A 64,598-nucleotide genomic window follows, 5' to 3' on the forward strand; every position below is an offset into this window, starting at 1 on the left:
TCAGCAGCGACTAGTTTGTTCCCAGGCAGCGGTTTCAAGGGCCAGGGAGGCGGTCCTTGGTGACGCCACACTGTGTTCAGTGTGAATTTAGCATCCCACAGAAGCTAGGTGTCGTGAGATTGTCCAGAGGGTGTGTGTCTTTTTAAGAACAGATCCAAGAAAACCCACTTTTCTAATGGAAGAATTACAGATAAATCGATATTTTTAAATTTAGAGTTTTGAGACTTCCTTAAGCCCTTTTTCTCCGTGGGTTAAAAAGAAGTGATTTTTTTTTTTTCATTTCTCCTTACATTTCTATACGATTTTTCTTATAAACAGTTGGTCGTTTTAACTAGGAAAAAATGTGAGAAGTGAATAAGAATTTAGGCTATCTACGTTCAATGCATATTCAAGTAAATATAAGATTAATACGTGTTTTATATTTTCTTTGTTTGTTTTTGGTACTGGGGATTGAACCCAGAGGCACTTTACCACTGAGCCACATCCCTAGCCCTTTTTATTTTTTATTTTGAGACAGGGTCACACTAAGTAACCTAGGCTGACCTCGAACTTTTCATCCTCCTGCCTCAGCCTCCCTAGTCGGTGGGATTACAGGCATGTGCCTCCGTGCCTAGCTACATGTTTTATATCGCAGATATTTTAGGTACTGCATTTTACCTAGTATAGGAAGTTATCTGTCAGTAAATGCATTCACTGCATAAGTGATGATGGGAACTACAATATAATGTACTTGGGTGGAGATGTTTATTTGGTTTTAATCTTACATTTTAAATAATTATACCAGCGGATTAAGAAAACCCATTGAGGGGCTGGGGTTGTGGCTTAGCGGTAGAGCACTGGCCTAGCACGTTTGAGGCACTGGGTTTGATCCTCAGCATCACATATAAATGAATAAAATAAAGGTATTGTGGCCACCTACAACTAAAAAAAATATTGAAAAAGAAACCATTGAGGCAACAAAAATTCTCTAGAATTGAACTGTGGTGATGGTTGCACATTCTTTGTGAATATACTAAAAACCTGTGACTTGTACAGTGTAACATGGTGAATCTTAAGGTATGTGAATTATATCTCAATAAAAAATGCATTGACACCATATATGCTGGCACATACCTATAATCCCATCTACTCCTGAGGCTGAGGCAGAACATCACATTCTAGGCCAGTCTGGGCTACTTATGAAGACCCTGTCTCAAAATAAAAACTATAAAGGGCTGGGGATGTAGCTTAGTGGTAAAGCACCCATGAGTTCAATCCCCAGTTTTGGGGGTGGGGAGGAGCATTGACAGTAAATAGAATCTAATATGTTCTATCATCAAAAACTTACTGAAGGCTGGGGCTGCAGCTCAGTGGTAGAGTGCTTGCCTTGCACGTGTGAGGTACTGGGTTTGATCCTCAGCACCACATAAAAATAAATAAAGATATTTTGTCCATCTACAACTAAAAATATATTTTTAAAAAATTTATTGGGCCAGGTACCCAATGACCCATGCCTGTAGTCCCAGCTACTTGGTAGACTGAAGCAGTTGGATCTTTTTTTTTTTTTTTTAGCAGTTGGATCATTTGAGCCCAGAAGTTTCAGGCCTTCTCTCAAAAAAGTTAACAAATTATTGACCCCAATGAAGCATGTTAGCATGTTAATTTTTAAAAAATCTTTTTAGTTGTAGATGGGCACAATACCTTTATTTTTTATTTATTTTTATGTGGTGCTGAGAATCAAACCCAGTGCCTCATACATACTAGGCAAGTACTCTACCTCTGAGCCATAACCCCAGCCCCGAAGCATGTTAATTTTATATGATTCTCCTGACAGTCCAATAGGGTTTCTAGTATGATTCCCATTTTACAAGTGAGGAAATTGAGTCCTAGAAAGACTGAATAACACTGGAGACTGCATATCTAAAAAAATAGCAGAACTGGGATTGTTGAATACAATTTCATATTACATTTTGTTGATCTATTCACCAGTTAATGAATATTTCTACTTTTTGGTTATTGTGAATAATATTGCTAATGAATATTTGTGTACAAGTTTTTATGACAACATGCTTTAATTTCTCTTGGTAAATATCGAGTTGTACAATTGCTGAGTCCTGTGGTAAATCTGTGTTTAACATTCAGACACATTTAAACGATTCTCCAAAAGGGCTGCATCTTTTAACATTCCCACCAGCAACATATGAGGGCCCCAGTGTCATCATATCATCAACACTACTTACAATTGTAACTGGGTGTGGTGGTGCAGGCCTGTAATCTCATTGACTCTCAAGGCTGAGGCAGGAGGATCACAAGTTCAAAGTCAGCCTCAGCAACTTAGAGAGGCACTATGCAACTGAGACCCTGTCTGTTAATAAAATATAAAAAAGGGGCCAGGAATGTGGCTCAATGGTTAAGTGTTGCTAGATTCAATACCTGGTACAAAATAAAAAACAACTTTATAATTTTCTTTTTTTATGAAAGCCATTCTAGTGAGTGTGGTTTTAAATTGCATTTCCCTAATGACTAATGAATGTTGAACATCTTTTATTTTTGTTTTTTGTTTTTTGCACTACTGAGAATGAACCCAGGGTTTGAGTACATGCTAGGCAAATACTTTCCTGCTGAACTGAACCCCCAGCCTAAGCATGTTTTCATAGACTTATTGGCCATTCACCATTCATATCTCTTCTTTGGTAAAATGTCTATTCAAATCTTTTGCCCATTAAAAAAATTTAGTTATTTATTTATCTTTCTTTTTTTTTGTTTTTGTTTAATACTTAGGATTGTACCCAGGGCCTTCAGCCTGCTCAGCACACATTCTACCACAGAGCTACATACACCCCCATCCCATTTATCTTTTTGTTGCATTACAAGAATTCTTTCTATATTCTGGATACAAATCCTTTATCAGATGTATAATTTACAAATGCTTTCTCACAGTCTGTACTTTGTCTTTTTTTTTTGGCAGTACTGTTGATTGAACCTGAGGGCACTCTACCACTGAGCTACAGGACAATCCTCTTTTTTTTTCTTACTTTTTTTGTTTTTTGATTTTGGTACTGGGGGATTGAACCCAGGGGTGCTTAACCACTGAGCTACATCCCCCCCAGCCCTTCCTTTTTACTTTTCATTTTTTCCTTTTTTTTTTTTTTTTTTTAAGTGGTGCTAGGGATTGAATCCAGGGCCTTGTGCTTAATAGGCAAGCACTCTTCAAACTGAGCTTTATCCCCAGCCCTTCATTTTTTATTTTGAGACAGGGTCTCACTAAGTTGCTGAGGCTGACCCTGAACTTGTGATCCTCCTGTCTCAGCCTCCAGAGTCGATGGAATTACAGACATGCACCACAGGACTTGACCCTTTATTTTTATTTTTATTTTGAGATGGTCTCACTGAATTGGCCAGGCTGGCCATAAATTTGTGATCATCCTGCCTTGGCCTCTCAGGGAGCTGAGATTACAGGTGTGTGCCATCCTACACAGCTTGTCTTTCGTTTTTTTTTAAAATTAGTGTCTTTGAAGAACAAGGGTTGGGTTGTTTTTTTTTAAACTTTAATCAAGTCCAATTCATTTTTTCTCTTATGGATCATGCTTTTGGTGCCATATCTTAAGAACACTTGGCATGGCAAGTTTGGTAGTACATCCCTGTAATCCCAGTGACTTGGAGGCTGAGGCAGGAGGATTGCAAGTTCAAGGCCAGCTTCAGTAAGTAAGCGAGCCCCTAAGCAACTTAGCAAGACCCTGTCTCAAAAAATAAAAAAGGGGGCTGGGCTGTGCTCAGTGGTAGAGCACTTGCCTAGCATGTGTGAGGCACTAGATTTGATCCTCAGCACCACATAAAAATAAATAAATAAAGGCATTGTGTCAATTTACAACTAAAAATTTTTTTAAAATAAAATATTTAAAAATAAATAAAGGTCCATCAACAACTAAAAAATTTTTAAAAATAAATTTAAAAAAAGGGCTGGGGATGTGACTCAGTGGTTAAGTGCTCTGGGTTCAATCCCCATTACCACCCCCCACCCCACACTCCCAAAAAATAAACCACTTTGCCTGCCAGGCATGGTGGTGCACACCTGCAATTCCAGTGACTTGGGAGCCTGAGACAGGAGGATTTCAAGGACTAGGGAGGCAGCTCAGTGTTAAAGTGCCCCTGCCCTGGATTCAATCTCCAGGAACCCCCTCAAAAAATAACACTTTGCCTAACCCAAGGTCACAAACATTTACTCCTTTGTTTTCCTCTTAAAGGTTTATAGTTTCAGTTTTCACATTTAGATCTATTATCCATTTTGAGTTAATATTTGTGTGTGGCTTGAGGTGATGGTTTAAATCCATCTTTCTGCATGTCCTAGTACTATTTGTTGCAGACTGTCTTTTCCCTATTGAATTGCCTTAGTACCTTTGTCAAAAATAAATTGATCTTGGGACTTTTGGTTTAGCACCGTGGTACATCACTTGCCTAGCATGTGCAGGGTGCTGAGTTCCATCTTTAGCACTGCAAATAAATAAGTTGACCACAAATAAAGCTTATTTATAGATTCTCAATTCTGTTCCATTGATCTTTATGTTTATACTTATACTGATACTACACTATTTGATTTTTTTGTAATTTTGTACTACATTTTGAAACTGAGAAGTGTAAGTGCTTTAAATATGTTCTTTTTCAAGATTGTTTTGGCTTTTCTGGGGCCTTTGTATTCCTATATCCGTTTTAGGGTCAGCTTATCAATTTCTTTTTTTTTATTGTAAACAAATGGGATACATGTTGTTTCTCTGTTTGTACAATTTCTGTAAAGAAGTCTGCTGGATTTTTAAAAATTGTGGTAGCTGGTACAGTGACTCTGTAATTGCAGCTACTCAGGAGGCTGAGACAGGAGGATTGCAAGTTCGAGGCCAGCCTCAGCAACTTGGTGAGACCCTATGCAACTTAGTGAGACCCTGCCTCAAAATAAAAAATAGAAAGGGCTGGGGGTGAGACTCAGTGGTTAAGCGCCCCTGGGTTCAATTTCTGGTACCAATAAGTAAATAAATTGTGGTGAAAAAATGGAATAAAATTTACCATCTTAACCATGTTTAAGTGTACAATACAGTAGTGTTAACTATATGCACACTGTTGCACAACAAATCTCTAGAACTTTTTGATTTTTCTTGTGGGGATTTTTCTTCTGTACATCCCCAGTCCTTAGTTTATTTATTTATTTATTTATTTTTGTGCCACGGATTGAACCCAGGGAGTCTTAACCACTGAGCCACATCCCCAGTCCTTTTTATTTTTTATTTTGAGACAGAATCTCCCTAAGTTGCTGAGGGCCTCACTAAGTTGCTGAGGCTGGCTTTGGACTTGCAATTCTCCCACCTCAGCCTCCTGAGCTGCTAGGATTACACTGCACCCAGCTATTTTTATTTTGAGACATGGTCTCGCAACGTTGTCTAGGCTAGCCTCAAACTTGTGATCCCCCTACCTTAACCTCCCAAGTAGCTGGCATTATAGGTGTGCACTACCACATCCAGCTCATCTTGTAAAATTGAAACTCCATACCCATTCCTCTGGACTTTTGATTTTTTGGGTGTGTGTGTGTGTGTGTGTGTGCTGGGAATTAAACTCAGGGCCTCATGCATGCAAAGCACACACTCTACTACTGATCGACAACCCCAACTGATAGGGGTTGTTTTGAATCTATAGATCAATTTGGGAAGAATTGCCATCTGACAGTATGGGGACTTCCAATCCCAGAGAGCTATGGTGTCTCACCTGTGCTTAGCATTCTACCATTCCTCACCAAGACATTACTGCCTCTTCTTCCACATCCCTAGACAGCATGAAATCCATCCCAACTTTCAGCCAGACCTGGGTCCAATGTTCATCTGTGAAATTATACTCCTGCTTTCCCATCAGTTACCCACACCCAAAGCTGAGGAAACCAGAACCGACTTATTTAAAGTCTCTGTATCTACAAAGACATTTTGTCTTGATTCCGGAGGCTGAGGCAGGAGGATTGCAAATCCAAGGCCAGCCTTGGCAAGTAAGCCAAACTAAGTCTTAAAATAAAAAATAAAAAGGATTGAGGGGTGGTGCAGATCAGTGGTAGAGTTAAGCACCCCTGGGTTCAATCTCCAGTACTAAAAAAAAAAAAAGAAATTTTGTCTTGAGATAGTTACACAATCACTGTTTTTTAAGAACTTCGTTTTAGCTGGGTGTGGTGGCACATGCCTGTAATTCCAGTGACTAGGGACACTGAAGCAGGAGGATTGCAAGTTTGAGGCCAGACTCAATCATTTAGTGAGATTCTAAGCAATTTAGCAAGACCCTGTCTCAACAAAAGCTAGGGGTGTGGCTCACTCCTGGGTTTAATTACTAGTATCCCCCACCCAAAATCCACTTAGTTTTAGAACCATAAATAACATCAGAGCCTACATTCAATCCTGTTTCTATCCTTAACCATTGTTCTCAAACCTTAAAGTTGTGCTGCTGGCAGAAGCAATTTTGGTGGGTTTTGTTTGTTTTTCACTTTCATCATGCAACACTATATAGCAGCTCTTCATCGCTACTCCTCAACTCTGGCACTCACAGTTGTGTGTGTGTGTTTCCATGACTGAAATGCAGTGTTCATGAATATGCGACTTGTCTTATGAGACTTCTAAAATATAGCATTGTTGGGTGCAGTGACGCATGCCTGTAATGCCTGTAATCTCAGCAACTTGGGAGGCTGAGACAGGAGGATCACAAGTTCAAGGCCATCCTCAGCAACTCAGTGAGACTCTGTTTCCAAATAAAAAATAAAATGGCAGAAGATGTATCTTAGTGGTAAAACACCCCTGGGTTTAACTCCCAAACAAACAGCTTAAAAATGATTAGCTTTCGGAGGGGTTGTTCTTTTTAACATTTTGTTTACAAGGGGGTATTGTCTAAATTGTGTTTCAAAGTGAATGCATTCAGTTAAAATGGGGACATTTATTTCATTTTTCATTGATAGTGGATGCTTGTCAACTACAGCACTTTCCTATCTAGCTTAGCATAGCATGCTCTTTGTCTTACTCTTATCTCAGTGGCAACTCCTTCTATGTCTCCTTGACAGTTCCTTATCTTCTTCCGGATTACTCCCTTACATTTGTGTGTCCCAGGGCCCAGTCCTTGCTCCAGTTATGCTAAGCCCTTTGGTAATTTTGCAAACACTTCTTGAAGTCTTGAATATATGGTTCGAATTTTGAGCCTTCTGAAGCGTAGTGCTATTTTTCATTGGTTCATAAACAGCACAAAGTGATCAATGTGTTTTAAAATTTATTCTTTTCAAATATTTCATTTACAAGAGGGCATTGTCTACACCATGTTTCAAGGTAATCATATTCAGTTAAAATGGTTGCATATTTATTGATAGTGGATGTTTAACGACTTACAGTACTATTCTCTCTGACTTATACCACACTTAGTCTGATCTTCTAGGCCAATTCCTTATTTTCTCCCAGAAGGCACCCCATCCTTGGCATGCCCCTGGGTGCAGTCATTGTACCTTCTCTTTTCTGCCCCACACCTATCAAACCTGCTCCTCTTGAAGTCTTCCAGATCTTAGAAAATGCCAAATCCATCTTTTCAGTTCCCAGATCAGAAACCTTGGCAACATTCTTGACTCTTCTCTTTCCTTTATCCCTATATCCAGGAAATCCTGTTGGCTGTACCATCAAAATATTTGTAGAGTTTGGCCAGTTTTTACTATCTCCACTGTAATCTCCATCCATTCCACAATGGAGACTATTGTGGAATATTCTCACAAACCATCCTCCAGTTCCATTCTTGTCTATCTAAATTCTATTATTTACACGGCAGACTGAGTGTCAAATCATACTGCTTCTGTTTTCAAAATCTTCTGGTGGTTCCAAATTTCTCAAAGGCCAAAGATCTTACAGTGGTCTACAAGGCTTTTTACAGTCTGTTCCCTCATCACCAAGTCAAGGCTCAAATGACATCTCCTCTCCTGATCATCCCAGTTCAAATTGGAATGCCTCAGTTGGGTGAGGCAGTGCACACCTGTAATCCCAGTAACTTGGGAGGCTGAGGCAAGAGGATGGCAAGTATGAGACCAACCTCAGAAACTTAGTGAGACCCTTAGCAACTCAGGGATATAGATCAGTGGTAAGCACCCCTGAGTTCAATCCCCAGTACCAAAAAAAAAAAAAAAGAGATAAATATATAAAATTGGAATGCCTCTCCCCTTACTCCTATCTCCTTTCTTTTGTGCTAACACTAACCCTACTAAATCATCAGTAGTTCTTTAAAGATGTCTTGCTACTTCTCCCAAGCCTGGAACAAACTACCCTGTGGAAGTCTTTTACTTCATCCTTTTCCCTGCTCTTCTTTGAATTGAATTTATAGATCACCACCTCTGAGAAGTCTTGTTTACCTCATAACACCCCATGTTGCCTGAACCTGTCACAATGTATTGGGGACTCTGAGGCCAGGTCTGTATGTTTCTGAACCCTTGATGTCTAGTTGCAGGGGCCATGTAGTTATTCTAACTATCAGCAGATATTTGTTTGCTAGGGCTTTAAGCAGGGAAGTAAATTAGTGAAGAAGCTCTTGGTTCCAGGACAGACCCTGGTGAGTCTTCTTGGCCATGTCGACATAAGCCAAATTATTAATTCATTTTCTTTGAGTAGCTCCCCCTCTCCCACCATAGTGGTGAAATAATACAAATATGCATATTTCAGTCACCTTCTGTTTCATGGGGGTACCCTTTGAAGATTGTTTTTGTTTTCTTTTATCTTTGCACTCACACCCTTTTGAATGTTTGGGGATTTGTATTCTCCCAGCTGGGTCCAGGGAAATGGATTTGGTCTTCAAGAGATTGGAGAAGAGAAGAGATGGGAGAAACAACTGATAAACTTATGGATTTCCATCAAATGACTACAGATCTGACCTAGGGATGACCAGTGAGGAAATCCCTGTATAGGAATTTCTAGAAGCCATGACCTGTTTATTTTTGGAAATGGGTATTGAACCCAAAGGTGTCTAATCACTGAGTCACATTCCCAGCCCTTTTTGTTTTTTATTTTGAGACAGGATCTCACTAAATTGCTCTGGGTCTCACTAAATTGCTGAGGCTGGCCTTGAACTTGCAATCCTCCTGCCTCAGCCACCGGAGCCACTGGGATTACAGGCATGTGCTACCACACCCAGTTGCCATGACCTGTTTAGAGATTAAAGTTTCTGTGTGATACCTTTAGGTTTGTGCTTTGCCTAAGAAAGTGGGTCAGGTTTGTGAATTAGAAAGGAGTGGATAGAAAGAGGTGGAGGGGTGGTCATAGACCAGAAGGCCAGAGGTAATATGAAAGAAGCTGAGAGGTGCCAGTCCAAGTGAGAGGTAACCAGCAATAACCAAGATGTTTAAGCACTAGCCAGGAATCTTCCAACATTTTATAAAGACACCAATTTCCTAGTCATACAGCATAAGGGTTCAAGTTATTTATTTACTTACTGTTTCCAGGGATCAAACCCAGGACCACTGAGCTATACTTCTAGTCCCTAAATTATTCTATTTGGCTATTAAAACACTGAAGTTAAAAGACAGAAATTTTGGGGATCCTCAGATTGTGGGTTTTTTTTTTTTTTTTTTTTTTTTTTGTACCAGGGATTGAACTCAGGGGTACTTGACCACTGAGTCACATCCCTAACCCTATTTTGTATTTTATTATAGAGACAGGGTCTCACTGAGTTGCTTAGTGCCTTTCTTTTGCTGAGGCTGGCTTTGAATTCTCAATCCTCCTGCCTCAGCCTCCTGAGTCACTGGGATTACAGGCATGCATCACCACACCCACCTCAGATTGTGTTTTTTTTTTTTTTTTTTGCGGTGCTGGGGATCGAACTCAGGAACTTGTGCTTGCAAGGCAAGCACTCTACCGACTGAGCTATCTCCCCAGCCCTTCAGATTGTGTTTTGAAGGTTCCATCTGGGATAGGAAGGAAGATATGTTTAGGACTACAGCAACCTTCATGTTGGAATATGTTGGTGTCTACAGCTTGGTGTGGATCTGTAGAAATTGTACTGATTTAGAAGAAACCAGTGGCCCCTGAGGGGACAAAGATGGACTGGGTTCCACAAGCTGCCTTAAAATTTCTGAATAGCTATTATAGATATCACTCTCATTTGCAAAGACTGGGTGGCAATTAGTTATTATCTGAAAAGTTATTATCACAACAACTACCATTGACAGGATTTCTGAAAAGCCTCCCGTCTATTCCCCTCAATATATGGGAATTGAACCCAGGGCACTCTACCACTGAGCTATGCCTTCAGCTCTTTTTATTTTTTATTTTGTGACAGAGTCTTGCTATGTTGCAGTGACTGGCCTTGAATTTGTAATCCTCCTGCCTTAATCTCCAGAGTAGTTAGAATTTCAGGTGCGGATATAGTGCCTGAATTTAAAACACAAAACAAGCTGGGCATGGTGGCGCCTGCCTATTATCCCAGCAACTCCAGAGACTGAGACAGGAGGATTGCAAGTTCAAGGCCAGGTTCAGCAACTTAGTCTCAAAATAAAAAGTAAAAAGGGCTGGGTGGCGTAGCTCAGTGATAAAGTGTCCCTGAGTTAAATTCCCAGTACCCTCCCTTCAAAAAACACCCCCACAAAACAAAATAGCAAAATAAAGGAAGAAGGAGGAGGTAATACAGTATCCTAAATCTTCTGAACCCTTGGTTAGAAACCTCCCAATTCTATCACCACTCCCAGGCTCAAGCCTTCAGCATGCCTCAGGACATCAGACTTCAATGCAGCCTAAATAACAATTGAGGAATGCTTATTCTCAAATTCTTAGACTGAAGAGCTAAGAAAAGACAGTTTTAAAAAGAAGCTCTCAAGATATTTAGGAGCTTCCATTACTTTCAACCAACGGTTGGTGAGAAAGGTACAGATAGATATATGCTGCATAAGGATGTTACGAACCACATGTATGATGGTGGTCTCATAAGATTATAGTAGTGCTGAAAAATTCCCATTGTCTAAGGATGTCATAACTGTCCTAACATGGTAGTACAATGCCTTATTCACACATTTGTGATGATACTGCAGTTAATAAACCTTCTGCGCTACCAGTCATAGGAAAGTATAGCACATACAATGATGTATTGTACATAATACTTACTAAAGATAATATGCCAGTTACTGGTTTATGTAATTGTATGTTTTTTTAAATCATTTTTGAGTGTACTCCTTCTGCTTATAAAAAAAAGTTTACTGTAAGGGCTGGGGAGATAGCTCAGCTGGTAGAGTACTTGCCTTGCAAGCACAAGACCCTGAGTTCGATCCCCAGTACAGCAAAAAAAAAAAAAAAAAAAAGTTTACTGTAAAACATTATGCCATGTTACAGCAGCAGCAACCTTGTACATCTCATGTTTACCTTGTCTGGAGTACATCAAGAAGCCACATTGAATGATTGACCTGTATCATCTAGGTTTGTGTAAGTACACTCTGATGTTCTTGCAACAATGGAATTGCCTGTGGATGCATTTCTCAGGACACAACTCCTGTTAAACAACCCTGAGTTAATTGAAGACAGGAATTACTGATGAAGGCATTCGTTTATTTAGATGGGAAGTTACTTTCTTTGGTACTAAAGAAGCAAAACGTCTTCTTAGTATACTAGACCCTTCTGTGTATGTGTGTGTGTGTGTGTGTGTGTGTGTACATTTATATAAAAGTAGTGCTATCATATATACTACTCTTTTTTTTTTTTTTAAAGAGGACTGAGGGTATGGCTAAGTAGCAGAGTGCTTGCCTAACATGTGGGAGGTCATGGGTTTGATCCCCAGCACTGGAAAAAAAAAACAAAACACCATCATGGATTAAATACAACTTTTGGGGGGCCGGAGTTGTGGCTGAGTGGTAGAGTGCTTGCCTGGCATGTGTGAAGCCCTGGGTTTGAGCCTCAGCACCTCATATAAATAAATAAACAAAATAAAAGATCCATTGACAACTAAAAGTATTAAAATAAATATAACTTTTTTGGGAGGTTCTATATAGCAAGTATATAGATCGATTGAAAGCCGAGTTTCAGAAACAATAAATTACACCCCCCCAAAAAAAGTCAAAATTTGGACATAAAATGTCATGAGATCACCTAATGCTGTAAGGAGTATGCAGTGATCACAGTACCTTATGACATCACTAGCTGTACATATACATGCTATATGGGACACAAACATTTCAATTCATGTTTGAATCAGGAATAGAAGCCTCTAGACAGGTCGGTGTCACATAGTAATGTAAAGCTCAAAATGCATATCTTAGCTAATGTACAAAAGTAAAAGTTCGACACCTTTATTTTTATTTTTGGTACTGGGGATTGAAATCAGGGGCACTTAACCACTGAGCCACATCCCCGGCCCTTTAAAAAAATATTTTATTAGAGACAGGGTCTCACTGAGTAGCTTAGTGCCTTGCCAAGTTGTTGAGGTTGGCTTTGAATTCGCGATCCTCCTGCCTCAGCCTCCCGGGTCGCTGGGATTACAGGCAGGTGCCCCACCATCCGGTAAAAGTTCAGTACTTTTAACTTTTAATAACGTATGAAAATTAATGTTAAAAAGTGGAATGTGTGCAATTTTAAGTTTATTTTAGGGTTTAAATTTTTAAAATTTGCTATTTTAAGGTGATAAGTTCTGAGTCAATTTCTTATGTAGTAATAGATACAAATACAGTAAGCAAGATTTTTTTTTTTAAGTTGTCAATAGACCTTTATTTATTTGTATGTGGTGCTGAGAATTGAACCCGGCGCCTCACCCATGCTAGGCAAGCGCTCTACCACTGAGCTACAACACCAGCCCAAGCAAGGATTTTTAAATAGTGAGTATAAAGATGTTAAAGGAGCTATTGGAAAAGATGGAAGTGTGGACTACTTGGGGATTCAGTATAGTTTTTTAAAGATTGTTTTTATAGTTTAAGTCAGAAAAGGAAAGTTTATCTCCCTTTTTTCAAAAGATTAAAATGATTCTGTTTCCCCCGATGTACTTTACTTCAGCAAAACAGTACACCGTGTGTTATTTTAGCCTCTCGGGAAACAAGGCATATTCAAGTTTGCTAGAAAGAGATAATGATCGCTTTTCGTCATAACATCTCACGGAAAGTTCATCGGGATATTGGTCTAGAGAGAAAATGGCGGCGGGGGGTGTGGACAGGGGTGGGGGAAACAAATACCTCAGTTTAAGATCAGAAATGGGCAATGGATGACTTAATTTAAAGTTAGTCGTTAGAACCACTGGCTTCCAACTGTGTATTTGTCATCTACATTTTTTCCCATAGAGATTTCATTAATTTACAAAAGTCCTATAGTGTAGTTTTATATTCTTAAATCAAGAATGTTTAAAAAGCATTAGCTGAAATTCTATAGCTCATTAGTTAAAAACGAATAACAAAAATCTCACTGCCCTCTGAATGCTCGTTCTTATTTTGTTACAAACAGAACGGTATTTTAGATCCAGCATTTCTCCATGTGGCGCAGTCATTTTCTATGACTTTTTCCACCTCTGGGAAATGCATTTCTGAAACGTGTAATTGCTGTGCAATACGCCAAGTGGAACAGTGACGCAATAATCTACTGCAAGTTGCCTTACAAAAAAAAAAAATGATGTCATTTGGCGCAGATCGTCACTTTTAAACAGGTAGCTATGGCAAAGCTTCCTCTACGCTGTTTCGGATTCCCCTACCCGGATCGTGTGCAAGATATAAAAATACATTTTAAGGGCTTCCCAGCCTTTAACTTGTGCACCGCAGTGGCTACGGGCCCACGGTTCCTGCAGGCGGAGGGACTGTTGCTAGGGGACGTGCTCAGCCTAATGTTCCCAGCCTCGACGGCGGCGCTGCCGGGGAAAGTCCCGTGGGCTCGCGGCCGCAGCACCGGGCTGTCTCTCTTCCTCGGTGGGGCCCTGCTGCCGCCGCTGGCCAGCGGTGGGGATGCGGGACGCCGCCGGCGCGGGACAGCCCTCCCCCACCCGGTTCCCACACTCGCTCCCGCTCCCGTGGCGCCGGAAGTGACGCGCGCTAGGCTGAAAAATGGCGGCATTGGCGCTCGACCAGGGGGAAGGTAAACACCCTCCAGGCCGAGCGCTGGCCCCTTCGGGGCGCCAGCAGGGGCCCCGAGGGGGCCTCCTGGGTCTGCTCTCCACCCCTTAACTTCCCACCCTCCTCCCTGTCTCCTAGGTTGGCGGGTTTCCGCGTTGAGACTAAGGAGCACAGGGCCCCCTGCCGGCCAGCCCCGCCTCCCTGGGCGGGCCCCGGGCGGCTCCCGCGGCCCGCAGGGGGCGCGAGGCCCGGAGCGGCCCCTGGCTCGTGGCCCCGCACGCCCCGCCCCTTGCCCGCCCCTTTCCCGCCTTCCTCCACCCCCGGCGTGGGTGATCCTGAGCCTCGGCGCGCTTCGGGGCAGAAGCCCGGAGACGCCGTCGTCGACTCCGCCACCGTTGGCCCTTCTCCTGCTGTCCACGGCCCCTCATCCCCTTCCCCCGCTCGTGGCCCCAAGTCGGCCCTCCCGCCGAGCCCCGCTGGGCCCTGCGAGGCCCCCCGGCGTTGGCAAGGCCGGCCCCGGCCCCGACGCCGTGCCGCCTTGCGCCTAGCCGGACTGTCTGGACTCGCGACTCAGTGCTGTCTTCTTTCCCAGGACTGGTTCCGAGGGGGCCGCAGGCACGCAGACTCGCCGCCCGCCGGAGCACTCCTGCCCGGCCCGGGAGCGGCCCCTTGTAGACGTTGGAGGAGCCTGTCGAGTGCCTTCCCGGCGCCCGACCGCCCACCGTTCGGCCGGCTGGCCCGCTTCTTCCTGATGCAGACTGCCGTCCACTAGAGGCTGGACAGGACCCCCGAGGTGCGTAGCCGCCCCTGGCCGCCGGCCTGCGGAGCCCGGGCTTCTCTCGCGGCCCCGAGCAAGGCGCGGATTCCGTGGCCCTCTGTACAGATCTGAGTCAAACATTTGGTAGACGCCGGGACCTAATTTGTCTGAGTTTACTTAAATTGTTTGAAATCTAATTTTTTTTTTCAGAGAGACAGAAAGAGGAAAAAAAAAAAAAAAAAAAAGGAAGAAGAATAATTCAGCCATTTTTTGCAGCACACAGCTGCAGGTACCATGATTATTTCTCCCCTAACCCGTTCCTTCCCTTTAAAAATTCTGAAATAGAACTCTGCGAAATGTTGAGGCATAAAGCGTGGAATGGGAAGGTCTGGGTTCGACTGGGTTACTGAGAAAATCGCGTGCTGAGCCTCGGCTTCTGATCCATGAAATCTAGCCAGTAATACCCACATCATAGGGTCGGAAGGACTATATGAGGTCATATATGTGAAAATAATCTATAGCTGTTTAAGTGTTGTAAAAATGTAAGGCCATTTTTTAAGTAACCTTTGCCAGAGTGGTTAATGTTGTAGTGGCTAACTGTTGCTGCCTCTTTATTTCTATATTATAAGTATAAGCAAATAAGCATGTATTAGTGAAGCGGTGCTGAGAATCCATAGATATATAATAGTCACGTTGCTTGGCCTTCCCTCTACGAAACGCTAACTGCTTATTTAAATAACGGTATTCTTTAATTCAAATTTAATGTTACTCTAGGGCCTTGCTTTTCATCTTTCTAGGCCGCTGAGGCCCCTATTCTTACCCAGAATATTTATTTAACACCTTGCGTTTGTTTAGTCTTTTATATTTTCTGAATTTGTCTTCCTTTGTTAATCTGATTAAATTTTAATTTAGAAAATGCTTTTTAAATGTATATGCCCTGATTTTAATGTCTCTTTTTCATATCTAGGGAACAGGATGCCTGAATTCCTCTACCCATTTGAAAATTGTTTTTGAAGAGCTTATAAATGCATTCATGTTTCTGTGATTCTTAGTAGATCTAGAAATGTATAGAAAATTTCAGCTTTTGGGCATTTAATGTAATATTTATGTAATTTCTCATTTTTAATAACCACAACACTTAGTAGGTGCTTCAAGTTACTATCAGTGGTGAAGGATGTTCATTTTCACTCTTTACTGCTGATTAATTTGGGAAAAACATAAGATGGTAAATATTTGTGGTTTAAAAATGAAATTTATTTGCCAGAATTTGTGTGTGTAACAGATCAGTATGGAATCATACTTCCTTGGCATATCAAAAATGTAGTATGGTTTGGCTTAAAAATGGTTCACAAAAAGTGAAAAGCTTTTTTTGGGTGTATTATTTTTAGCTAACAAATGGTTTTCTGAGTAGTTAGATGTTTCATTAAATTTATATTCCACTAGTTCAATATCAGTTGTCTTCCAGAATATGCTTTTGTGTTTTATAAAAAGGCAGCATAATATAAGGCAGGCAGGATTAAAATTGCAAAAGGAAGAGCCTACTTTAAAGTGATTGTTTTTATACATTGGTCTTATTGCTTGTCCTGAAGATAAAATTTTGGCAAATCACTGCTTTATTGGGAATTTCAGAGTTTGACCTCTGTTGTGATTTGGGTTATCTAGGGCTAAAATCTTGGAACCAGGGCTGGCTTGGCTTCATGGTTGTTCAGAAGAGAACCATACTTGTTTTAAAAACCTGCATGTAAAACTGGCATTGTACAATATAAAGGTGAATGGTAAAATTCATACTAATAATTTAAATTTTTAATTTTTCTTAGAACGACATAAAACAGCAAATAAAAACACATCATGACAAGTCAAGAGAGACCGAAGAAAGGAAAAAGCTTTATATTTTAGTATCTTTAACAACATTTTTTTCCTGCTTTTGAACAAGGCCCCCCTCCTGCAAATGATGTTGCTGGCCCATTGTCAAGTTTGGCCTTTCCCATTGCAAATGTTTTGAGAGTGAATAACTTAACTGTAAGGAAAATGGATCTTTAGTTTGGAGAGGGGTGTGTGTGTGTGGATTAATTTATTAGCATATATTTCATTTCATTCAGAATGCTGTTAGCTCCTGTGAGTTTTTTAATTGAAGAGCAATGAAAGAGTCCTTGATGAGATAGTGTAGAACAGTAGTTAATCAGGAGGGCTCTGAAGGCTCCACAGCCGATTAATAATCACAGTCTTAGGCAAGTTACTTAAACTCTGAGCTTTGATTTTTCTTACCTCTAAGTCAGTAATGGTTATAGAACATGGAGGGTTGTGAGGATTAAGTTTATCTATTCATCCCAGTATTAATTAAGCACTTCTTAATGTGCTAAGCACTGTTCCAGATGTTGGGGATACAACAGTCAATGAAACAAAATATATTATTATTATTATTTATTTTTTGTGATACTGAAGATTGAACCTAGGGCCTTTTGTGTGCTAGGAAAGCACTCTACCACTGAGATACATTTCCAGCCCTTTTTAAAAATTTTGTTTAGAGACATTGTCTTGCCAAGTTGACTAGGCTAGGCTCAGCCTCCTGAGTAGCTGGGATTACAGTTGTGCACCACTGTGCCAGGCTAACAACAACAAAGATGTTTGAAGCAGTAGAGAAAAATAAAGCAGAGAAAGAAGATGGGATTATCTGGCAGATAGGTTGGGTCAGATTTTGAAATTTTAAGAGGGTGTTTAGGGAAATGACACTGAAATAAAGATCTGAAGGAAGAGGTAAGTATCTGGATAGTGATCCAGGCAGAGGGAACAGCAAGTAGAGAGGCCTTAAAGTGGGAGTGTGACTTTTTCAAGAAATAGCAGCAATAGGGAGGAGAATAAAAGGGTATTACAATTGTTATTTTAGGATTTTAGGAATTATTGGAACAATTCTCAGACCATCTCTATCATGGGTATATGTTGTATTGCTCTGGGTCCAAAAGTGGAAGTCTTGTTCAAAATTAGAAATTTTAACTTTGTACTTTTTGCCTTTTTTTTTTTTTTAAGTCCGGGGGATGGAACCCAGGTCCTTGCATGTGCTAGGAAAATGCTCTACCACTGAGGTATATCCCCAGCCCAGAAATTTTAACTTTGGAGTAAAGAACCCAGAAGTTGGGTGTGGTGGTGCACGCCTGTAATGTCAGCAGCTTGGGATGCTGAGGCTGGAGGATTATGAGTTCAAAGCCAGCCTTAGCAACTTAACAAGACCCTAAGAAACTCAGTGATACCCTGTCTCTAAATAAAATACAAAATAGGGCTGGGGATGTGGCTCAGAGGTTAAACACCTCTGGGTTCAATCCCCAGTACCAAAAACAAGACAGAAAAAACCTAGAAAAGGCAAAATGTGTTCTTAGTTTTCTCTGTTTTAATATAAAAGATTCTTAAAGTTCATCTGGCTGAATCATTGAAGCAAATAAAAAGATAGAAAAATTATCCTTTGTCCTTGATAAGATCTTTGAATTTAGTTAATGATTCTGCATCATGGACTTTAAAAATTTGCAGGAAATAAGAGCAGATAGAAAAATTATCCTTTGTCCTTGATAAGATCTTTGAATTTAGTTAATGATTCTGCATTGTGGACTTTAAAAATTTGTAGGAAATCTGTATTATAACATCAAGACCTTCCAAAAAATTTAGTTTAGTTGTATAATTTTCTGAGAACTAACATGCTAACGTTACAGGATCTGTGATTTCATGCTAGAATGTAACTTAGAAGATTTGGGGGTTTATTTACCAATAGAGTCTTTTCCTAGAGTTTTCACTGGAGCCAATCTCTAAAGGTTAGGAAAGCTGTTTTCCATGACATCACTTTTGGACTACTTCTACTTGTAGTGAGGAATAAGCAGAGGAACATTAAAGTATTCTGATGAAAAATAGTATTGAAACAGGGGTGTTTTTTTTTCTTAGGTTTCTTGTATTGCAGGACGACTAAATGCTTAAACATACATGAAAGGTGAAATAATTTGGTTACTCGGTGCCACCTTTTTTTTTTTTTTTTTAATCCTGGGGATCGAACCCAGGAGCACTTTACCACTGAGTTACATCCTCAGCCCTTTTTATTTTTTATTTTTAGAAAGGGTCTTGCTAAGTTTCTGAGACTGGCTTTGAACTTGAGGATCCTCCTGCCTCAGCCTCGTGAATCACTGGAATTACAGGAATGCACCACTGCTCCCAGCTCAGAACCTTCTTAATAGTTTAGTTTAGGCCATTTGCAATTTGGTACTGAATTATAAAAATATTTCATATGGAAAGATTTCCAGTATTACACAAATTAAAATTAGCCCTCTTCTGATATTGAACTGTGTTGTTTCTTAGTTTGAGCAGTGTATCTCAGGGTGAAATGACTGCTAGAAAAGTCTTTCAAAATTTTCTTTCCTTTTAGACTTGGTACATTGATAAGTTGTGTTCTTCAAGATTGTTAAATTTGGGCTGTGATTGTGGCTCAGTGCTGTGATTGTGGCTCAGTGGTGGAGTGCTTGCCTAGCGCAGGTGAGGCACTGGGTTCAGTCCTCAGCACCATATAGAAATGAATAAAGGTATTGTGTCCATCTATAACTTAACAATGTGTGTAAAAAGAGATTGTTAAATTTAAAGTTACTTTATAGGTTATAGAAATCAGGAAAATATGATTCAGAAATTTTATTTTTATACATAGTAAGCCTTATATTCTCTCTCTTTCTCTCTCTGTTGTTTTTTTTGGGTGCTCTCTGTTGTTTTTTTTGGGTGCTGGGGAGTGAGCCCAGGAACACTTAACCACTGAGCCACATTCCTAGCACATTTTATATATTATTTAGAGATAGTCTTGCTAAATTGCTTAGGGCCTTGCTAAGTTGTTGAGTCTGGATTTGAACTTGTGATTGGGATTATGGGCTTGCGCCACAGTGCCCAGCTTGCATTCTTTTTTTTAATATTGCAAGTATGGCATTTTCTGTGTAGTCATCAAATTTGGTAGAACAGTTTGAGGTTGAAGGTAGTATAAAACCATTTAAATTCTTCATTGAGGATAAGCATTAACCTCTGAGGATCTAGCTTTTGTACTGAATAGCTTAGGGTTTTATATGAATTTTCAGGTATCTGTGGGAAGAATGTGAGAGTGATAAATTACCACTTATGGTATAAGCACAGAGGTTAGTTAATTTGGAAACATCTTCTATTGCTCAGAATTTTGCCTTCAAATCAGAATGGCAGCCTTCTAACTGAAAAGGAAGCATTTAATTTCTTTGCCTTTAATTTCCTGTCCAACTTTACCCCCACCAGACTTCTTTCTTTACTGTTCACTAGAGAGTTTGAACTGTTAGAAATTTCTGTGGTATAAATAGTAGGAATAGTCTTCCAGGGCAGAGGTAGGAAGAGGTCGTGTGTGTATGTGTGGTCACTTATCTCTTATCACACTTTCAGTGGTATTCAGACTTTTTGGTCCCAGGACCTCTTTATACTCTTAAAAATTATTGGGATCCTAACAAAATTTGGTTCATGTGGGTTATATTAATTTATATAGAAAGTGATTTATACTAGGAAATTTAAAAACTTATTTGTAATTCATTTTGAAAACCCACTAAATGATTGCTTAGATCACATTTTACATTATTTTTAAAAAATTTAAAATTTTCCTAATTTTAATTTTTTTTTGATACCAGGGATTGAACTCGGGGGCACTTAACCACTGAACCAGATCCCCAGACCTTTTTATATTTTATTTAGAGACAGTGTCTCACTGAGTTGTTTAGGACCTCACTAAGTTGCTGAGGCTGTCTTTAAACTCATGATCCTCCTGCCTCAGCCTCCCGAGCTGCTAGGATTATAGGTGTGCACCACAGCACTCAGAACATTTTTTTCTTTTTTTTTTTTTTTGCGGTGCTGGGGATTGAACCCAGGGCCTTGTGCTTGACAGGCAAGCCACTCTACCAACTGAGCTATCTCCCCAGCCCCCATTCAGAACATTTTTTATTAAAATAACTTAAAATAAGAACATGATGAGAAAAGTGGCATTGTTTTTACAATTTTGCAGATCTCTTTAATGTCTGGTTTAATAAAAGACGACTCATCAGCTTCTGCATTCACATCATGAGTAAACTACTGGAGATCAGTTCAGTGAGAGAACAAAGGTGAAAGAGACAATTTTTAAAAATTATTTTGAAAATAATTTTTGACCTGGGGAGCCCTTTTAGGGGACCGGACTCGCAGTCCTCCCTGAGGACTCCCATAGTTGGAGAATTGCTGTGCTAATCATTCTTATGCAAAAAAATGTGAGATTTACTTTCCTTTTTTAAATTAAAAGGTTTTTTTGGCGGTGATGGGAATCAAACCAGTCTCCTGCATGCTAGTCAAGCACTCTACTACTGAGCTATACCCTCAGCCCCGAGTTGATGAAACAAGACAAAGTTTTCAGTATTTCTTAGTAGTAAAAGTATGCCTTGTATTTTAGTCTAATTTAGGATCATTCCCCTTTTGAAAAAAACTGTCCATTTGAAATTCTGAAGGCCAAGCATAGAGTATGTACATATTGTTTATGAAACATAATTTCCCTTAGTCTGATGATCCATTTTGAAAAGTGAGTATGCAGAACATTAAACATTGTGTATGCCAGTAAATATATTTTCTTGAAGACCCTAATGGATTTTCCCCCAGCCTTCAAATAACTTATAGAATTATTTGAGTTTTGTGTTAATTTTATAATGATTAGTTCTGATAATTATTAGCTTCTCCCTTAAGTTGGTATAATTCTGTATTTAGAGAATTCTTAGGTATATGATTTTACATTTTTTTTGTATTCTTACATTGCCCTTTTTCTAGTTATTTTCAACTTAAGTGTTTTTGTGTTGTAGTCTTATTCTTTTTTTTTTTAAGCCTCGCTCATTCTAAGTCCTTTCTTTTTCATAGCATCCAGGGTATGAATTGTGAACAAATTGGTTTTGTTTAATGTGTTTATTTGTAAATTTGGTTGTTTGATGCCTTAAACACTGATTTTTATAGATCAGTGCTGTCCATTAGAATATAATTCAAGTCACATGCAATTTAAAATTTTCTTATAGCAAGTTTTCTGAAAAGAAGAAACAGGTGAGATTAATTTTAGTTTATTTTAATATATGTCTAAAATATGTCAATATATAATCAATATAAAATTTAGCAAGATACTTTTACATACTTTATTTGATACTAAGACTTCAAAATACAGTTCATTTTATGCTTAAAGAATTTCAGTTTGGACTAGGCCCATCTCAAGTGATTGATAGTCTCATGGCTAGTGGCTTCTGAAACAGCATAGATGTAGACTAACTTTGGTTAGGGCAGAAAAGCCAAAGGAGCCCACTATTAAAACTAGAAAATCATACTTTCATGATTAGAACAAATGAAAAACAAAGCTGTTACAAAATGATGTCCAGTGCTTTTGACTACCAGTACATCTCTTGATCTGTTATAAACCTTCATTGTGATAAACCCTAGAGAGCCTTGGGGTCTGTATGGAAGAGATTGAGGTGTCTTAAATCCCTCTGGTCTTGTCAGTGATGGGGAGCTTTAGGTAAGAGTTGGATAAAGGAAACCAGCATTGATGGACCTCTAGTGGGATGCCTTGCTCTGGGCTAGATATTTAATTTCTGTTATTTCTTTAATAAGTACCCCAACTCAGTCAGATTATTATTATTCCTTATATAAGGATGGAAACCAAGATCAGGAAATTAACAAAATTTCAAATTTTATCGGGGTCACAGAAGTGGTAAGTACTAGTAAATACTTTGATTTCAAAGATTTTTCTCTTTCTAACCGAACTTTTTTTTTTTTTTTTTTTTTTTTTTTTTTTAACAAATCAAATTCTAGCCTTAACTTTTTATGTAAATGGTGCTGGTGATCAAACCTAGGGCCTCTCACATACTAGGCAAGTGTTCTACCACTGAGCTACACCCCCAGCCCTTTAACTCTGTTTCTTTTTTTATTTTTAATATACTTTTTAATTTGTTCTAATTAGTTATACCTGACAGAGTCCATTTTGACACATCATACATAAATGGAGTATAACTTCTCATTCATCTGGATGTACGTGATGTAGATTTACACAGGTCATGTAATCATATGCACATAGGGTAATTTTTAACTCTATTTCTAATGAATTGTATGACCTTGACTAAAAAGTCATCTCTGCTGGGTACAGTGGCTCACACCTGTAATCCCAGTCAGTCAGGAGACTGAGGCAACAGGATTGCAAGTTTGAGACCGGCCTCAGCAATTAGCGAGGAGTTCAGTAATTTAGTGAGACCCTGCCTCAAAATAAAAAAATAAAAGGGCCGGGGCCTGTCGTTCAGTGGTAAAACACCCCTGGGTTCATTCCCCAGTACCAAAAAAAAAAAAAAAAAAAAAAAAAAATCTTTTCACCTGTGAACCACATCTTTATCCAGTTACAGTTGGTCTGGGTCCCAAAAAGGTGGACCATGGTTAGAAATGCTATCACTAGGGAGAAGAGTTTCTCTGAAGTTAACTAGGTCAGGTTTATTATTTAACTCCCAAGTTTAAGGGTTAGGATTATTTGACCTCCAGTAGTATCAAGTGAAGGGACATAGCAGTAAGTGTACTTAGGGACCATGAATCATGCTAAGTGCTATACATGTATTAACTCATTAACTCATAGAAACCTATGAGGTACATTCTATTACTATTAGTACCTTCTTTTACAGATGAGGACATTAGAGAACAGAGAAGCTAAGTAGTTGCTCCAAGGTCACAGAGCTAATAGGTAGAACCAGCATTCAATCTTTGCTATCAGACTTCAGACCTGTACTGTGACTATATCATGTTGGTCAGTTAAGTTAATCACTGAACATTCCATTGTTTTCTACTTCGTACACACTTCCCTTAAAAGTGTAAAATACAAGCTGGATATGATGGCATACATCTGTAATACTGTGATTTGGTAGGCTTAGGCAGGAGGATCTAGAAGTTCAAGGTCAGCCTTGGCAATTTAATGAGACCCTGTCTCAAAATTTTTAAAAAGGTAAAATATACCTCTGCTCTAACACTGTTAGTCTTACTAATAGGTACACTAAGCTTTTCAGGTAGAAAAGAAGTTACAAATTAGCTATCAAAAGTTGTAGCTCAGTGGTAGAGCACTTGCCTAGTACGTGTGAGGCACGGCACTGGGTTCGATCCTCAGCACCACATAAAAATAAATAAGTAAAATAAAGGATAAAGGTATTATGTCCATCTACAACAACAAGAAAAATCAAAGCAAATAAGCTCATAAATTGGTTTTAGAGGTTGGTTCAGATCAGGTAAACTTTGCAAATGCATTGGTAAGACTTTAAAAGTAGCTATAGTTTATTTACTTTGCATATTTACATAAGTGCATTACATATCTGTGAGGTCATGTGAAAAGTAGGAGGATAAATGAGAATTTTATGACTCCAAAGTTTAGAGCTGGGCATGGCGATATGCACCTGTAATCCCAGCTGCTTGTTTGGCTGAGGCAGGAGGATCACAAGTTCAAAGCCTCCCTCAGCAACTTAGTGGGACCCTTTCTCAAAATAAAAACGGGCTGGGGATGTGGCTCAGTGGTTAATAAGCACTCTTGGGTTCCATCCCTAGTACTGGGGGGTGGGGGTTCTGTAGAGCAGTTGACTAGCATGTGCGAAGCCCTGGGTTCAGTCCCTAGGACTGGGAAAAGAAAAAAAGTTTAGAAAGCATCACAATCTAATGCTCTCATTTTTACAGATGCAGAATGAAGGCCAAGAAAGTTTAAGTAACTTTAATCAGAGTAAATATATTTCTCTTTTAAAACTTTTAGTTAGGGCCCTTGATTTTAATAGGAGAAATCATCTGAGGTAGTAAAATGGGGGAATTTGCTCTTAGGAATATAAGGATATCTCTCACAACCCAAGACCAGACATAGACCTGGGTCTGGGGACTGGAACATGAAGGTGTTAAGGAGCACTCCCCATCCTCTCATCTTGGCTTTCTTCTTGTTCAGTTGGCTGTCTTTCTCTGATACTTAGCCCACATGGCAGGCAGAAATGGATACCCACAGCTGCTCTTTGACATGTTCCAGTCACACAGTCAGTGCATGTCTGTCTCTTTTTCCCTTTCTTTCTTCTCTCCCCTCCCCTAAATTCTAAATTCTTGACAAAAGGGTGTTCATCTTGATTCATATTTCCTATCCTGATCTGACCATATGTGACCAGGGCCAGGACTAGGGAGTGGAAGCCTGCCTGCTAGGAATCCCTTTCAGCAGGCTGGGTGCCTAGAGGAGTCTGCCTCCTCCCCTACTTCATTGCCTTATGATATTTTCACATATTATCCAGAACCCAAATTTTTTTTTTTTTTGAGAAAGCATAGTATCTTTTATTTTTTGGTGTTGGGCTTGAACCCAGGGCCTTGTGCATACTAAGCACTCCCTCTACCACTGAGCTATAACTCTGACCCCTATATCTCCTTTTAAAAGTTTCCTTTAGATAGAGTATCTTTAAGAAAGATGAATATTAGCTTTCAAGATAGTGGTAACTTTTGGATAGAGAGGATTGTTTTCACATGAAGTGAAATATATAGTATTCTATATAACAGATTAATGAAACAGCACAAGTCTACTCTCAAGTATATGAATGTTGTTGTTCAGCCTTGTTATTAAATATTCATTAAGTCATTATATCTTGACAAACCAGAGTGATAATTGGTGACCATAATAACCCTGAGAAAGATTATGAAATGCCAGACTTTTCATCCAGTTTAATTTCTTGTTTTTATTCTATATTGAAAATTGATAATTAGCATGATATTGATAGCCCTCTAGTATCAAGAATGTTTGTTTATCCATTCACCACTGTATGAGATTCCTTTTGTTCATTTTTGTACGTATGCTTTATTTTACTTGAGAAATTCTAAGCTCATTGATTTTACTTTTAAAAATAATTCAGAGTCAGGTGCATAATCCCGGTGACTCAGGAGGCTGAGATAGTGGGATCACAAGTTTGAGGCTAGCCTCAGCAATTTAGCCAGGCCAAAAGCAATTTGGTGATACCCTGACTCAGAATAAAATAAAAAATAAAAGGAATATAAATAAGTAAAAAGGGGTAGAGGACTGGGGATGTGGCCCAGTGGTTAAATGCCCCTGGATTCAATCTTCAGTACCTAAGTAAATAAGTAGAAATAAGTAAAAATAATTCAGAAAAACAGGGCCACATTGATAACTTGCTTTAATTTTGAATGCATTAGTAAAGTAGTTCTGACAAGCATTGATTACATTGTCTAAAATATTTTCCCCAAATTATAGATAAAGCCCTCTTGTGTTTTACATTCCCAAAATAAAATTACATAGTTACTTCTTTTTTTTTTTTTTTTTTTTTATAAGATGAAGTCTTGCTTTAGGTAGCCCTAAAATGCCTGGGCTCAGGTGATCTTCCTGGCTCAGCCTCCCAGGTAGCTGGGACTGTAGGCACAGACCACCACGACTGGCTGAAATTATAGTTTTTGATTAATGGAGTACTAATTAAATTTCTGATATTTCATTTTGAGAATACCTTGCTGTCTTAGATAAGTAAACATTTAATGTGGTAGAATCAATAGGACTTAGAGACAAATAGGGGTCAGTCATGGTGATGTATGCCTGTAATCCCAGTTACTTAGGAGACTGAGGCAGGTGGATCAGAAATTTGAGATCATCCTCAGCAACTTAGTGAGACCTTGTGTCAGTATTAAAAGTTGAATAAAATATTTAAAAAGCCTTAGGATATAGCTCAGTGGGAGAGTGCCCCCAGAGTGCCCTCAGTACTATAAGAAAAAGACACAAATATAGAGAACGAGGTACCTAAAATGCCTCTTGATAAGATGGAGAAATACAAGATTTAAAAAAAAAAAAACTGGTTAAGGGGATAATAGAATTAGGATTCTGTTTAGATATGTTGATTTTGAGATCACAAAATGGAATCATCCCTGAATAGGCACCTAGAAGTGTCTACTAGGCAATTGATTAAACCTATATAGGACTGGAGTAAGGATAGAGATTTGGGCAGATGATCAAGGTATTGGTGAAAATAGGTCTTAGTAGAAACCATGAATTTAACTGAGATCATTTAGGGAGGTACAGTGTTTAGATGAGAAAAGAGCAAGAACAGAATCCTAGGCAATAAGAACATTTAAGGAAAACAAGCCCAAGAAGGATATTGAAATGAGCAGCCTAAGAATAGGAAGAAAAACAGGAGAACAATGTCATGGAACTGAGAGAGAACCCAAGGGCATTAAGTCATGCTAAAGAAGGATCCAGGGAAATAGGGACTAGGAAGTGACCATTGGATTTGGCAATTAGGGACTTTTAAAGATTTTTAATAGGCTTTAAAAAACAATAATACACTCTCATTGCACATAAATTAAAACATGCAGATTGGCAAATAGGAAAGAACAAAAAGTAAAACTGCCTGATACTCTCCCAAGATAACCACTTTTAACATTTTCAATGTAGTTTCTTTTTAGACTTTTTTCTTAGTAAAAATATGACCTCTCTGTGATAACTATTGATTAAATGGGTTAAAATGTCAAGAAGTTAAATGTGGTGTCATACACAGCATAACAAAGTAGTAAGTGTAGTGATCACCTCCTTATGAGAGTGGAGGAGTGGTGCAATTAATGTGTCTATAGAAGCCAACTTTTCCCTCTCAGCAACTAAGACTCGGCCACATTCAGTGTATGGAGGGGTTTTCTAAATGGTGCATACCTAACGTAGAGCCTAAGGCACAGAAATGTTCTTTTAGTAATGGACCAGGTATTTATTGATAATAGTGAGATTACTACTCCCTAAAGAAAGGTACAGCAGGTGAGAATAGTCGTCTGTGTTGTCTGTTGTTTCACTCATTGATTCTAACACCCCGAAAAAAGAAAGAAAACTTGGGAGATTGGATTTCAGCATTGCCATTTGTGGGGATTCAGAGCCATAGGTGTTGGCTGCCATGTGCTTTTTTTTTTTTTTTTTTGCGCTACTGGGGATCGAACTCAGGGCCTTGTGCTTGCAAGGCAAGCACTCTACCAGCTGAGCTATCTCCCCAGCCCTGCCATATGCTTTGATTGTACTCTTCTAGGCTGACCTGGTCTGTGGACAGTGGTCCAGCAGATAGCTCAGACATTTCCAGATCATGAGATGTTACAGACAGTGCTTTAAAATCCCAGAAATTTGTCCATATCAGTTGTCCTTAGTTTGGGAGCTTCTTTTGTTGTACATGAGTGCACACCATCAGGGAATGCCCTCGCAGCTATTCAAAGAAAAGAAAAGAAAACAAAACAAAACAAAAAAAACACGTAAGGCACTGAAGGTCCCCCCTGAAATTAAAGGATCAATCAACATAGTTTTGTTTTAGCAGGGAAGATATGGAGGACAGGCAAAGGGGAAAGGGAAATGAAGGTCCTGGCAAGAAGAGTGATTGCTCTGATATGGGAAGGTCTAACCTGGAAGATGACAGAGGTAAAGTTAAGAAATGATATATCAAATGAAAAAAGAGGAGGAAGGTTAAGTGCAAAGTTGACGGTTAAGATTCCAGATGTGTGCCAGGTGCAGTAGCACATACCTGTAATCCCAGTGACTCAGGAGGCTGAAGCAGGAGGATCTCAAGTTCAAGGCCAGCCTAGGCAACTTAGTGAGACCATGTTTCAATTAAAAAAGGATGTGACTTGGGTGGTAGAGTGCCCCTGGGTTCCATCCCTAGTACTGAAGAAGAAAAAGTTCAGGTGCCAACCAGTTCGTATCAGGTCAGGTCCTAGAGATTTTGGAGTAGAGTGTGCAGTGGAATTAGGGGGAATTTATGAGGTGGTTAAGAAGCTTTGACTCTCGGTTTTTGAATGGGTTATCTTTGGTGAAAGTTGAGTAGGAGAAGCTGACTTAGAGGTTCTTGTGTGTCTGTGTGAGTGGGAGAGTGATTGATTAGGAGGTATGTATTAGATAAGTAACAAGGGGCAATAGAAGATGGATTTTTATCTCATTGAAAGGCCAAATTTTAGCAAAAGGATAGATTTTTTTAAAGCCAAGAGAAATTTAGGTCTTTAAGCTCTAGAAGAGTTTTTTTTCTAAGATGGGGTGGGCTTAGAAATAGGATTAGAAGGCAGGAGGCTTGGCAGCTGTGACTTTGAGGAAAACTATGTCATATTATTTAAGTCAGGATGTGGAGGGAACTTCTGGACCAACATGAGCATATAAGGAAGACTGTGTACATCAAAGCAAAGTTCTACAGGGCACAGTGGAAAGGGTTGGAAATGCATTCAGGAATGGAGGAGGGATGATTAGGGAGGAAGATGGGAGCTGTGTGAGGATTCAAGTTAAGAACAGGATAAGGGGCTGGGTTGTAGCTCTGTGGTAGAGTATTTGTCTAGCATGTGTAAGGCACTGGGTTCAATCCTCAGCAACACATAAAAATAAATACAGGTATTGTATCCATCTACAGTTTAAGAACAGGATAGGTAGGTAGAGCTTCATGTACAAAGGAGAAAATTGCTTTATCAGCAGTGTAATAGACAATTTTTCCTGCTTCACTTAGATCTAATTTTATTATTTTTTGTGATGTTGGGAGTTGAACCCAGAGGCTTGCATATACTAAACACACATTCTACTACTGAGCTACATCCCTAGCTCTAGATCTAATTTTAACTGCCTTAGCTTTATTTCTCTGATATGCAAAGATTGTTTTAATTTCCATTAAAATTATATATGTATAATTTAAGTATAAAAGCAATGTATTGTTTTTAAAATAAGATAAATGAGGTAAGTAAAAAAGGAAACGATAAACACTTCTTGAAATCCCACTTACCTGGGGACATCATTTTTGGTATCTGTCTTCCAGATTTTTTTTTTTAACTCAAAAAATTTTTTTTAGTTGTAGATGGACACAATACCTTTTATTTTATTTATTCATTTTTATGTGGTGTTGAGAATCTAACCCAGTGCCCTCATACACATAGGCAAGTGCTCTACCACTGAGCCACAACCCTCGCCCCCAGATGTTTTTTATCTAAGCAAATACATGCATATTTAATTTAAAAAAAGTTGTAGATGGACACAATACCCTTTTTTATTATTTATTTATGTGATGCTGAGGATTGAATCCAGTGCCCCACACATGTGAGGCAAGTGCTCTACCACTGAGCCACAACCCTAGCCCCTTATATTTAATTTTTGAAGATATACTCAGTATAATGCAGTCTCCTGCTTTTTTAGTATAATATCTAATAAAATATCCTTTGTCAGAAAGGTAGATTGTTGGGCTGGGGATATAGCTCAGTTTATAGAGTGCCTGTCAAGCACAAGGCCCTGGGTTCAATCCCCAGCACAGCAAAAAGAAAAGAAAGGTAGATTGCTGCCATCATTCTTTTGTGTGTGAGTGTGGAATTGAACCTAGGAGAGTTCTACTTCTGAGCCACATCCCCAGTCCTTTTTAATAAAATTTGAGACAGGGTCTTGCTGAATCGTCTAGGTGGACTTTGAACTTGTGATCCTCCTGCCTCGGTCTGGTTTTTTCTTTTTTTGGTACTAGGGGTGCTTAACCATTGAATCTCATCTCCAGTTCGTTTTTTCTTTTTTATTTTGAGACAGGTTCTCACTAAGTTGCTTAGGTACTTGCTAAGTTGCTGAGGCTAGCCTTGAACTTCTGATCCTCATGTCTAGCCTCTGGAATTGCTGGAATTATAGGCATGCACCACCATGCCCTGCTTCTACCATTATTAATCCATTAAAGGACTGCAACATATTTATTTAATAGTTTGTTATTGGATTTTTAAATATTGTTATTGTTTTTCAAATGGTTTCATGATGTTGCCAGACTGACCCTGAACTCATGGGTTCCAGTGACCTTCTTGTCTCAGCCTCCTGAGTGACTGGGACTGCAGGCATGTGCTGCTATACCCAGCTACACACTCTCTCTTTTTTAATTATAAATAAGGCTAGAAAGAAAGACCTTGTATATACAATTTGACATATTTATCTGATTATTTCCATTGGGTAAATTTCTTTTGACGTAATTTCTTTTTTATCTCTTTTTCTCCAAATTTAATATTTGGCTATGAAATCCTTTTTGTGTTACTCTCTTTGGAACATTTTGAATTTTATTTGATGAAGCCAGGTGTGGTTGTGAATGCCTGCAATCCCAGTGACTTGGGAGGCTGAGGCAGGAGGGTTGTAAATTCAAAGCCAGTCTCAGCAACTTAGGGAGGCCCTAAGCAACTTAGTGTGACCCAATCTCAAGATAAAAAATGAAAAGGTGGAGATTCCTTAGAAAACTTGGAATGGACCCTCCATTTGACCCAGCTATCCCACTCCTTGGCCTATACCCAAAGGATCTAAAATCAGCATACTACAGAGATACAGCCACATCAATGTTCATAGCTGCTCAATTCACAATAGCCAGACTATGGAACCAACCTAGATGCCCTTCAATTGACGAGTGGATAAAGAAACTGTGGTATATATACACAATGGAATATTACTCAGCCATAAAGAATGACAAAATTATGGCATTTGCAGGCAAATGGATGAAATTGGAGAATATCATGCTAAGTGAGATAAGCCAATCTCAAAAAGACAAGGGACGAATGATATCGCTAATAAGTGGAGGATGACACATAATGGGGGGGAGGGAAGGGTTAGTGTTAGGGTTAGAGTTAGGGTTAGGGAGGGGGGCAAGTACGGAGGAAGAAAGTACTGTATAGAGGGTAAAGAGGGGTGGGAGGGGTGGGGGGAAGGGGAAAAAATAACAGAATGAATCAAACAACATTACTGTATGTGGATTTATGATTACACAAATGGTATGCCTTTGCGCCATGTACAAACAGAGAGGTAACATGTATCCCATTTGTTTACAATAAAATAAAAAAAAGAATAAGGAGAGCTGACTTCCAAAAAAAAAAAAAAAAAAAAAAAAAGAAAAGGGCTGGGGAATGTGACTCAGTGGTTAAGTGCCCCGGATTCAATCCCTTCTTCCAAAAAATAAATAAATAAAAATTTATTTGATGAGCAGTGTAAAGTTGATGGAATAGGCAAATTTTGTTTGTAAGTTAACAATTTACCATTGTTTGATAGACACATTTGTAATGAATTATTTTCCTCAGTAGGGAAGTTGAAAACATTTGTCTTAAAACCTTTACGTTGCCTTCTCCTGAAGGATCTGTACAGTTAAGACTTAGCAGAACTGAGATAATTATAAAAAATAGTTAGTTAATAATGTCTTCTGAAGGCATGGAAATGATTAACACTATTTTCTTTGATTACTTTTTTCCAGGTGATTCATGGCAGGGGACGTGGAAGGATTCTGTTCCTCCATCCATGACACCAGTGTCTCTGCTGGGTTCAGAGCACTGTATGAGGAGGGATTGCTTCTTGATGTCACTCTGGTTATTGAAGATCATCAGTTCCAGGCCCATAAAGCACTCTTGGCCACCCAGAGTGATTACTTCAGAATCATGTTTACTGCAGACATGAGGGAACGAGATCAGGACAAAATTCATTTGAAAGGTCTAACTGCTACTGGTTTCAGCCACGTCCTTCAATTTATGTACTATGGAACTATAGAACTGAGTATGAATACTGTTCATGAAATTCTTCAGGCTGCCATGTATGTGCAACTAATAGAAGTGGTGAAGTTCTGCTGCTCTTTTCTCTTAGCCAAAATCTGCTTAGAAAATTGTGCAGAAATAATGAGACTCTTAGATGATTTTGGTGTAAACATCGAGGGTGTCAGGGAGAAGCTGGACACCTTTCTGCTAGACAACTTTGTGCCACTCATGTCCAGGCCTGACTTCTTGTCCTATCTGAGCTTTGAGAAGCTCATGTCTTATTTGGATAATGATCATCTGAGCAGGTTCCCAGAGATAGAGCTGTACGAGGCTGTGCAGTCTTGGCTGCGGCATGATAGAAGACGCTGGAGACATACCGATACCATCATTCAGAACATCAGGTTTTGTTTGATGACCCCATCCAGTGTTTTTGAGAAGGTTGGTGCATTTGAAAGCAATAGACAGGACTCATCATTTAGTTAAGGCAGTATGTCTTTATAAATAAGATTCCCAGACTTGGTCAGGAACCAAAAAATGAAATGAATAGTTTGTAAGAATAGTTTATATATAAGAAACCTGATATCGTTGTAGCTTATGCATTTAGGTTTTTTAAAATACATTTTGTGGGTGAAAATGAGGTAGGTAGAATAGATTCATTTTTAAAAGTACTTTTAAAGTTGAATCATAATTATTTGATATAAATTATTATAAGTTTGCTTTAGCTTTTCTTTTCACAAAGTAATTAAATCTGAACTGGGTCAGGCTAACTATTTTTAAAAATGAATTTAAGTAATACATGCTGGAATTGGTATTAAGTTTTACAATTTTTTATGGTATACACTAATACAGTTTCTTATTCCTCTAAAATATAGTTGGGCCACATAAAATAACTCTTGAATACCAATAGGCATGTTAGATTTTAGATTTTCTTCCCTACTCTCACCTAGTTCTGTCCCCCCCCCCCTCATTTCACTGTGAACACTAAATTTCACCGTGAAAACATGTTATATGTCTAAAAACATTTTGGTGTTTCTAAACAAGTAACTATAAACCCTTTATCTGCGTTAATCAAACATCACTGCACATATTATCATGTAAATAATTCTTCCTTTAAAATACTCTTTCTTCAAAACAGCCTTGGCCTTTTTGCATGTAAGCATTTTCATTTTTATATCAAGAGTCTCACTTGTGATCCATTCTTGCCCAAAGGAGAGAGAGCAGTTTCAGTAATTGCTTAACTTAATTGGTTTCTAATCACATGGTTACCTCTGGGGCTCTGTTTACCTCTTGCATCTTTTCTTCTTTCTAGAAAGCACACAAAGCTTGGTCGACATCCTTCATGTTAAATAATTCCTCAGCTTTAGTTACTAGACCTGGTGATAAAAATATAATATTTGCAAAGGAGGGTTGTTTATGCCATTTGAAAAATAAACAAATTTGCGCCTTTGAATAATACTCAGTGGCCTGGCATGTGTTTTTTTCCTCTGGAATGCTATGAACTGTAATTATCTTGTACATTTAATAGAGAACTGAGTTTTGTGTGATTTTATCTTTATTCTCTGAATATATTGATATGATAGGAATAATTGAAATTTAAGAATAATCTTCATCATCATCTACTTTTTTTTGTTGTTTTTTGTGGTACTTGAGACTGAACCCAGGGGTGCTTTACCACTGAGCTACATCACCGGCCCTTTATCTTTTTTCTTTCTTAATTTTGTGACAGGGCCTTGCTAAGTTGCTGAGGCTCGCCTTGAACTTGCAATCTTCCTGCCTCAGCCTCTGAATCACTGGGATTACAGATGTGCACCATCATGCCCAGCAAGAATATACTTCTTTTTTTTTTTTTTGTGGTGCTGGGGATCGAACCCAGGTCCTGTGCTTGCAAGGCAAGCACTTTACCAACTGAGCTATCCCCCAGCCCAAGAATATACTTTTTAATTATTCTTTTTGTTCAGTGAGAATCAGCTACACATCAACTGTGTAAATAATTTGCTCTGTTGTTTTGATATTTTTCCTTATTATTGTTTTTTTTTTTTTTTTTTTGGTACTGGGGATTGAACTCGGGGGCACTCAGTCATTGAGCCACATCCCCAGCCCCCAGCCCTATTTTCTTTTTTATTTAGGGACAGGCTCTCAGTGAGTTGCTTAGTGCCTTGCCATTATTGAGGCTGACTTTGAACTCCTGATCCTCCTTTCTCAGCCTCCTGAGCTTCTGGGATTACAGGCGTGTGCCAGTGCACCCAACCTTTACTATTGTTTTTATTGTTTTCTTTTCCTGGAGAATTCTGTTTTGTCCTTATAAGTTAAGTGCAAATACTTTCCCACTACTAAACTAAAACTCCTCCAACTTCAGTCTAGGTGGAAGTACTTGTGAAACAGAAAATTAAATTATATCTCTTATGTGGGACAGTTTGATGTAGAATTGACAACAGTAATTGATTTGAGTCCTGAGTTACAGAGCTTTTTTACATTCTAGTCATCAGCTCAAGGTAGTAACAGTGACTAAAATTTTTTAAATTATTTTATTACTTTGAGCTTTATTATAGTTTAACAAAATGTTATCATTATTTGTAGAGAATTATACCAGCAAAGAATTTTCACTATAGGCTATTTATTAGATCATGGAAGGAAATAATACAAATGTCTTTTAATTAATTATTTGGTACTCAAGATTGAAACCAGGGGCACTTTACCACTGAGCTACTTCCCAGCCCTTGTTTATTGTTATTTCGTTTTAATTGGGAGTTTTGCTTCTTTTTGTTTGTTTTTGTTTTTGAGACAGGTTCTCACTGAGTTGCTTGAGGCCTAAGTTCCTTAGTCTGGCATCAAATTTGCAATCCTGTCTCAGCCTCCCAAGTCACTGAGAGTACAGGTGTGCATCACTGAGCCAAACAAAATAATTGTTAAAGACTTCTTATCAGTAAAAGTTACAATTTTCGTTTGGCGACAAGTAGTAAATTTTGTACCTTTCATAAATTTATAAAAGCAAATCAATATTAGTACTTCTATGTATTTATAGGAATTATTTTTAAAATGTTGCCAGGTATAGGAAACGTGTATTCACCTTAGGGAGTAGAGCGTTATCTAGGCTTCAGTATCAATTTCACTATTGTGACCATGGACAAATTGCTTTGTCTTAGTTCCCTCATTATTAAAGTGACTAAAATTTAATAGTTTTGTAAATTGTAGAAAATACCAGTTGGACCCTCTGATGGATTCCTTTGACATCTACAGCACAGGAGGTAGTTCTTTCCATTGTCTTGGTATTGGGAGTTTTCAGAATAAATGTGTTATTAAGACTTCTTCTGGAATTACTTTCTTAGGAAAACTTAACTAAGGACTCAACCAGATAAAATTTTCAGTTTTCTGTAATGTAATATAAAATCTTTTCAGTTTTACTTTAATAATAATGGTAAAATAAGTGGAAAGTAGCAAGTGATTCTTGCCTTAATAGTTCATGAGGTTTGTTTATCAAAGGAATTTTATGGGTTTCTAAATGTTGAAAAACACTAAAGTAGGCAGATTTGAGATCTTATCTCTAGAAATGACTCCAGAAACCAAACTTAATATGGAACATTTGGTTGGACAATAAGAATTTAGAGTATTTTGCACCATACCTATTTTGAGTTCCTTGAAAATAGGGCCTGGGGCTAGGTTGTAGCCTAGTAATGAAACACCTGCTTAGCATGCTTACACGGCTTGGGTTTTGTTTTGTTTTGGTACAGTAATAGGGATTGAACCAGAGGGGCTACATCCCCAGCCCTTTTTATATTTTATTTAGAGACAGGGTCTCGCTGAGTTGCTGAGGCTGGCTTTGAACTTGTGAACCTCCTGCCTTGGCCTCTCCAGCATCAGGGATTGCAAGTGTGCACCACCACACTGGCAAGGCTTGGGTTTTGATCCCTAGCACAACAACAATAACAAAAAGAAAATAAGTCCCAGCTACTTTTCCTGTACTCAGCAAAACTACATGTTTCACGGTCATTTTAACATCCATTATATATGCATGGGCCTCAGAAAGGGCATAGAAATAAAGCCATGTTGTATCCATGCTATTCCTTTCTTAGTAAGAGAATCTTCATGGGGAAAAGTATCAGACAGTTTTAACTTGTGGTTTTATGCTATTTGCTGAAATTTAGAAAAACATATTTTTAAAAATATTTCTTTAGATGTTGATAGACCTTTATTTTATTCATTTATTTATATGTGGTGCTGAGAATCGAACCCAGGGCCTCACACATGCTAGGCAAGCACTGTACCACTGAGCCACAACCTCAGCCTCAGAAAAATATATTTTGATGGGCACTTTTTGTCTTTAGCTTTAAAGTGTTTTAAATTCACTTATGAGACTTTCTGAACTTAGAAAACAACTGACAGAAGAGTAGAATGATCACCCATAAACATCACGTAGGTTAGTAGTTGTTAACGTTTTGCCTTATTTGCTAGATAGGTAGAGGGTGTGTAGATGTCATGTATAATTTGTTTTGTTTGGCTTTGTTTTTTTTTTTTGCTAAACCATTTCAAAGAAAGTTGTAGACATCATCCCTAACTACTTCATCAGGCATGTTCCAAGATGAAGGATATTATCCTATATAGCCATAATAATATTGTCACACCTAAGGAAATTAACAATTCCTTAATGTCTTATAACATCTAGCCCATTTTTGGATTTTCTCAGTTGTTCCAAAAATGTCTTTATTTTTAAAAAACTTCTTTTCATGAACTAGGATTTAACACGAAGGTTCACGTAGCACATTTGGTTATTGTCTTTTAATCTAGAATTGTCTCTCTTTTCCCCATTTATCATAGGATGTTCAAACATTAAAAAAATTGAAAGTCTAGTAAACACCTGTATATGTAGATTCAAGGTCTGTTACATCTGCCATATTTGCTCTGAAACCCTTGAAAATAAGTTGTAAACATCAGGATACCTCACTCCTGAATACTTAAACCATAGTTTTCCTAAAAATAAGAACTTTTTCCTACCTAAGTACAGTACTGTTCCACCTAGGAAGATTGAGACATCCCAAATAGCTAATCCATATTCACATTTTCCCAGTTGTCTCCAAAGTTCACTAGAATCTAGTCAAGGTTTATGCATTGCTTTTGGCTATCATGTGCTTTCCTAATATAGAACAGTCCCCCAGTACCCCACTTATTTTTAAGAACAACCAGACACCCATTGTTTTAGGGTGTCCCACATTCTGGATGTGTCTAATTATTTTCTTGTGTTGATGCTACATTAGTTCCTCTAGTCCCTTTATTTCCTGTTAACACAGCAACTTTTTAGCATCATATTTTTCAGGAAAATATTATTGTATTGCCAGAGAAAAACTTGTAAAACCACTTAGCAACTTTGATCAAACTTAGAAATCACCATTCTTTTTGTATTATGAGGCCAGGTGACCCAATTCTATGAACAAAATTATGAAGAATTTTATTCACACTAATCTATGCTAGGTTTTTTTTTAGAGTCGTGGAATTTCTCTTCCTTTTACAAATTTTAGAGTTCTTCAGTATATTGAGATTAAAACTAGCTGAAGTGTCAAAATTGAAAGATTACTTATAAAAAATCAGTGTGGGTGCTAGGGGTATAACTCAGTGGTAGAGCATGCGCTTAGCATGTGTAAGGCTCTGGGTTCAATCCTAGCACTCCCCCGACAAACATCACTCTACCTGAGTCTAGAACTGTGTTGTTCAGTATAGTTGCTACTGGTAGTTATCGAACACTTGAAATGTGACTAGTCTGAACTGAGATGTCAAATAATAAAATGACAAAAAGGATGTAAATTACCTCAGCTTTTTTTTTTTTTTTTGTGCTGGGAATTGAAGGGCTTTACCACTGAACTACATCCCCAGCCCTCAATAATTTCTGTATTGGTTATGGTTGAAATACTATCTTGGATATATTGAGTTAAATATATTGTTTAAATCAGTTTTACCATTTTATTTATTTTTTTTGTACTGGGGATAGAACCCAGGGGCACTCTACCACTGAGCTACATCCCCAGCCCTTTTTTTCATTTTGAGACAGGATCTTGCTTATTTGCTGAGACTGGCCTCCAACTTGTGATCCTCTTGCCTCAGCTTCCTGAGTTGTTGGGATTAAAGGCATGCACCACCACATGTGGCTCACCATTTTACTTTCAAAATGTGGCTACTAGAAAATGTAAAACTATTTCTTTGGCTTGTGATTGTGGGTCAGATTATATTTGTCACAGTGCTACTGTAAAGCTTAAGGAAGTGAGTTGTTAGAATCCCTCTGAATATGCATCCAGTAAACAGTCTTTCTCACATACTTAATCCCTCTCCCAGATACCCAGACTTTGGAACTGTTATATACAGTATGATTCTTTGGAGTGATTGATGAAGATAATTGTTAATGAGTTCAGCGTCTCTTTGTCAGGGTCTTTTGACCCTGACCTCATGAAAATAAAAGCAATTTTACAATGCTTGAGAAAGGAACCTATGGAGATTTTAACTCTTCCTGTGGTAGTAACTATCAGATCTGAGTAGTGGCTTCTAAGAGAGGGGGATGGGCTATTCTGTATCTTTAAGGATATCTCTTCCTCACTGATTCCTAGAACCTGAATATTGCCCTCTAGCAGTGCTGAAATCTTTGGGTTTATTCTGTTGTAGTATCTTTCTTTGTATCTTTACTGGATTTCCCCCTCAGCTAAAAATACTTCCTTAACTTTCATACTGAATTCTCTGTGGGACCAGCACCAAAGAGGCCAAGGCTTACAGATTTCCATTTTATTAGAGGTAGTGATTCTATTTATCTGAATGTTTCTCACACACACACACGCACACATACACACATGCCAGGTTGTGCACAAAGTGCTGTACTCATACGTAGTAATTCTACATGTTATCCCTGTCTTGTAGATAGGAAAACAGTCTCAAGTTAGGAATCTTATTCCAGAACAAGTAGCACTGTCACTGTCCAGACTGCAACTCAGGTCTACTTGCTTCCCAGTCCAGGGACTTCCTGTTTCAGCTGATAGAGTAGGGAAAGAACCTTAAGGAGCAGAAAGCATGCTGTTAACCTGTGGGCCAGCCTGGGTAATTTTGAAGTTGTTATCCTTGTGAAAATTCTAATGTGTTTGCTTGAGCAACAACCTAAAAAGTTAAATAGTACTGAAGGAATATAAGGTGTGAAAGCATGATTCAGGGGTTTCTACTACATACTCAAAGAAATCTGAATTTTTTAAAAATATTTTTTTAATTGTCAATGGATCTTTTATTTTATTTATTTATATATGGTGGTAGTATCAAACCCAGGGCCTCACACATGCCAGGCAAGTATTCTACCACTGAGCCACAACTCCAACACAGAAATCTGAAAATTTAAGGAAATTTCCCCCCTCCCCGTGTGTGTGTGTGTGTGTGTGTGTGTGTGTGTGTGTGTGTGTGTGTGTGTTTCTGGGGATGGAATCCAGGGACTCATGTTAGGTAAGCACTTTACTACTAAACTATGTTCTCCAACTGGATCTTGCCCTTTTGACCTAGTAGTTTGATTTTTTTATTGGTGCATCATAATTATACCTAATATTAGGATTCATTATACCATATTTGTAGATGTGCATAATTTGATTAATCTGATTTTCTAGTACCTTCCCTTTCCTTCCCCTCCCCATCTCCCTGAATCACTTGCTTTACTCTGATCTCCCTTCCACTATTATAATTATTATTTTAATTAGTGCATTAGTAGTTTGAGTTCTTATGGTTTGTTTATATATTGTAGATTCCCAGTTTCAAAACTAGACTGCAGTTATAGTGTTCACTTACACAAATATCCTGGCATGTATTTTTACTAGCTCTGATGGTCTTTGCACCTTTTAATAAGGTAAGGCCTAATATTTGTCATTCTGAATTTCAGTGAATATTTAAATTGTTTAAACTATCCTCTTTTTGGTCTTTTGGCTTTTTTTTTTCTTGGTCCTGAGGATTGAACCCAGGGACCCTTTATCAGTGAGCTACATTCCCAGCCCTTCATATTGCTTGAGACAGGGTCTTGCTAAGTTGCTAAGGCTGTCCTCGAACTTTTGACCCTCCTGCCTCAGCCTCCTGAGCTGATGTTATTATAGACATGCCTGTTGTTCTTAATCTCGTGCTTGGGTGGTGTGATATTCTGATTAATTGAGGCACAACCCATGTGGTAAAGGGTAGATGGTGAATGCTCCTCCAAAATCCCTTCACTTAGGCACTGGAACATGTTTTGACTAATCTAGCAGTTATCTGATATAAAATTTCTGTCTAAAAACTAAACCATAAACTGTAGTGCTAGCATAGTTTAGCCAAAAATTCTTGAAAAAAGTTTGTTTACATCCAATGACTTCAGCTAGAGCCAGGTAGATCTAGAGGATTAAGTAGAAATTTCCTTCTAACCCTCAGTTTTAGAAGCACATGAGAAACAAGTAGTGCTCTATTTGATAGTAAAAAGTGTTTAAGAAAAGAAAAATTTGAAATTTGCTTAGAATTTCTGATATGCTTGTTGTTTTTTAAGAAGCTTAAAATCATCTTCAGATATTAAACAGTATTTATGCAGATTGAACTTGAAATTGCTTAAATTAACAATCAACTCACTTGCCCCTTGAAATGAAAGCACAGAGATGAGCGGGTTTTCTGTTGGAAATTAGGTCAATGGGTGAAGTGTACTTTCTCAGTTAACTTAAATTTCTTTTTCTGCATCAGTCTCCTTTTTGCTGACCCTCCTCCCAGACCCCATAGATTTGGATGATTGTAATTAACACATATGCAGTTCTTCAAAAATCACCCAATTGTGTTTTTCTCCTCTGAAGTCTTCTGCATTTTATATGTAGATGTAGAGTACTGTTTTCTACCTTTGACTTGCATTCATTGCAGATTGTGGGTTCATAAAGAGTGCCAGAATCTAGGTGTTGACTGCTGTTAGGGCCCTGAGAAAGACAGTATCTTAGTGAATGTATTAAGAAGGCAGGAACCTATTGAAAATGGGAGTCTAAAAATTCTTACATGCCAATTTTCTTTTAAATAAGATGAAAACAAAAGCATAGGAGAATTGGAAATTAAAAGGGAAGATGTGGAATTGGAGACAGCTATGTTGACATGTAAAAGGAGAAACCCTTTGTAATTCCTTGTGGGGAAAAAGAAAAACCAAATAATAAGCAGAAAATGAATCAAAGGGGTAGGGGATTGAGCTCAGTTGTACAGTGTTTGTCTGGCATACGGGAGGCCCTGAGTTCATTTCCCAGCACCTAAAAAAAAAAAGGATCAGGTCAATCTGGAAATGACTGGAGAAAAGGATAGGCATCAGAAAGGAACAAGGTGAATATTTTAGATTTTAGGCCTTGAGGTTTTTAATTTTCAGATTTATTTTCTGGAAAATGCTACATGTGTCATAAGCAAGCATTGCTCATCCAGAAGTTAGTTTTAGGATTAAGCCTTTTATTTAGCTTTGCTCTACTTTATTTATAAATAAAATATTTATTTAGTGGAGAGTGTTTCCATAAATAGGAAAAAGTTCCTCATAAGTTGTGAATCCTTGAATTTAGTTGTGCTATTAGCATGAGCAGATAGTAAAAAAAAGGTCTTAAAGCTTTTTAAAAATGCATTTTTCCTACCTTTTAGGCTTGTATATTAGTTTATAACAGTGCTCTATTGTACATAAATTGGAAGTAAATTAGATTTTCTAAGCACATTTATTTTTGAATCAACTATTTTTTACTCTCTAGACAAGGTGAAGGAATGGAGAACTTATGAAATTGTGCTAGGACTCTGAATCTTGTTGAGGGGGGCCTTTTCCTTGTCCCATTTATGTTGGTCACTTTACTTTGGGAGTTTAACTTGGTACTTCAGACTCTTGCCAGCTTAGAGAGCAGAGTATGCATAAATTCTTATTAAAATTTGTTTTTACTATTTGGTATTTGACTGTGTAGTTGGCCCTATTCTGTGGTTTCTCCATCCACAGATTCAACTATCCTAGGATTGAAAATATCCCTCCCCCAAATTGCATTATTTTTTCTTGTCATTATTTCATAAGCAATAATAGTATAACAGATATTTACATAGCAATTTAGACGTGATTTAAAGCATATCAGAGCATTTTTGTAGGTTAAATGCAAATCCTATACCATTTTATATGAGACTTGCATCTGCAAAAGGTCCTGGAACCAGTCCCCCTCAGATACCAAGGGGTGACTATAATTATAGTATTATAAAAAGGATTTGCACTTAGCCTGGACTGGTTTTTTTCATAGTCTTGTCCTGGTCATTAACTTGGTTTTTCAGGACAAAGGGATTAATTAAAAGCATTTTGCACCTAGCTGTTTTAATGATGATTTTGTTTCACATGAATCAATATAAGCTTTCATTCTGAGCATGATATTTTTCCCTTGCAGTGCTGGGGATTGAACTCTGGGCCCCTTGCATGCTTGGCAAGAAGTCTGCCACTGAGTTATGTCCCCAGCTCCCCCAGCATGATTTTGTAAATAAAGACTTCTTGTACCAGGGTAGATAGTTTTACAATACAACAAATAAAGACTTTCAGATTTAACTGAGAATCAAAATTATATCAAATATAGCTGTGGTTCCCAAAGATATGATTTGTTTTTAGCATTAGAGCCCCATGATAGTAACTACTTTGTTTCTGGATATCTCTCTTGAAAAGATTGATCATTATACAAAAAGGATGATAAAACTGATGACCAGGACTCAGTCTTATACATGATACCTTCTTATACTTGTCATTCTGAGAATTAAGCTAATGTTTTTTTGGATGCAGGAAGGGCCAGAAAGGTGTCTCTTCATGTACCTAACCTCTTTTTTTTGGAGAAAATGCCTAAACCTGGAGTCTTGTCTAGGGTCACATAGTGACTTGATGACAGTGTCAAGCCTTAAACCAGGGATCTTAAATTTAGGTATTGTTTCCATCCCACCACTTCAACACATACACTAATAGATAAACTAAAAGGCATTTTATTTCTTTGGTTTAATATAAGAGTTTTGAACATTTTAAAAATGATTTCAGTGCTGGGTATGTAGCTCAGTGGTAGAGCACTTGCCTAGCAGGTGTGAGACCAGTAGCTAGCTGGACATGGTGGCACATGCCTATAATCCCAGAGACTCAGGAGGCTAAGGCAGAAGGATTAGAAGTTTGAGACCAGCCTCAGCAACTTAAGGACCTAAGCAACTTACAAAGGATTTAAAAAAAAAAAAACTAGGGATGTGGCTCAAGGGTTGAGAACCTGAGAACCCAAGTTAAATCCCTAGTCCCCCTGACCCCCCCCCCCAAAAAAAGAAAAAGCTGACATCTTAAATTGACTGGTTAGGGCCTGGGGGTGTGGCTCAGTGGTAGAGCGTTTGCCTAACGTGTGCAGGACCCCAGGTTCAATCCCAGCACTGCAAAAAAAAAAAAAAAAAAAAATTACATAAAAAATTTACTGGTTAAAAGCCTAAAATAATTTCAGACTAGGCAGTTTTAGTAGATCTTTAGAACTACAGATTTTTAAATCAAATAAAAGTAACTCTTTGGAAATGCCCCTTTTTATTTGTACTGAGAAGAGAACCCAGGGCCTTGAACATGCCAGGCAAGTGCTATCCCACTGAAATACATTCCCAGCTCTGGAAATGCCTATTTTATGTTGCAAGTTCCATCTTCATTCTTAAAAATTAAGGATGGTATATACAGATTACCTTTAAAAACAGTATTTTAATATTTATTAATTATACTTAATATTTTGATATTTATTACAAGTGTTTAATAAAGACTATATAATATTTTGGCAGTGAATGAGAAACAGATTTCTTGCCCAGTAGTAGACCTAGCTATTATATATTTACAGGTATCACATTCAAAATTAATCATTTCTCACCTTTCCTCCTTTGCTAACTATATGCATTTATATATGGATACAATTACATTAAACTAAAAGAAGTGTAGAGGAGGAAATGGCCAATTTAAAATTTCAGAACATTGTTTTTGAGTGGTAGTGTATACTTTCTAAAATTTGATATTCAGAATAAGAAAATGTTTTTCATAATATGATTTTTTAAAATATCAAATCAAGAAAGTGATAATACTTCTAAGTTTTAAAACAAGATAGCTTTTTTATTCCTGCGAAGGAATGAAGAAGCTAATTTAGAACATGAAAGAAGTGTCATTCTTTCTGTTGTCTTTCTTTTGAGGGTATCCAATATATATGTAGTTAAACTTACATGTGGAATAAATGATGGGAGAAATGCTTTCTCCATGAAAAGATGAGCCACACATTTCTTTTCTTTAGGCTTTCTTTTTTAATTTTAAAAAGTTTGTTCTTTTTAGATATACACGAAGCAGACTGTATATCTGTAAATATTTTGGCCAGGATTATCAGAGGCATTAATTCCATTTCAATAATGAAGAAATTGATTATATTTACTGTATTGTATGGTTTTAGAGGAAGATTGCAGCAGTAAGTAGCTTTGGGAAAAGGGCAAGGCGTATCTAGAACTAGCCTTGGCAGAGAGAGAAAGCTAAATAGGAGCTTCTTTAGTTGGAAGATCAGCTATCTCAAAAGGCATAACTTCTATTATGGGGGCTTAGAGGCAGAATAAATTGGATAAAGAAACGTAGCTTTGATTTGGACTTTAACATAGAGTTGGAGTGACTCTTGTAAACTCCTTGGAACCTTGGTTTTAAAGGAATATAATAGAATGAATTGGGAGAGGACAAAGGAATCAGAGGATTGAGTGTAATCAAAGACTAGAAAATGACTCCAAGAGCATTTAAGCTGGACCAGTTTGATGGGATCTGCTTGAGCCTGGGTTGGAAGGTAGAAGGCTGTGACGGGTCATCTAGCTTAGTCCTCTGCGAAACATTGGAATCCCTCTTCAACACTTCTGATGGGTGGTCACGCCTTGACTGCCTCCAGTGACAGGAGGCTTACTGACTCCGGAGGCCAGTAGTCCCTGATTTGGGAATATACAGGTACCTGTAACCTTTTTTCACTGATTACAAAAGTACCTGGGTATGGTCCCTGTTTTTTTTTTTTTTTTTAAAACACCTAATACTGACATATAAAATTGAAAAAGGGCAAGTCCCCAAGAACTCATTGGCAACTATATATTGTACACATATACATAACTTTTTTTTCCTACATATGCTGCCAACTGTGTAAAACAGTTCGCTTTTTAATTTTTGAGAATATTATGTGGTATTCTGCCATTTTCTCATTTAACATTTTGAACATCTGTGTCAGTGCATATGGATTAACTTCAATCTTTTTAATGATCATATCTAGTATATACCAGAGTTCATCCAACTGATGATAGATAACATGAATTAGACTCAGTTTTTGTGCTCTGAAAATAAAGCCATGACCATCCATTATCTTGACAGTTCTAATTTCAGAGCTCTTTCTTATATTGACCTAAAATCTACCTCCTAACTTCCAATTGGTCCTGAAAACAGTTGCCATCTTTTTCCAGAGTCTTCTCTTGAATTGAAACCATCCTCATCTGTTTGAATATTCTCCCTTTGGATCCCTTCACTGTCTTCCAGATGTGGTTCACTTTGTCCATGTCTACTTTAAAGTGTATTGATGAAACTGAACACTATCATAGTTCTGGTTTTTACCTAAATGGAGAGGGTAGAATTGTCTCTTTTAATTCAGTCCATGAATTAAAGGCTGCCATATCATGTTGGTTCGTATTAAAGAGAGTCTGTTAAAGTTTTACATCTGGAGTTTATGGATCTCCAGAGCATCTGATAAAAACACGGATTTTCTGTCACCTCACCCTACCTCCCAAATGCATTAACACATAATCATTGCTGCAATTTCAGTTGGTTCATGGTTCCCTGGTGTTTCTCTTTTCTTTATGATTAGATTTTGTTGATTACTTTGCTGAAGTTAAAGACTCTCATCCTCTATCAGTGCTATCACATAATCAAAAATTAAACAGGAAATAGGGTTGGACTTGGCATTACCCAGTGAGTTGATATTGCTTCCTAGTGTGTAGCACCTTCTTTTCAAGTGCTGTTTTTTAGTAATCCGGGATCCACCTCAGACCAACGAGTCTGTAGTTGGGAAATCTGGGTTTTAGTCCTTTACTATTCTTCACGATTCCACACAGATTACAGAAAGTAATTAAGCAGCCTTATCTGTGATGCCTCTCAGGAGGTCAAATGACTTGAACTCAGTGTGAATCGCTAGCTGGTGTTTCTTTTTTTACTCAACCATCTTGGATTTAAGTTTCTTCTCAGTTATTGTATTTGATCTTCAAATGGGAGAGAATAAGACATTCTTGGTCAAGAATGGAAATAAAACAGGAGTAAGGGTGTTTCTTTGGGTGGGGGGGTCCTTCACTTTTTTTTTGTCTTTTGACTTTAACTTCTAAAATGCCATTTAATCAATATCTGGTACTCTAAAGTCACAATTCATCCTGAGGCTTTAGCATCATTCACTATATTCTTACAGCTCCATTTCACTCTTCATAATGCTTATTTTATGTGCCTGTTTTTTACCATCTGTTGTAAGAGGTTTTTTAACATCTGAATTCCAGAAAACTCTCTGTGCAGCACATCAGATTTTTTATTTTCCCCCTTTCTTCCCTCATCAGTGTATTTTGCAATTATGCAGTCAGCATTATGCTTTTGAGAGCCTCCAAGCCTTCTTGAGCTTTCTTACAGTTTCTGATCTTGGAATTGATCCTAATTTTCCTTTGAAAAACTTGAAATCTGCCTATCCAATATGTGCATCTTTCTCCTTCCTTTCTTGATCTCTAAACAACATGGCTGCTTTATCTAAAATCTCCTACTTTTACATTACCAATTAGGTTTTACCAGTGAGGATTAGATCCAAAGTAACAGTTGCTCTCACTTCTCCTTTACTTTCTGATAGGACTAACTATTCATACAGACCACAAGCATGTTATTTGATGCATTAAGCTGAGATGTCCCTTGGTCAGCAATAATGGAAGATAAGTTAATTTTTTTGTGTAATATCACATGTCAGATTCCATACTAAATCCTTTCCATGAGGACTATCTTACTTGTCTCCTGTCACAAGATTAGGAGGCATGGGTGCTGTTATCCCAATAAAAATGGCTGAGGAAACAGGTTTAAGAATGTTCAATTAAATGCCCAAGATCACATAGCTTGTTTCATAGTTAGAAATTTACTAAATTGAATTCTTAACCCATTAAGTTCCAAGTTTTTGATTCTGCAAATATTTCAAGATTAAAATGGGTTGGAAATCATAATCTAGAGCTTATTTATCTCAATATATTTTCATATGTTTTTTCAAATGCTGTAATACTTTGCCTATAACGTTTCTCAAAAGAGCATAACTCTAAAAGTAATTATATTTATTTCAAAGTGACCCTAAGTGGTATTTTGTTGGTCAGTTTGTTTTTATAGGTGTTCACATCTGGGATGATAGGACAAAATGGTTTTAGTCACCATACTGGGCTTCTTGGCATGGTGCTTAATCACTATGCCAGGTAAGATTCTATTACTTGAAAACCTATGTAGCTCTCAGACCATTGACTGTATGCAGTGGGCATTTAAATACTTAATTTGAGGTTTATGAGTCTCATTGATTTCTAGAGTATTAACTTTTAGCTCCTACAGGTCAATAAGAAAAAGATAAAAAAAGGGGTAAGGCATACTTGTTAGGTGATTTCATAGAAGAAATTAATGGAAAAGGAAAATATGAAAAGATACTCATTCTAACAGTTTTTTGATGACTTGAGGAGAATCTTCCCCCTTTTTTTCTCTCCCAGTGTGGTGGATCAAACCCAAGGGTTGCACATGCTAGGCAAATGCTTTACCACTGAGTTATATTCCCAGCCCGTTTTGTCCCAATTTTTAAATGGCAAGAACTCTTTCTGTTTATAAATATAATACATGGAAAACACAGTGAAAAATGTTTGTGAAGTTCTAGAGAGAATCACTGCTAACACAAGCAAACATACATAAAATTTTATTTAATTAGGATAATACTCTTTTTTAGAAACTGAATATACTACAGACATCATCCTGTGTTAATAAATAATCAGTGGTATTATCCATAGTGACTGAGGAGTATTCCATTTTTTTTTTCTTTTGTGATACTGGGGATTGAACTCAGGGGTACTCTACCTCATCCCTAGCCCTTTTTATTTATTTTTTATTCTAAGGCAGGATCTTGCTAAGTTGCTGAGGCTGGCCTCAAATCCTCCTGCTTCAGTCTCTTGAGTCGCTATGATTACAGTCATGTGCCACTCACTGTGCCTGGCTTCCACTGTTACTCATAAGAGATTGAAGCCCAGTAAAACTTTGGTTTTCACTTTAATTTTTTATGTGTGAAGTAGAAGTAGTAAAGGATAAGGCCTCTGATCTTTCTCTTTTTCCTTTACTCTATTATTTGTCTTTTTGAAATTGCTTATTTACAGTTACTCATTATTTGCTGATTTCTTCCACAGTTGTTATTTTGCTAGGAATAATTAAGCTGTGTGCCTAATCATTGTGATCCATATGTTCCTTTTTCTTAAAAACAGTTAATATTAGATTCCATTTTCTTTGAAAGGAGTCATTAGGTTCATTCATTGAGCATGTTAAGTGTTTTAATAAATGAGTATCATTTAAAGATTTTTCTAAAGAATAATGGAGGTTGTGCTATGACATACTGAAAACTGTATGAGTTTTGGAGGAAAATTATCCTGGTTCAGGGTTCAGATCTAGCTCTATGAATTTTAGTTATGAAAACAAGTTGGTCAAGTCATTTAGCATTCTAAGCCTTAGTTTTCTTACCAGGAAAATAAAAATTGTTATTACTCTCTCACAGGAGAAATAATTTAATGTGAGATGCACATGTAAGCACCCAGTGTAATTATAGCATTAGTTTTCTATCTTACATAGTTAGGCAGGAAGTTCTCAACGTTTTCTGAGCTAGTTTAGCAAAGCCCATGGAAAGATTCCCTCTCAGAGTAACACTTTTAAATGCATAAAATAAAATGCCTGAGATTACAAAATAACTCAGTTATATTGGATACTTTATCAAAATACTTAAACATGGTACTTCATTTCAAATACTTTTTTGGACTTAGATGGGGAAGGAATGAATGGATGTATTAAAGGAAGAGGAAGAAAGGAAAGGGGAAGGGAGGGGAAAGGAAGGAGAGAAAGCTCATAAATATACATGCTTAGTATTGACTCCTGTGCTGTCATCTCAGATTTCCAATAGGCTTCTGGACATTTCCTTCTTGGCATCTCAAACCATCTTATCTTCCCTGTTTTCCTGTATTGATAATACTGCTTTGCCTATCTGCCTATCATTTCAAGTCTGAATCCTCAAATCATATTCAAATCCTTGCTTTTTTTTTTTTTTTTTTTTTTTTTTTTTTTTTTTTTTTTTTTTTTTTTGGTGGTGCTGGGAATCAAACCCACGGCCTTGTGCTTGCAAGGCAAGCACTTTACCAACTGAGCTATCTCCCCAGCCCCAAATCCTTGCTTTTTACCCTATTCCTGTTTCAGTCATGGATATCTGTAGATTTGATCTCTACAATGTCTCATTTCTCCTATCCAAATTTAGTACCTTTTGATTGCCTTGTCATATTACAATATGTGATTTTTCTGTTGGTCCCCAACTTCCTACCTCTTTTACAAGGTATTCCTTGAGTGTTTGGGGCCAGTTTGGTATGCTCTCTATATAAAGTAGTGCAACATTCATTCACAGGTTTGCTGTACAGTATCAGACCTATATTGACTCACTATATTAGTAAATTGGTATTAGTTTTCATTTTCACATACATATTCTAAGTTCTTTGAGGAAACAGGCCATATCTTATATCTTCTCCATACTACACTTAAAATGCTTCATAAGATCTTGATAGTCATCATCACTAGGTAATTCCAACTCCAAAAGCAAAAAAGATCTGTTCTTATCTACTGAATTACTACTGTAGGAGTTGTTAGTTGTTACCATACCAAATCTGTGTGTCACAAACCTGAGAATTTTGCATGTGTTTAAAATTTTCAATAACTTGCATGATTCCTCAAATCATTCAATCATGGTTATATTTTGGTGTTACCTGTAGTTAAGAAAACTGCAGACATTGTTTCCTGTACTATGAAGCCCATATTTTTTTCTATTTTTTTATTAAAATCTTTTTTATTTTTACAGACTGCATTTTGATTCATTGTACACAAATGGGGTACAACTTTTCATTTCTATGGTTGTACACAATGTAGATTCACACCATTCATGTAATCATACATATACATAGGGTAATGATGTCTGTTTCATTGTACTATCTTTCTGTCCCCCACCTCCCCCACCCCATTTTCCTCTACATGATCCAAAGTTCTGAAGCCCATATTTGACCTCCTATCCCCTACTAGTAGGCTAGGGCCTGACATGTAATAGATATTTAATCCATTTTGTTATTAATTGCCTTTTGCCTAGAAAATAGCTTGTGTTTAAAAATAATTTGCTTACTTTTAAAAGCTTGGGAATGTACATAGATGATTACAAATATAAATTACAAAACAAGTATGATTTAAAAGCTTTGTAGAAAATAGAAAGTAGGTAACTTTTACCAGGAAAAGCAGCTTTAGTAAAGGAGCCTAAAATAAATCCTGATCATTTTAGTGAGCTTTGATATTTTGTTTACCACTTTTTCTTCTGGCTAAATTCTTTTACTTGTATTCTTAGGTTAAAACATCAGAATTTTATAGATATTCCCGACAGCTGCGCTATGAAGTTGACCAAGCATTGAATTACTTTCAGAACGTTCACCAGCAGCCTTTGTTAGATATGAAATCAAGCCGCATTCGTTCTGCCAAACCACAAACTACAGTATTCCGTGGAATGATTGGACATAGCATGGTTAACAGCAAAATACTTCTCTTAAAGAAGCCAAGAGTCTGGTGGGAACTCGAGGGCCCACAAGTACCTCTACGGCCAGACTGCCTTGCTATCATCAATAACTTTGTTTTCTTGTTGGGTGGGGAAGAACTGGGCCCAGATGGCGAATTCCATGCTTCTTCCAAAGTGTTCAGGTATGACCCAAGACAAAACTCTTGGTTGCGGATGGCAGACATGTCTGTACCACGTTCGGAATTTGCAGTTGGTGTTATTGGGAAGTTCATTTATGCTGTAGCAGGCAGAACCAGAGATGAGACTTTCTATTCAACAGAGAGATATGACATCACCAATGATAAGTGGGAATTTGTGGATCCTTATCCAGTTAATAAATATGGACATGAGGGGACAGTGCTCAATAACAAGTTGTTTATCACTGGAGGCATCACCTCATCTTCTACTTCTAAGCAAGTGTGTGTGTTTGACCCCAGTAAAGAAGGGACCATAGAACAGCGGACCAGGAGAACTCAAGTAGTTACCAACTGCTGGGAGAATAAGAGCAAGATGAATTATGCAAGATGCTTTCATAAGATGATTTCTTACAACGGCAAACTTTACGTCTTCGGTGGCGTCTGTGTGATCTTGAGGGCCTCTTTTGAATCTCAGGGCTGCCCTTCCACAGAAGTGTACAACCCAGAGACTGATCAGTGGACCATCTTGGCATCCATGCCAATTGGTAGAAGTGGCCATGGTGTGACTGTGTTAGACAAACAAATAATGGTTCTTGGAGGCCTTTGTTATAATGGTCATTACAGTGATTCCATTCTCACTTTTGATCCGGATGAAAACAAATGGAAGGAAGATGAGTACCCCAGGATGCCCTGCAAGCTCGATGGTTTACAAGTATGCAACCTGCATTTTCCGGACTATGTACTGGATGAGGTCAGACGTTGCAACTAATGACATCTTTCTCCCTTTAAAAAAAAAAAGCAAACAAAGCGTTTGTGATAAAGTAGTTAATTAAAAAGCATAAAGAAAAACCTCACCAGTTTTACTATCAAAGCCATTGGTCTAATATCGTAAGAATTTTTCATTCTGTGCTAGCATTCTTGTTTTTTCTTTTCAGTGGCCTCAAACTCATGCAATAAGTTAATTCTAAGCGCTAGCTCTTGAAACTACTTCCAGAAGCAGTTCAATAGAATGCTCCACTTATCTGGAAAGTTGATTTTCTGCATTAAACATTTCTTTCAGATGTTAGCGTAGAAGTCGTGCATCTTCTAAGAGAAGACCTGATAAGTGTCACTGGATGTGATTTCAGTCCCTATCTCTATCTGAAACCTTTTTGAACATTAGTTTCACTGTATTTCAGTCTGTTATATGTTTTGGTTTTATTATTTAAAAGTTTAAAACTCTTGACCTTTTTGCATGGCTTTTTGCTGAAAATGCAAAATTATAAATTTTCTACAAAATTAACTTTTTATATTCAGAACACTATTTCTAAGCTGCCTTCTCTTATCTGCATTGTGTTAGTGAAAGCATATCCATACTCGCATACATGGTATAAATATATAAGGCACATCCCTTTTATGCGTGGTTAGGATTCTATATTTTTAAGCTAGTGCACTTGCACACACAGTCCGCCATACTTGTTGAATTTTAGATGTAATGTCTTTTCATGTATTAACATTTCTAGAAAGTTAAAATAACTGGAGTCCTCATTTGGTATCAAACTAGCCTATATCTTCAGTCCATACTGATTCAGTAATATTCAAACTCCTTATATTCCTGAAACATATGGATTTATGAAAACATTTTATATTTTCTTTTCAGAAGTAAATGTTAGTGTTCCTTATCGATATATCTTTTCTTTTTGAAATGTTTTTCTTTGCAGTCTGTTTAATGTTGCCTTGTTTTTAGTGAGAATCGGAGTGGTATATGACAAGCTCTGACCCTGCAGCGTGCAAGCACTTTTAAAGAGAATTTAGGTAATACCAGACTCCTAAATAAAGGCCCCTTAAAAGTAAGTGCAACTCCCATTCTTTACATTCATTAAGGCTGCTGCATCTGTTATTGAATGGAGGGTAGCAACTCTTAGAAAATTTGAGCTCAGTTTGACTTAGAGGCAAGAAAGAGAATAATAATGTTACTGGTTATATCTACCTGTTTATTTCATACAAAATATTCAGTGGCACTAGGGATGTCAGTCCTTGGCTTTTGTTTAATTACTGGAAGCTACTAGCATGAAGGATAGTGACCACAAAGTTCAAAATGGATCAAGAATAGCTGTTTGAAAGCATTTATAATAAATGTTCTAGCATTAGCTGCACCTTTCAATTCTTGAAATGCTAAGAAAGAGAGTGTAGTTGACAAAAATTAAGCAAGAGTAATCTGGAAGTGGATCATTCAGATTGATGCCATTTTCTTATGAGTAGTCTATATCTGATACAGACTAGGTCTACACTGGCAAAACTTGCCAGAACTTAGAATATTGGTGCAATATTGCAATGCCTTCTATATGGCTGCTGTTGTATAAATCTTCTAGTTTCACTTTTTTTTTTTTTTTTTTTTTTTTTTTTTTTTTTTTTTTGCTGCTGCCACCATTGAACATAAAATGGAAGTGTGAAGTTGTGGAAATGTGAAGACTGTTTTTTTTTGTTGTTGTTTGTTTTTATTTTTTATTTTTTGCAGTTCTCATTAGACATACTATGAAATAAATTCTGATTTTAAAACTCCAAATCTGGAGGCATTTGAGTTTAAGAAACAGTCAGGTATATAAGTAGCTTGTAAAAAAGAAAAACATTGGCGTAGGTTTCAGAAATCTAGGTAATAATAATGTTCTTTTGTATATGAGACTTAAATTTTCTTTAAGTGGTCCTTCATTTACTTAGTTTCTAAAAATTGATATCTTAGTTTCCCATGGAATGTGGGTAAAAGTCTTTTTCTACATTTTAAAAATAATTTTTAATTTACTTTTGAAAACTAGGAATTAGGTTAGCCATTTAATTTTTTCTAATATATTAGTTTGTTTAGAATTTTTATGCATGTTTTCTTGCTTTAAAGAAAATAACGTCTTCATTATTTTCCTCCTCATTGATATCTTTCGTTGGAAAAGACCAAGAAAGAACCATCAGACAGGGTACCCATTTCAAAGGCTTTATACTGCAGTGGTGGTTCTCCTTAATTGCTTAGATATCACTTTATAGCCCTGTTTAGGATAACATCTGAGCAAACATTGAATATTCTTGGTCTTCCATTTTAAAGACAGAAGGCCAATGTCAAAAGTTCTTGTTTCATAAAATTCATGAAATCTTAACTTGAACTAACTCTGGGTTCAGCTTCACGTAAGTCATGTCTGACCTGATGTTAGCTGTAATCAGTTTTGAGCTTTAAGAATAGTTGCTATTGCTTGGGTTCTGAATGTATGAGAAAACTCTTCTGTTTATATGTGGTTCTAATTTAGGTTATTCTGAGTCCATGATTAACTTACATTCCCTTTTAAATTTATGATTTAATTGCTGCAAGAGATTTATTTTTGTTATACTAAACTATGGAAAATTTTTTCATAGATTTTTTTTCAAGTTTATTTTTTGTGTGCTTCATTTGGAACCATTTTTGTTTATATACATTGTATACGCTCAAAATAGACATTTAAAAAATTTGGTAAGAGATTTGAAAATTCTACAGTATAATTGTTATGATCTTTATACGTGTTATTTTTACTTTACATTTTTAAATGCCAGATTTCACAAAAATAACTGCATCTTAATTAGGACCATCCATTCTCTTCCATGTCTTTGACCTTCTCTTAAGTTTTGATTTTAAATAAAATCCTTGCACTACAGCCTTTTCATAAAATGCAAGATTCTCACATTGAAGGTTTTGTATTAGAAGAAATGCTACTGGTTTTTAAAAAGCAAAGCTTAATTAATAGAATGATTAGCTCTTCTTGAGACAGCTTTCTCTGTGTCCTCCTCATTACTCTGCCTGTGTGAGTGTTACTCGAATTGTGAAATACTGACTGAGCCCTTCACTTATCTTTTCTAAAGCAGCACCTTTGGACACCTCATTCTGGGAAGCCTGCTCGAGTCATAGTAAAGGACACACACATTTGTGTGGGGAGAAATGGTAAAAATGGAGAGTTTTGTCTTAATTACATGAAACTAAGCTTTAAAATATTTTATAACAAATTATTTGAGCTGCATAATCTAAACATGTCAAACGTTCAGTGGGACTATTTTTATATATGTATATGTGGGTGTAGGTCATAACATTTCAGTTTATAATATAAATTGTTATTTCAGTTTATAAGCTAGCTCTTTTGAGAATACATAATTTAAAGTTTTAGACTGAAGTAAAACAGCATAGATAATAGTGTAAATTAGATATAATTGAGGGCTATATGGCAGTAAAACTGCTAGTGCCAGTTTTCTTGTTTGCCTACTATACATTTTTGATTTTTTTGTATTCTGAACATTTTTAGAGACCATACATTTGTTCAATCGCATTTAGAGTCGGTTTGGGAATAAATATCTTCTAAAAAGAGATTTATCTTAAAAATTAAAGTCCTGAGAAATTAGTTTATTGAGAGTTTATAAAGTCAAATATTCAATAGGCATAGACTGGAATAGATAAATTCATGGAAATCATATCCTCTCAGTATACCAGTATAACTCCAATATTACACGAGTAACATTGAGAGAATGCCATCAGCTTTGTTCCCCCTTCAAATTCTTGAATTTTCTTTTTACATCTTTGGGAACAACTGCATTAAAAATTTTATTAATCAGTGTACCAGTAAGGATTAGGTGTTTGCTTTCCGAAGGAATGTTCCCGGCAGGTGATCAGAGAGGTTATTTTCTACCTAACTGTATGTGCCCTATACCTCTTGGGCATCCTTTGTCTATAGAAAAATATTTTGACCTTTAGGTACATTTTGGGCCAGTAGTCAAATAATCCTAGGGCCAATATAAAAATCTTAGAATAATTTAAGGTTTGCCTTTTATACCTGTTTTGAAAGCCTTTACATTTTTGTCAGGTAATTTTTTCCCAAGCCGTGGATATAATCTATTCAAACATGTTTATGCTATCCATTCTGTTTTTAAATTGAAAAAAATGTTAAAAGTGTTTATGAAGAAAAGTTTAAATAAAATATTTTTAATCTTTAAAATATACTTCTTTATCTCTGATTATTTACTATCTTTATATAACCCTTCACATTCAGAGTCACTAATGACTTGATTAGTTATATACATTCTGTTTTCCTTCAACATGCCAAGGAAATGCCATGAAAATGTGGTTTCTACTAGTGCTTTCAGCTACAGATTTAAATGAGAGCATTAGAATGAAATTATTTATACTCTTATATGCAATGGAAATTTTACAGTGACGCCAAGTAATTAAAGTTCCACTAACAGAGTTTTGCAGTTTTTGCAGGATGGAAATATAGAACTGAGAAAAAGCATTTTCAAGCCTCAAACCTTAGTTTGGTGATTTTTAGATTTCCTTCAGCATTTTTGACTCGTTTTTTTAACTTCATTTTTTGGTACCAGGAATTGAACCCAGGGGCAGGCCTTTACTACTGAGCCACATCCCCAGTTCTTTTTATTTCTTATTTTGTGACAGGGTCTTCCTAAGTTACCTAGGGCCTCGCTAAATTGCTGAGACTGGCTTTGAGCTTGCAGTTCTCCTATCTCAGCTTCCTGAGTCGCTGGGATTACGAGGCATGTGCCACCATGCCCAGCTGACTCATTGTTCTTAAAGGTATTTCTTAAATCAGGGAATAGGCAGAAGTTTGAGGTATACACAGGCATGTGTGTGCCCTTTGAATGGACCAAGAAACCTCAGTGGGATTCTCAAGAACCTAAATGTTGGCTTCAGGCCACTGTTCTGAAGTCTTTCTTCCTATCACTTCCTACACTCCATTTTGTGTTATGTGTTCACTTCCGGCCTCATATCACTTTCATTTCCCCTTCCCTGCCTGTCAAAATCCACTTACTTTTTTTTTTTTCCACTTTTGCAAAACCCAACTTATGCGCTCCCCTCCACTCCTAAAACCTATAACCTCTTTTCTTCCATTGAATTAATTGCCTCTTCTATACTCATTACATTTGTAGCTCTTATTTCATTCATTTTGCATAGCAGGTGAGTATAATTCTTCATCCACAACTAGAGCATAGTCTCCTTGGGTGTAAGGACCTTCTCTTCTTCTTCCTTGTACCCTCATATCTAGCACAATACTTTGTTCATAGTAGACAGTGAGCAAAGTATTTATGCAGCATATGATAGGTTCCATATAAGAGAAATGCTGTAGGGATTTAGAAGAGGGAGAAATTAGTTTTCCAGGGTTCTTGTCTCTGCTCTCCTCTCCACTTAAACCCTACACAATCTCACCCACACCTATAACTTCACCTCTATAACTTTTATTCTGATACCTGTCAAATCTGCATCTCTCAGTCCAGAGTTCTAGCCATATCCTGAATGTTTCTCACATGTTGCATTTCAAATCTAACAAATACAATTCTAAATACGTTATTCTTTCCCCAAAACTTGCCCCTTGTTCTATATTTTCTATATTATTATGACTCTACTATTGCCTATGTTTGTTCAAGTCAGAAACCTGGGAATGCCTCTCTTCCTCTTAATCCCATCATCTAGTTCACCCAGCTCTATCACATTAACTTAAACTACCCTGTCCTCTGTCCTCTCCATCCATACTTTCCTAGTTCAGGCCCTCTTTGTTTTTGTGGTGCTGAGGGTGGAACCCAGGGCCTCCTGTGTGCTAGGCAACCATCTACCACTGACCTACATTGCCAGCCTTCATTCTTGCTGGACTCCTGGAGATTTCTTCCTGATCTCCTACTTCCATAATCCATTTTCTACACTGCTGCCAGGGGGAGTTTTTTGTTGTTGTTGTTGTTTTTGTTTTATATCAGGGATTGAACCCACAGGGATTGAACCCACGGGCACTTAACCACTGAGTCACATCCTCAGCCCCCCTTTTTTTTATTTTGAGACAGACCCTCTAAATTGCGTAGGGCCTCGTTAAATTGCTGAGGCTGACTTAGAACTTGTGATCCTCCTGCCTCAGCCTCCTGAGTCACTGGGATTACAGACCCTGCTCAGAGGAAACTTTCAAAAGGTAGATCTGATCCTGAGATTCAACAGTCTTCAATAATCCCCCTTTACCCTGAGAATGAGATTCAGACTCCCTAGTGTGCCATTACAAGGCTTTTCATGTTTTGCTCCCTTTGTACCTGCTGAATCTTAAACCCCATGCTCTAGCTATGCAAGCTAAGTGGTGTTCCTGAAAAGACCATATTTTCTCAAGCCTCACTGCTTTTGTACCCACACTCCTCCACTTGCTCTCCTGGATCACCTTTTTTTGACCTTCAAGAACCAGCCTGGGTATCAAGGCCTCAGTCAAGTCTTTAACTTCTCTTGATCTTACCATAGCTCCTGTGGATACCTAGACCTCATTTCCTCTGATATTTGATTATAACTGTATTCTCCATTCCACCCTTAACTGTACTCTGAGGGCAGATACTATCTTTTTATCTTTATCTTCCAAGAATTTGACTTAAAATGTCTGACTCGTGGTGAAGTCCTTAACAAAAATAGAACCCAGAAACTTGGAAGATTACCAATAAAATGCACCTGGTAAGGAGGGGGAGTTGTATTAGAAAGCTTGATTGTCTGCCAGAATTGACCTCCCTGAGGAATTTCCTGCCATTCATTTCCACTCCACTGTTCCTGTGTCTGGAAGGTTGATGCATATGGCTGTCACAGTTGTCAACAGATACTTCCCTTAACATCTCACTATTCTGATCCAGGCTGAAAACATCAAGTGAAACAGACCAAAGGGTGGGTTTTTTTTTCTTGGTACTAGGAATTGAACCCAGGGTCTCATGCATGTTCAGCAAGCATTTTCCCATTGAGCTACATCCCCAGCCCCCAGAGAGTGTTTTGCACAATATTGAGTCCATGAAATGCTCTGCAAGGGTGGGGAGATGTTTAGTGGTCACAATAATATTGGGACACATTATAGACCATTGCACTTTCTTAGAGAATCTTAACACACCTTAGCATATTGAAGGCTCTGAGAAGTCTGTTTATTTTGATTTTCTTAACTCAGTGTAAACCAAATATTTGACCACTGAGCTCTTTTTCTCACAGAATATAGATGATCCATGAACATTCTTGAAAAGAGTCATTCTACAATGGCCACAGGAAATGGCTGAGTATTCAGAGTAGAGCATGGAGAACCTCATACCCCAGAGTGGCCAACATTGAAGATCACCTGAAGTCTCAGTTGGGACTGGGGCTAGCAATAGACTGGCAGACAAAGCAAGCAGCCACTGAACAGGAAGATTTGGGAAATGAGACAGCCAGAGTGGGCCTTGATAAGATCCAGCATTGTCCCTGGTGGCTGGGAGGCTGTGCTCATGCACAGGGCTATGTGCAACCAAGGAGAGACCAAAGAGAGCCCTACCAAACTATTTGTCTTGGTATGTAAAGCCTTGAAAATAAAGGAATAGCTCTGGAAACTGCTCAAACTTTGAGTGCATTCCCAAGGCCACACAGGCTTTCATCAGCAAAGGGTGGAAGCTTTACTGGCTCTAAGTACTTTTTTTAAAAAAATATTTTTTAGTTGTCAATGCATCTTTTATTTCATTTATTTATATGTGGTGGTCAGTATCAAACCCAGGGCCTCACACATGCCAGGGAAGCGCTACCACTGAGTCACAACTCCAGCCCCTCAAGGTACTTTTAAGCACACCTTCTGACCATTGACCATTAAAGTTGCTGATTGAAGGATGACCCCTGGGAATCCAGGCTTAATAAAGTAATTTTTAAAAACCAACAGAAGACAGGAGTCATGGATGGAGTACTCAGGAAGGAAGGATAGGTGAGGAAAAGATGCCACAGAATTAGTTCAGGCAAATCACTAAACAATAAAACTCAGCAAAACCACCCTGCACTGGGATATAGAATCCAGAGTTGCTGCAATACATTATCTAAAAGAAACAGGCCATACAAAGAAACAGAAAAATGTGACTCATGCACAGGAAAATAAGGAGTTAATGGAAAACTCTCAGGAGCCAGGCACAGTGGCACATGCCTGCATTTTGGGAGGCTGAAGCGGAAGGATCATAAGTTCAAGGACAGCCTTAGAAACTTAGCAAGACCCTATCTCAAAAAGGGTTGGACTCAGGAGTTCATCCCCAGTACCACAAAAAGAAAAAAAAATTAGGGGATTGTGTCGAGATCAGTATAATTATAGTTTTTTATTCTGTATTTGCACAAAATCTTTGTTAGAAACAATTTCATAAGCCATTAAAAATTCTTTTTAGTAACTTTGGATTGAACTCGGACACTCTACCACCGAGCTACATCACCAGTCCTTATTTTTTGAGACAGGGTCTCATTAAGTTGCCATGGCTAGTCTTGAACTTGTGATCCTCCTGCCTCAGCCTCCCAAATTGCTAAGATTGCAGGCATGTGCCACCAACCCTGGCAACCATTAATTTTTGGTGTGGGGGGGATACCAGGGATTGAACCCAGGGGAGCTTAAGTACTGAGCCACATCCGCAGCCCTTTTTTATATTTTGTTTAAAGACAGGGTCTCACTGAGTTGCTTAGGGCCTCACTAAGTTGCTGAGACTGACTTTGAACTTGCGATCTTCTTGCCTCAGCCTCCTGAGCCACTGTGATTACAGGCGTGTGCCACTGCACCTGGCTAAATTTTTTGAAGTAATATTTTTAGTGATTACTTGATGTTTTATAATACGATTATACTATAATTTAACCATATCCCTAAATGAGATATAGTACATTATAAAAATTCTTTTTTCATTTGATTAATCTATTTATAGTGGGTTTTAAAATATTTTTTAAATGTAGATGGACACAATACCTTTATTTTTATGTGGTGCTGAGGATCAAACCCAGCGTCTCATACATGCCAGGCAAGTGCTCTACCATTGAGCTACAACCCCAGCCCCTATTTATAGTGTTTACACTTTAGTTTTCTTAATGTAGTTTTCTAGAAATGGAGTTTAAAATAAGCTATTTAATTCCATTTACTTTTTTTGCTGTGCTGATTATTGAATTCAGGGCCTTGCACATACTAGGCAGGCACTCTACCACTGATACTCCAACCCCAAAATGAACTATTTAAAGTCCTTCACAAATATTGCTAGATTAGGTTCCAGAAAAGTTGTAGACTATTATCCCCACATCAGCATTGTATATGAATTTACTGCCACACCTCCATGGTGTTGAGTGGTATTCTTCAAAAAGAAATCATTAGTCATCTAATAGATGGAAAGTGTATTTTAATTTCTATTTTACCATAGTGATGAAAATTTTTTTGCATCCTTTTGCCACATATGTTCTGTGAATTCCTGTTCACGAGACTTATGCTTTTGCAATGGCATTTTGGTGTTTCTTTATGGACTTTTAAAGGATTCTTCATCTATACTTTGTCCTACTTGAGTATGCTATTCCAAAGGCATCTTTAATCATTAATATGATTTTTATCAATCCTATAATCAGCTTTCATTAAATGTGGAATGCAAATGAAACACTTCGGAGAAAACAAAAGGGATGAGAATTATGCTGATGGAGCAAAATTATTAATCATATTTGAGGGAGGGGGAAGCTGACAAAGATATTGAAAAAGATGTGACACATTACAGATTCATGAGGAAACCTATTCAAAAGTTAATAAAAACCTTCTATTCAGATGTGGAGTATGAGAAGTTTCTTTGGAGGTTTCCATCTTCTGTAATGGAAACACATTTAAACTTTTATTGAATACTTGCTACATGGAGGCCAGCAGCAGTGAAGTCAGGTAGAAGTGAAAACCAAGTGTAGTCTACTCTGCTCAATCTAATGAGGGAGTCTAATCAACTAAAAGTCACTGAAAACAGGAAAAAGTGCTAAGGAGAGAAAAAAGCAGCATATATGAGACCTCAGAAAGTTATAATCACCATTGATGAGAATCGGGAAAAGTTTCATGTAAGAATTGACTTTCTACTTGGTCATGGAGATTAAGTAGGATTTCTCTAGGTGGATAATACAGAAAAGGACTTTCAAGAGGGGATATGCAAAAATACACAGAGAGGTCACATGAGGCTGGAGGTTCTGACCCAAGCATGCACTCAGACTCCATGCCTTTACTCTTCCAGTAAATACTAGCTGTCTTCTACTCAAATGTATTCTAGTACTGATAGGAATAACATAAAGCAGTGTCTAGTAATTTGTTCTAAAGAAACAAAAAAGATTGAACTTATTTTAACTCATTAAAGAAAATTTTAACTGAAAATTAAAAAAAAAAACACTGTGGAAAAATAGAATTGGTATTTTACCAACACAATAAAACAGACAATGGCAAAAACTAAATAAATTACATTTGTGGTCTTAGGTTGGGCTCCCCTGAGGAGAGATGAGAGTAAAAGTCTTCCAGAAGTCATTTCAGGAAGCACCAGCAGGGGAAGGGAACTTCAGACATGGGATGGGAATGAAGTCAATGAAGGCTGCATCATCAAGCAGTACACCAATAGGGACAACTCAATTCAAGTCTCCCCAAGGGAACAGGAAGACAGTGTAGAACATACCTCAGAGTCCCATCAGCAGGACGAGGAAGCCAGGTGCTTCTCCTTCCAACTGCCATTGGTCCTTGGTTTGGGTTTTTTTGTTTTGTTTTGTTTTGGTACTGGGGATTGAACCCAGGAGCACTCAACCACTGAGCCACATCCCCAGCCCTTTTTGTATTTTATTTAGAGACAGGGTCTCACTGAGTTGCTTAGGGCCTCACTGTTGCTGAGGCTGGCTTTGAACTAGACATCCTCCTGCCTCAACCTCCCAAGCTGCTGAGATTACAGGCATGCCTGGCTTAGAGTTGTTCTTAGGGACATTAACTCCCCAGCACTTTAGGCTGGGATCTGCTGCCTGGAAGAAAACCCTCTGGAGGAGAGTGGCAGGTGCTCACACTGGGAACTGCCATTCTTGCCATTCTTGTGTTCTGAACAGTGAGAGCTAAAGGGATATAGGTAGAGCATCACTACTGTCTGCTATACCTGTTATCAGGGAGAACCTTTCAGAAGAATAGAAGAATCACATTGTGACAAGATTTAGACAAAATTTTCAACCATGGGAAATTATAGAAATGATTATTGTAACAGTAATCTAACTGGCTTGTAAAAAGTTAAAATTCATTGAGACAAATTTTAAAACAAATATTCATATTAACATTTTTTAAAAAATGTAGTTGGACACAATACCTTTATTTTATTTATTTGTTTTTATGTGGTGCTGAGGATCGGACCCAGTGCCTCACACATGCTAGGCAAGTGCTCCACCACTGAGCCACAACCCCAGCCCCTCATGTTGACATTTATATAAACAAATATTTTCAGAGGAAAATTTCAATAAAAATAAAAACATGAGAAAAATACTAGGAATATTGTACTGGTGGCCTATGGAAAGTCGATATCAAGAAATTAAGTGGATTTGAGTTTGCTCAGGGAAATACATTCTTCATAAAATTTTATCCATGTTGGTATAGTCCATATTAAGATGTTTGAACTCACAAAAATGGAGTCATAGTGTCCTCAAGTTCAAAACCAGGGGACAGTGGAAATGTTCTGTCTTTGAGTTGCTAGAGGCCAAGAATGAAGAGGATTGTGCCAGGGGAAGTTGCATTGGTAAGTGTGGAGTGGAAAAGCATATGGAATACTTTGGGAAGATGAATTCCTCACTGAAAGAGCTATGGGAGCAGATGTCAAGCAAAACAATCATTTTCATGAATATTCTGTGGATCTTCAGATAACTTTGTTAAGAGGATAAGAAAAAAAATGGATTTTATACCTCCCTAGTGAAATGTCTCATAACTTTTCACTGAAATACCCCATGGCCTTATAGGAGAAGAATAAAAATTCATTAAAATAGCGAGAGCAGCCTTGAAAATAATTTTAAGGCAAATGGAGTTAGACTGACAAAAACATTCATTCTTTACTTTATGGAATACTCATGTTTTTAATGTACATTGTTCTTGTTCTAAAGGTGTTCTGACTCAAAGATTCAGGCCTTCACTTGCCAGATGATTAGGCTTTCATCTTCATTCCCAGGAGCTACACTGTGAAGCAAGCAATTAATTTTGTTCCTGAGTTTCAACTTCTTACTGCATCCCCCTTCCCATCTGCCCATTGTCTTTTTACATTGAGACAGAACAATTCCAGCAATCAACTGCGCAGGAAGTAAGGGTGCACTCGCACTAGCCACAGTATAAAGTTATCCTCTTCACTACTCACTCATTGTAGGTGACCTGAGAGACCGGGATAACTGTCTCACTTGCTGCCACTGGCTTCCAAACCAGTGGGGGAGAGGACAATACTACCAGATTACAAAGAGGTACAATAAAGAAAAGCTGATTAGAAACTGAAACGTGAACTAGAAGCAGTATCTGTCAACTTGCTACTTTTTTTTATTC

The 64,598-nt window shown here is 37.8% G+C and overlaps 1 protein-coding gene across 2 annotated transcripts; it reads left to right on the forward strand.

Moving 5' to 3' along the window:
- Positions 1–14,353: 14,353 nt before the first annotated feature.
- On the forward strand, positions 14,354–52,104 carry KLHL15 (kelch like family member 15). Of its 2 annotated transcripts, none has more exons than XM_079123563.1 (3): positions 14,354–14,813; positions 32,024–32,735; positions 50,957–52,104. In XM_079123563.1, the coding sequence occupies exons 2-3, from the start codon at positions 32,031–32,033 to the stop codon at positions 52,064–52,066; spliced, it is 1,815 nt and encodes a 604-aa protein (XP_078979689.1). In that variant the 5' UTR covers positions 14,354–14,813; positions 32,024–32,030; the 3' UTR covers positions 52,067–52,104. The 2 variants fall into 2 exon arrangements, with proteins under 2 accessions (XP_078979689.1, XP_078979690.1); XM_079123564.1 differs by lacking the exon at positions 14,354–14,813 and adding an exon at positions 14,868–15,066.
- Positions 52,105–64,598: the final 12,494 nt, after the last annotated feature.

Source organism: Sciurus vulgaris (assembly GCF_902686455.1).
Source record: "Sciurus vulgaris genome assembly, chromosome: X".
In the NCBI taxonomy this organism is placed as follows: domain Eukaryota; kingdom Metazoa; phylum Chordata; class Mammalia; order Rodentia; family Sciuridae; genus Sciurus; species Sciurus vulgaris.

Excerpts from the sequence above, each read along its gene's own strand:
- KLHL15 (XM_079123563.1), top strand. The coding sequence starts at position 32,031 with ATGGCAGGGGACGTGGAAGGATTCTGTTCCTCCATCCATGACACCAGT. Across the intron at positions 32,736-50,956 it reads CATCCAGTGTTTTTGAGAAG|GTTAAAACATCAGAATTTTA; the intron begins GTTGGTGCATTT and ends TTGTATTCTTAG.